A 72089-nucleotide genomic window follows, 5' to 3' on the forward strand; every position below is an offset into this window, starting at 1 on the left:
CACTTTTGGAATATTGTGTGCAATGTCCTGTACAGCAGGAATATGACCTCCCAACTCCGATACTCAATGCTCTGACCAAAGCATACTAAACGCCTTCTTCACTATCCGGAGACCCTACTTTCAAGGAACTACGAACTTGCACTCCAAGGTCTCTTTGTTCAGCAACAGTCCCCAGGATTGTACCATTAAATGTATAAGTCCTGCCCTGATTTTCCTTTCCAAACTGCAGCACTTCGCATTTATCTAAATTAAACTCCATCTGCCACTCCTCGGCCCAATGGCCCATCCAATCAAGATCCCGTTGTCATCTGAGGTCACCTTCGCTGTCCAACAACACCTCCAATTTTGGTGTCATCTGCAAACTTACTAACTATACCTCCTATGCTCACATTCAAATCATTTATATAAATGATTGGACCCAGAACCAATTCTTGTGGCACACCACTGGTGACATGTCTCCACCACCACCCGCTGTCTTCTACCTTCTTGTCAGTTCTGTATCCAAATGGCTAGTTCTCTCTATTCCATGAGATCTAACTTTGCTAAACAGTCTACCATGTGAAACCTTGTCAAATGCCTTACTGAAGTCCATATAGATCATATCCGCTGCTCTTCCCTTGTCAATCCTCTTCGTTACTTCTCAAAAAACTCAACCAAGTTCATGAGAAGTGCTTTCCCACGCACAAAACCATGCTGACTATCCCCGATCAGTCCTTGCCTGCCCAAATACATGCAAATTCTGTCCCACAGGATTCCCTCCAAAACCTTTCCCACCACCGATATCAAGCTCACCGGTTTATAGTTCCCTGGCTTTCCTTACCACCTTTCGAAATAGTGGCACCACTTTAGACAACCTCTAGTCTTCTGGCATCTCACCTGTGACTATTGATGATCCTACTATCTCAGCAAAGGGTCCAGAACTCAAATCCCTAGCTTCCCACAGAATTATAGGGTACACCTGATCAGATCCTGGGGATTTATCCATCTTTATGCATTTTAAGACAGCCAGAACCTCTTCCTCTGTAATATGGACATTTTTCAAGACGTCACCATCTATTTCCCCACATTCTGTATCTTCCATGTCCTTCTCCACAGTAAACACTGATGCAAAATGCTTGTTTCGTATCTCCCCAATCTCCTGCAGTTGCATACATAGGCTGCATTGCTGATCTTTGAGAGCTCCTATTGTCTCCCGAGTTACCTTTTTGTACTTAATGTATTTATAAAATCCCTTTGGATTCTCCTTAACCCTATTTGCTAAAATTATCTTACATCCCCTTTCTACTTTCCTGATTTCCCTCTTAAGTATATTCTACTGCCTTTATGCTCTTCTAAGGATTCACTTGATCTCTGCTGTCTATACCTGACATATGCTTCCTTCTTTTTCTTGACCAAAACCTCAATTTCTCTCGTCATCTATCATTCCCTACAACTAGCAGCCTTACCTTTCACCAGAACAAGAACATACTCTCGACTCTTGTATCTCAATTTTGAAGCTTCCCATTTTCCAGCCATCCTTTTACCTGCAACATCCATGCCCAATCAGCTTTTGAAAGTTCTTGCCTAATACCATCTAAAATTGGCCTTCCTCCAATTTAGAACTTTAACTTTTAGATCCTGTCTAACCTTTTCCATTTCTATTTTAAAACCAATACAATAATGGGCTCTGGCCCTGAAATGCTCCCTCCACTGACACCTCAGTCACTTGCCGTGCCTTATTTCCCAAGACTACATCAAGATTTGCACTTTCTCTAGTAGGTACATCAACACACTGAATCAGAAAATTTTCCTGGACACACTTAACAAATTCCTTTCCATTTAAACCCTTAACACTATGGCAGTCCCAGTCTATGTTTGGAAAGTTAAAATACCCTACCATTATCACGTTATTGTTCTTACAGATAATTGAAATCTCCTTACAGAGCAATGATCTCAATGAATGGCCTAGTTCTGCTTCTAGGACAGTGGATGAGCAGGAGGTCCAGTTTCGTATCCAAATTAAAAGATTTTTAATAATGTATTTTAATACACAAACATAGAATTTGTAAAACAAAATGAACTTTAATTTTGCTGGAAAGCAAGCTGTTTTAAAGTGTGGATTGTTTTCAAAAACTAATACAACTTTAAAAAATACATAATTGGTACAAATTAAGTTTCAAGATAATCTATTAAAAAACGTTACATTTCTTTCCAGAAATACAATGAGGATGTTTCTGTGATTAAGAAAATCAGCACAATTAGAAAGTTGTATATGCATATAAATATTATACACATATACATACAAATAAAATTCTCTCACCCTCTAAAAAAGGTTTTTAAAAATTTTCTGGTTTCAAAGAAACTTTCCAGTACAAGAAAAAAACTTTTGACAATCTTAGAACATTCACGAATGATGCTCTCTATAGACACAATGTGTCTGAGATAAGAATTTCTGCATTATAATTTTAATGCTTTCACACAAACAGAGTAAATCTGTCTGTATCATTTACTTCATGTTGGCTAATATCACAATTAAAACAGTAATTCTTATAGATCCACTAACTCTGCCACAAAGGATAGACGCCTTATTCTCCTTATTGCGACTTGCGATGAATACAAGTTAAACTACTAAGAAAAAGCCAAATCCTGTCAACTGGTGGAAACCAAAGTCGAATTAAATATCATCCACAGACCAAATGGATGTGTATATTTCATGTTGAGCAAGTTATCAGTAGCACACATAATTTACCAGGTACACATAAATTCACAAAGATGTTGACCAAATTAGAATTGGGTCAAAAGCTTAACACTCTTCTTAACAGCAGACCACACAGATGACAAGAGTTCAAGAAGGCTACTCATCTCTATGATTTCAAGGGCAATTAGGGATGGGCATCAAATGCTGGCCCAGTCAATGATGCCCACATCCCATGAATAAGTTTTAAAAAGTCTCATCAGTGGAGAAAAACTAATAGTGGTATAAATTTGAAATGCATAGGCTGACGAGGAAGAAAATTAATCACACTGGTGCAACAAGAATGTGATGAGGCTTAAACTTAGCAAAAGTACAGGCAAAACCAGGAAAAAGGGATAAACAGCGGTGTGCTCAAGTTGGTGGAGTGAGTCTCAATCACTAGTGAATGAGAGTTCAGTTGATACAACCATAACTTTATCTAAATAATTTAATCAAATTTCACCTTAACCAAGGAAGGCTACAATAACTGATAAAACTTTGAGAAAAGTTAGTACATTTTGATGAAATTATCTTCTTATCATGAGAGATTATATGCACAGTGTCCACATTCTCATCTCGTTAAATAAATGTAATATCCTTTCGCACATTACCTCTTTTGATGAAAAATGTGGTGCTGGAAAAACACAGCAGGCCAGGCAGCATCTGAACAGCAGGAGAATCGACGTTTCAGGCATAAGCCCTTCTTCAGGAACATTCCTGAAGAAGGGCTTATGCCCGAAACGTCAATTCTCCTGCTCCTCGGATGCTGCCTGGCCTGCTGTGTTTTTCCAGCACCACATTTTTCAACTCTGGTCTCCAGCATCTGCAGTCCTCACTTTTCCTAGCACATTACATCTTTGGCAAGTATATCCTTTCTTCGTTAAAGAGACAAAACATGCCATTGAATGAATTAATGAAGCAACTGAGACATAACGAACAGAATAAAGTCACTTGGTATTTTCAAGGGAAAAATCAAATTACACATTTCCCAGGTGTTGGATATTACGTTGTATATCAGCTAATACTCTTCGTCAAACATTTGTAACCTTTAAATTACTCTGAGCAATGGTGAGAAATATCCACTACTATATTAACTAATTTTTTTTTAAATTAAACTCATTCGGGGGAAGTGAGTATCACTAAATACACCAATCAATTACTGCCCATCTCTAACTGCACTTCAGAAATTGGCAGTAAGCCACTTTCTTGAACCACTGCAGTCCACAGTGTATGTAGAGCACCACAAAGGTATTAGGAAGGGAGTTCCAGGATTTTGAATTAATAATGATACTGTTACAAGTCAAGATGGTGTGTGGGTTGGAGGGGAATTTAGAGATTCATTCTGATACATATGCTGTGCTGGTACAGATTGCAAGTTTGGGAGGTGTTGTCATTGAATCTTATAGATGGTACACACATCTGTCACAGTGTGTCAATGCTGAAGGCAGTGTCAATTATGAAAGCTGCTTTGTCATGAATGATGTCAATTGACTTGAATCTATGAGATGAGAATGTGGACACTGCTTATATTCTCTCAAGTGAGTCAAACAATTCAATGTTGTCATAAGAAATGATAGAAAAGGAAGTAAATAAGGATGAAAGCACAATTGGGTTGAAGTTGACACAACTTCAGTAAATATTATATTGTTGTACAAGAAGGAACAAGAGAGGTCATCTATATGGTGCTCTTATATGCCTAAAAACGGATGGTTCAACAGTATATTTGACATCTATACCATTATTTCACTGACAAGTGAGGAAAAAAAAGCATACAAAATAAATTGAGCAAAATGGAAAACTCTGACTATATAGCTGTACAAAATATTGGAAAATTATCCTTAACACTTACAACCACTTACAAAAACAGTGTTAGAACTGTTATAATTGTTTTGCAGCCAGAGTAGAGAAATATCTCATCTGTTTTGGATACATTCTCTTTAGATTCTCAGTCGCTGATGATTACGCTAAAGAAACAAAATAAAATAAGAAATTGAAATTATCCTTAAGCTACTGTAGATATTTACTCATGGAAATGGTTTTAATATTTTAGATAGCATACAGAAGGAGAGGTAATCATCAATAAAAATATATAGATTAAGGAGTTGGGTTAGATTATCAGTTATTGCCCTTAACCCAATTTCCATGATAATAAAACAAAGAACAGCAGATGCTGAAGATCTGAAACGGATCTGAAAACAGAAATTGCTGGAGAAACTCAGCAGGGCTGACAGCATTGTGGAGAGAAAGCAGGGTTAACACTTCAAGTCCAGTGACTCTTCTTCAGAAGACAGGAATCACAGAATTGCTTCTGTGCAGAAGACTCAAAATGTTATCTCTGCTTTCTTTCCACAGATGCTGTCAGCCCTGCTGAGTTTCTCCAGTAATTTCTGTTTCTGTTTCAAATTTCCATGACATTTTTAGTGAGTGATAGAATCATGGAATCGTTAAAATCCTTTTAAAGAACACTACACCTGTTCCTGAGATAATAAAACATTATCAGCTATCGGGGAGCAAAATGTTTAGTTGAATGAAATGTTAAATCATAATGAGTAACTCTGAACTCCTTGAATTTACCTGACTGTATAAGGCAATGGAATAATCCTTAAGGTCTGTGCAAATTGGTTTCAGGTTTTTTCTCCCCCAACATTTTTTTGTGTTGCCTTCGAGATGACAATGCAGTCATTACGGGAGAAATATTTAGTGTGCACTGTTAGATCAAATCTTAATGGGTTAAATAGGCTTGTTCCAATCCATTTGTGGAGTCAATTAATTTTATCCTTGTATCTGATCACATAATGATGTAGTTTTTCAGAATTTTTCAATTAATTCAGACTCTTAATAATTTATAAATTCCATTAAAATATAGCCATTTAAAAAATATAACTTTCCTCATGCATTCTTAGTTTTGAAATCAAAATTTATTTCAGTGTCCTAATTTCAAATGTCTTCTCAGGACCTCAAAGCTGTAGGAAAATTAGCTTTCTTCATTCATTCTTTCCTCACAACATATAGGTCTTTCAAAAATCAATGTCACCTAACAACCACTTGACATATGCAATCTTCCCTTATATTGTTACTAGTCTTGGTATTGCACTATGTCTTGCCTTCAATGATGGTTTCTCCATAATGGGAAAAAAATACATTTTCATGATGACTCAGTTCATGTTATTATTTTGATCTGAGTAACATAGACTTGAAAGATAACAATTCACACTTTGTCAATTTCAAGTTAGCTTATCACAACTAGGAAAGTAAGTAGAATCAAGAAAAGGATAAACAAGGAGTTAAGATTCCCATTCCTCATGACTATCTAGCATTCCATAATGAATGTTAGACTATGACAATATTGTCAAAGCCTGCTTATATGAACTTTTGATCTTTCATATGAAGACTGGTTACTAACTAAGTTGCTAGAAGCATGCACTGGACAAAATTGTGAAACCTGAAAGAATCAATACTTTTATATGGAGGCAGGGTGGATTAGATTCAATTTGGCAGGAGATATTTCAAAACGTAAATGTCACTCTGAAACCTGGATCAAAATATATATTTGTGAAATTTACAAAATTAAATGCAAGCATTTAAGAATAACGAACAATGGTGCACAACCATTTAACTTTAAGAGGCATTTGGATAGGTATACGACTAGGAAGGGTTTGGAGGGATATGGGCTGGGTGCTGGCAGGTGGGACTAGATTGGGTTGGGATAGGACCGAAGAGTCTGTTCATCTCTATGACTCCATGACACATTGTTCTCCCTCACCTTGAGAAACTTATCAAACCCACTGTGTACAGAACCAACTCAAAAACGTAAAACACCAATAATATTGCATTGATGGTCACTTCCAATCTCAGAACATAGGTCTGGAGCAGCATATAATAAACAGCCATTATTGTAGATGGTCCAAGAAGCACCAGGCTAATGGTGAGAGGTACCTTACGCTGGCACAGATTCCCCTTGGAACCTAAGGAGGAATTAACAAAAATGTTAGCTGAAACTTAAAAAAAGTTATTCTTAAAAGTGCAAACTATTGCTATAATATCTCTGGTACATCAAATGATCCTGAAAAGTTAAAGCTGCTTGATTTTTGAGCTACAGAAGTTAATCAGTTCTCATCTGATAAGCACTCTCTCAGCAGTTTCAGTCCATGCCACCTTAATTCTCCATGCTGCTACCTTCCCAATCCAAAGTGTTCCACATAAGACCATAAACAGAATCTTATCTTTCGCCTCTCTGCTGATAAACTGCTTCTTTCCCACCAAAATGAGTTACTTAGTTCATACTGTAACAACACTGTGGTTTTAAGGGGTGTATTTTGTCCTTGCTCTGTGAAGAGAGGTTTTAAGACTAATGTGAAGAGCTGTCCCTTTGAATCCAATAAAAGTTAAACAGCTTGAGAGGCCTTGGAATTTCTTTTTAAGTTGAAACAATAGAAGCACAAACTTTGAACAATAGAAGCAGCCTGAATGGGTGGGGTGAAATTCCCCAGAGCCAGGAATTTTAGTTTTAATATTTCCAAAGCAGTTGCTGGGATCTTGAAGCTAGGTTTGGAAGTTGTGGTACATCACTCCCTGCTATTCTCTCTCTCTCATGCACAGAATTTTGTCTTGATTTTTTTTTCCCTCCTCTGGACTTGAACATTAAATGTGAGACAATCTATTTTACTGAATTTGCCTTTGCCAAGATTATTTTTATGGGGTGTTATTGTTTTGGAACAGGTACTGTTGAGTAGTTAAATAATTCAATTTTATGTTAAGTTTTCCAATGGAGTTAAGCTATTCCAATTTAGAGTCATAGAGATGTACAGCACAGAAACAGACCCTTTGGTCCAACTCATCCATGCCAACCAGATATTCTAACCTAACCTAGTCCCATTTGCCAGCATTTGGCCCATATCCCTTTAAATCCTTCCTATTGATGTACCTATCCAGATGCCTTTTAAATGTTGTAATTGTACCAGCCTCCACCACTTCCTCTGGCAGCTCATTCCAAACACACACACCCTCTGCGTGAAAAGTTTGCCCCTCAAGTCCCTTTTAAATTTTTCCCCTCTCACCCTAAACCTATGCCCTCTAGTTCTGGATTTCCCTACTCGAAGGAAAATACCTTGTCTATTTATCCTATCCATACCCCTCATTATTCTTCTTTCTTTTACTGTATTTTACCTATAGTGTATAAATAAAGTGTGTTTTACTTCAAGACTTGGAGTTTGACCAATCGAATTGCATCTGGAATGCAACACCTGTCCCTTACCTTTAAATTAAGAAAAACTTCAGGCTTAGGCTGTCTTCTTAACATATTTTGAGAGGGTTTGTCTGGTCCTTAACAAAGCTCTTCTTGTTTTATTCTAACACAAAACTTCCCTATTCTTCTGGCTCCTTCTCTACATATCAATTCCTCACCAACTTTGAAAATACTTTTCATTTCTTTCTCACAGGCACCTTCATCAGATTCTTCCATAGATACAGAGACCAAGGCAAGATATAAGGCACTTCAACGAGAAGATTTCAGCCAACAGAAAATCTATATTTATGGTCTTCAGAAACTTTTTCAGGTTCAAGGGCAGCAATTATTTCCATAATTAATCAACTCTAATGAAATGATATTGGCCTGCACTGTTAACTGGTCTCTTTCCACAGATACTTCCTGAACTGCCAGGTTTCTCCAGCATTTTCTGTTTTTGTTTACTTTAGATTTAGGTTTTATTGTCACGTATACTCAAGTACAGAGGCACAGGAATACAGTTTTAAAAAGTGTACGATGTCGCCATTCCCAATGCCATCTTAGGTACAAAGATACCGAAGTACAAAAATAGAAAAATAAAGATATAAGTTAAAAAGTTCAACACTACTGTTCTTCTGAGTGTAAGTAGAAAAATAAAGAAATAAAGTTAAAAATTAAACATTACAGTCCTTCCTTAAGCCATGGGTCTGCACATGCCTCACACTAGGCTTTCCCCTGTACTGAGTAACCTTTCACCTGTGCTGTGAGAAGATGTGCCCAGGCTCGCTAGACACTACACTGCCAACTGCTGCTGACCACCATCTGGGCTCACCAGGCTTATCCAATTGTTTTCCATCATTGCTTTGACATAACCCTTATTAGATCTGACAGTCCTGAACATAAATTTATCACTTGATTTTGTTCATTCTGATCCCAGAATATGGAATCCAACCAGATAATCTTGGTAACCACTACTGACTGACTAGCACTGCTGCCTCACAGTGCCAGGGACCTGAGTTCAATTCCAGCCTTAAGTGACTGTCTGCATGGAGTCTGCACAAGCTCCCATGTCAGCGTGGATTTCCTCCGGGGGCCCCAGTTTCCTCCAATAGTCCAAAGATGTACAGATTAGGTGGATTGGCAATTCTAAATTGCCCATAGTGTCCAGGGAAGTCCAGGCTAGATGGGTTAGCTGTAGTAAATGTGAAGTTTTGGGGATAGGGTGAGGTCTGAGTGGGGTGCTCTTCAGAGGGCTGGTGTACAATTGATGGGTTGAATTAAGTCTTTCTGCATTGTAGGGATCGTATGATTCTATGACTTAAACATAGCTCATCATCTCAACCAGTATAGAGATGAAAGAATACGCAAAGTTCCAAAATAACTTTCATTATCTGAAACATATGACTGCATTGAGGATGCAAAAGTAAGTCAATTTTTAGCTTTGTTATGGAAAGAAGTTAAAAATTAGCATTTCTCAAGCATTCTAAACAATTTTGATACAATCCAAAGTAACCTATAGCCAATTTAAGTGCTCTTTTAGAGTAGTCATTATTATAATGTAGAAAACACAGCAAGCAATCAGCTTACAGTCAGATTATTAAAAGATCCTGGTTGAAAATTGAGGGGAGCTCCTCTGCTTATCTTTACAATAGATGATACAGCATCTTTTATTATATTCACCCAAGAGGACACACAATTTAACATAAAGCATTGCACTGAAATTTTGAACTGGATTACCGAGGCCAAGTTTCTGGTATAGGAAGTGAACCATTAACCTTCTTACCCAAAAGCTAGAATGTGTACAAAAATCATGGCATGACTCAGATGCACTGAGAGAGTAGTATCGCAGGATTAAACTGTCCTTAACTTGGCCCAATTTGGGATAAACCAAAGCCCGGGCACACAAAAGTTAAAAGGTCAATATTAGGAAATAAGATAATGATGAAAGTAAGTTGACTGGGTAGGGAATGGGTAGTTGGGAGGGCAATTATATTCAAAATTCACTGGATAGCCAAGCTCAAATTCATAAATAGTTTCAAGATGCTACATCTCAGCTATCTCCTCCAGATAACATCCTTGTGTGCAGCTGCTACTTCTTTTCCTTGTGCCATGCTGTCTCTATGTCAATAATCTCCAGTCTTCCAATCACTATTGTCCTTGCCTTAATGAACTCTTATCCTCCTTAATAAACCTTCATTTTCAGTTTTCAAAAGGCTTGACAACTTTTGACAAAGCAATTGCGCTCCCAACCCTGCTCTTCTCTTCATGCTTTGTGTTCACTTTTCTTGCTACTGCTATGTAAATTGCTCCAAGATGTTTCTACTACAGAAGCAAAATTGCGACTGCAGATAGTACCTTCACCTACTAACCTATCTGATGAGAGCTTTCGGCATATTAAAAATTGCATACATGTTCACTTTAAAATTTTATTTTCACAGAGCAGGAAGATCTGAGAAAATTGCTACATTCGATATGAACACAATGAAAAAGCAATATTGTATATAAGAAAAAAAAAGATGTTTTCCTGTTCTTTGCTTTACGGAATGGCTCCATGTATGTCGACAATATACAGCTCAACCTCACCATTTCCTCTTTCTACTTTGCTATCACTACTTGTCCAACATCTAACACTCCCTATGCAGAACTTATCTCCAACTCAATTTTGTGAACTCAGAGACCATTGTTTTTGCTCCTCTTTATAAACTCCTTTTCCTCATGACTGACATTGTCTTTCTCCCTGAAGGATGTCTGGTTAAACCAGACTGTTCACAACCATGGTTCATGTTTTACCCACAGATAAATTTCTGTTCGTAACACATCCACATTACGAATAAGACCAACTAATTCCAATTCCATAACATGATCCAATTCTATCCTGTCTCAGCTGTTGCTGAGTAAACACACATTTCTTTGTTACTTCCAGACATGATTATCTCATGTGACTCAGTGTCTAACTTTGCTTTATAATGCTTGTGAAGCACCTTGAGACATTTTATTACGTTAATAGTACCATATAAATGCAAATTGTTCTTTGGACAAAATTTCATAATTCACTTGTAATAACTTGCATTTATAAAGAATCTTTAATATTGTAAAACAGTCCAAACTGGCTTCACAGGAACGTTATAAAACAAACTACTATATCACCATTAGGAAATATTTTGCTTTTGGTCATTCAGCTTGAGAAGCAGACTTTAAGAAGCATCTCAAATGAGGAGGCAGGCAGAGAGATGGAGAGGTTTAGAAAGAAATTAAAGAACTTAAGGTCTTAGCAGGTGAAGATATGGCAGTCAGCACTGGAACAATTAAAATTGGAGATGATCAAGAAGATAGAATTGGGGGACACAGATATACTGAAGGTTTGTAGGGATGAAGGAAATTGCACGAAGAGGAAGGGTGAAACTTTAGAGGTACTCTGAAAACATGAGGAAATTAAAATGCAAATGTTGCTTAACAGGAGCCAATTTAGATCAGCGAGCATAAATGTTGGGTAAAAGGAAATTGATTAGTGTTTGGACACATGGAGGAGTTTTGGATGGCTTTTTGTTTTTGGACATAGAATAAGTGGGACCAGCCAGGAGCTCTTTTGGACAGGCATATCTGAAAGTGAAAAAAAAAGTGTGGAGATAGATTTCAACAAATGAGCTGAGAGGGACAATACTATGGAGACAGAAATAGAAAATCTTATTGATGATGAATTATGAAGACAGAAGCTCATCTTGGGGTCAATAACTCAGCAAGGTTGCAAACTACCTGGTTTATTCTCAGAAAATTGCCAGGGAGAAGGGGAATTGGTAGCAAGGGAATGCAGTTAGTAGCAATGACTAAAGACAATGGTCTTCATGATATTTAAGTAGAGAGAAATCCGGTACTGAATGTCAAGCAAGTAGTCTGACAGCTTAGAAACAGTGGAAGGTTTGAGAAAGGTGATGTGTTATGTCTCATGTTCAGCAAACCATCAAGATACACACTCATGATATAATCATATTATCAGAGCATGCAATCTGATGGTATGACAATCTCAGATTCAATGTTAACTGTGATCACTTGAATGAAGCATGCTCTTCTGCTGGAAGTAAGTGGCCTATTACTAGCACAGCCACCTATGTGTCTGTGAATATAATGATCATATATAAAAGCCTGCCATAATAAAGATCTGTTAAATCTTTGAATGCTACATTATCCGTGCCTAGGTTCTTATGTTAGAAGGGATAAATTAGCATTACTGTACCAGGTAACAATACTACTGGAGTCAAAACCCACATCAAGTGGTAGTGAGGAAATTGACACTCTGTTTCTGGATGTTACTGAGAGGCAGCATGTAGATAAGAAAGGGAAACCCAACAATAGATCCCTGGGAGAACACTAAAGCACCAAAGGTAAATGTACAGAAGTAGGAATGGAACCATTCGTTGCAAATGATATGCTGGCTACAGTTGGATAGGTAAACAGTGAGTTAATATAGTCACATCCAACAGGATGGTTTGTTGAAGAAGCATTGGAAAAGGATGTGTGAAATCAAGTCAGACTTGGCAAAGATCCATGTTTAAGAAGATGAAAAAAGGTAGTTTAACCTTTGTCTAGTCACATGGGATGTTCTTTGAGACTTTGGTAAAAACCCACTTTATATTGTCGCAGGGAGTGGAAATCTAGCAAGGGATCAAATATATATGCACCAGGATTTAGGAGGCAACAATAGTTTCATGGATTTTGGGGAGGGAAGAAAGATTGGAGATGGAAGAACAGAGGAATCAAGGATTTTTTTTTTCTGTGAGTAGAGTGATGACAAATTTGAAGGAGAGGGGGCAGAACTTGACATGAGAAAACTGTAACAATATCAGCAATCATAGGGATCAAGAAGGAGGTTAGGCTGTTTAGAAGTTTCAGGGAATTAGGCCTAAGTGACAAGAGATGGGTACAAGAGCAGGATACATTCAAAAAGTGAACTTGAAGAATGCAAGAGTAAAAGCAACATGGAGAATGTAGGAGTAAATATAGGAAATGCAAACTTAGGGCTAGGGTGGAGAGAACCATTGAGGATGTTTGCCCTCACGGGGTAGGGAAAGGTGGTGGGTGAATGAGGGGTTTGGTTTTAACAGAGAAGCCCATTGGATGGTCTCAAACACAATGGCAAAGAAATTCATGACCTTGTTGCGCTTGTTATAGGAAGTAAAGGAGGATGAAGAGACAGGAAAGAACAGTTTAAGATTTGCAGTCAAGAAAATTAACCAGGATTGTTCAGCGAGAGACAATAATGATTTTAAGGAAACTAGGACATCAAAGGTAGTCAAGTGTTTTTTTTAAGCAGATCGGTAATTGCAGAATTATTATATAGAACAGAGAGTCAAACGCTAGGCAGTGGAATTTTCCAAATGCTGTTGGAAATGAATTGGGAGAGTAAATCTTCCCAGGACCAGCCGCAGAAGGAAGTATGGCTAGATGGGTGGGTGGAGGACGGGCATTTGCATTAAGCATAGTGATCAGCAATGGCCTTATCTGTGACTGGCATACTGCAAGTAACAAGGCCACATGTAACGTTAAGGTCAAGGAGATAGCCATGAACAAATGGAGCGAGAGACGAACGAAGGATAGAGGGCACGTAACTCGGAGACACAACATGATGAAATTAAAATAATTCTTCAAGGATGAGAAGTTATTTTGTGCAAAGGCTGAGAAGAACAGCAATGAAGAAATCCAGACGGGGAAAAGAGCTGTGGTTTAGATTAGACCGATTCCCTATAGTGTGGAAACAGGCCATTTGACCCAACAAGTCCACACCAACCCTCCAAAGAGTCACCCATCCAGACCCATTTCCTCTGACTAATGCACCTAACACTATGGGCAATTTAGCATGGCCAATTCACCTGACCTGCACGTCTTTCCACTGTGGGAGGAAACCGGAGCACGCAGACACAGGGAGTATGTACAAACTCCACACAGACAGTCACCCGAGGCTGGAATCGAATCTGGGTGCCTGGTGCTGTGAGGCAGCAGTGCTAACCACCAAGCCACCGTGGTATTCAGGTGGACAATAAAAAATGAGAATTTTGAATGTCAGATCAAAAAGATGAGGGGGTTAAAAAAAAAGGTGTGATATTCCAAGAAGCGGAAAGTACCAGAAGAGGTATGGACAGATCAAACTGTGTCTTTGTGGTGAGAACTACAGTGCCCATTGTGTAGTCACTTACCAAAAAATATTCTCATTATTTCAACTCCAAGGTAGAGAAATAGCATCACTAGGTCCAAAGTCAGATTTGCAGAAGTATATGGTAAGAGCTGACCTACAATATACAGAGCAGAAAATATTACAGGCAGGGGAAAAATAATAACAAATGCACATTATTTGCATAGGATAAGTCCAGACACTGCCACAGTGAAAATATATCAGTGATATTTTGCAAACAAGCTGTTCAGTCATATTATTGCACATTTCTGGAGCAGATGAGGTTTGAACCCATGCTTCCAGAGGTGGGTACACTACCACTATACCAAAACAGCCTAGCATTTTAGTGACATACACTTTTGGTGTTACGGGTAAAGACAGACAGAACAGAGAAAGGGTGTTTATGGAGGGGATATCATGAATTGTCTTCACCCTCTATAATAATCCTGGAGTATTAGGAAGATTTGTAGTTTTTTTAATAACCTGCTCAGATGTTATGACACACCTCCAGAGAATGGAGGACACAAACCCATACCTTCTAGCCCAGAGATAGGACTCTACCATTGCACCACAAGAGCCCTTAGATTTAAAGAGAACTCAGCTCTTCGTAATTTTAATCAACCTCCTCAGACGTGTAACATACCTCTGGGAAAGTTGGGCTTGACCATAGGCCTCATGGCTCAGGGCAGGGACACCACTGCTACACCACCAGACCCCTTGCATATTAGCAATAGATAATTTCTAATCAATCCAATGAGAGAAGTTATTACACGCTTCTGAGCAGGTGGGACTTTAACCAAGGCCTCCTGCCCAAGAGACAGAGATACTACCACTGTACCACCAGAACCCAATAGCAAGTATGTGATAAATATGTTAAAGAGCTTCATGTTGATCTCCAGAGCAGGTGAGATTTGAACCTAAACCTCTTGCTGCACAGAGCCTTTAGTATCCTTAGTGGCAGATGGAGTTCAGTTTAAGAAAGTGTGTGGTTCTCCATCTTGGACCAAAAAAGGACAGATCAGGATACTTTCAAGATGATATGAAGTCACATAAAATGAAGACCAAAGGAATATGGGGATTCAAGTGCACTGTAACATTTTAAAAGGTCACAAATACGTGCAGAAAATAATCAAGAAAGCTAACAGAATACTGGCCTTTATATCTGGAGGACTTCAGTATAAAGATGTAAAGGTTATGCTGCAGTTGTACAAAACCCTGGTTAGACCCTGTTTGAAATACAGCAAGCAGATCGAGGCATCACACCTTAGGGATGAGATATTGGCCTTGGAGACGTACAAGATAGATTTACAAGAATAATTCCTGGACTTCAGGGGTTAACTGATGATGAGAGCTTTTACAAGTTAGGCCTGTTTTCTCCAGAGTTTAGAAGATTCAGGGCAGAAGTCTTCAAGATGCTAACAGGAAAAGACAGGATAGATGAACTATTTCCAATGATTGGGGATTCTAGAATTAGGGCTCAGCGTCTAAAAAATCAGGGCTAGACCATTCATGTCTACACACGAAGGGTGATAGATGTTTGGAACTCTCTTTCACAAATGACAGTGTGTGCTAGATCTGTTTTAATTTTAAATGAGTTAGTTTATTTTTGTTAGGCAAGTGGGTGGCACGGTGGCTCAGTGGTTAGCACTGCTGCCTCACAGCACCAGGGACCCAGGTTCAATTCCAGCCTCGGGCGACTGTCTGGTACGGAGTTTGCACGTTCTCCCTGTGTCTGCGTGGGTTTACTCTGGGTGCTCCAGTTTCCTCCCATAGTCCAAAGATGTGTAGGCTAGGCGAATTGACCATGCTAAATTGTCCATAGTGTTAAGTGCATTTGTCAGGGGTAAATATAGGATAGGAGGGTGAGTTACTCTTTGGAGGGTCGGTGTGGAATTGTTGGGCTGAAGGGCCTGTTTCCATACTGTAGGGAATCTTAATCTATATAAATTCAGGCCATGACCAGCCATTATCTCATTGAATGGCAAACAGGCTCAAGAATGACTACTACAGTTCTTATGTTTCTAACCAGCGCTTTTTTTAAAAAAAAAGTTTCTAATGAACCTGTTCAGAGATTATGCATCTCTGTCACAGGTGGGACTTGAACCCAGATCTCTTGGCCTGGAGGTAGGGAGACTACCACTGCACAACAGCCCCGTAGCACATTAATGATATTTTTCCACCAAAGGACATGTCCTTTTGAACCTCCAGATACCTGTTCAAATATATTATTACACACCTTGAAAGCATGTGAGACTTGAACCCATGAAGGGCTTATACCCGAAACGTCGATTCTCCTGCTCCTCGGATGCTGCCTGACCTGCTGTGCTTTTCCAGCACCACACTCTCAACTCTGATCTCCAGTATCTGCAGTCCTCACTTTCTCCCAGACTCTCTGGCTCAGAGTAGGGATACTTGCACTGCACCACGAACTCTGTCGCACAGTAATGATGTACAGAGATATTAAATGTCAAACAGCAGTTATCAATATAGGCAGTCTGTCTACGGTGCAATGGTCCTCACCTTTGAGCCAGGAGGCTTGGGTTCAAGTTCCACCTGCTCCAGAGGTGTGCAATAATATTGTTGAACACGTTGTTTAGAAAATATCCATGAGAATGGGAAATGCATTTGTTATAAGAGCCCTATTCTTTATATCTGGACCAGAATCTATATTTCAGTATCAAATCAGATGAAATGTTGCAGATAAGAAACTATGCAATCTTAGGCCTGGGCAGAAATCTCCAAGCACAGAAATTATCTCAGAGGAGAGTACAGGAAACCCTACTGGAAGCTATGCCTCCTTTTTATTTACTTAATCACAGCGGATAGGACTATATAGTTTACAGGTTAAAAACCTTTTTGAAAAGCAACAGAGGCCCTCAGGTGGCAAATGGGTGAGGCAGTTAGATAAGGTGCAGGGTTGGCAGGTAGGACGGGATGGGTCTCAGTCATATAATTATCCAGGCGTTAGAATAGGTTTTAATCCCTCTAACTACTTTTTCTAGCTACATTCAATACTGAAGAAGGTTCACTGATGCAATAAGCTGTTAAAAATCACACAATACTAGGTTATAGGCTAACAGTTTTATTTAAAAGTACTAGCTTTTGGAGCACTGCTCCTTCATCAGGTGGGGCAGGATCATGGGACACAAAATTTATAGCAAAAGATCATGGTGTCAGACAATTGATGTGATATATTTGAACAAACCTAGATTGCTGAGAAGTCTTTCATCTTTTAGATGGGCAGCACGGTGGCACAGTGGTTAGCACTGCTGCATCACAGCGTCAGAGACCCGGGTTCAGTTCCCGCCTCTGGGGACTGACTGTGTGGACTTTGCACATTCTCCCCGTGCCTGTGTGGGTTTCCTCCGGGTGCTCCGGTTTCCTCCCACAGTTCAAAAATGTGCAGGTTAGGTGAGCTTGCCATGCTAAATTGCCCGTAGTGTTAGGTGAAGGGGTAAATGTCGGGGAATGGGTCTGAGTGGGTAGTGCTTCGGCGGGTTGGTGTGGACTTGTTGGCCCGAAGGGCCTGTTTCCACACTGTAAGTAATCTAATCTAATGAGTTGTAGGTTTCGATTCATTAATATGTAAATCCCAGAACTTCTTTCAAGTCACATTCTTGAGATAACTTAAGGTTTTATTTTTAACAAAGTGACATCTCAGCTCAGACAATGCATTAAAGGTACGAGGTTAGAGTCTGTATGTATCCCAATCTTAAGTCAGACTGGTTCTATTTCCAAAATAGGAATGTGTAAAATGTAACAAGGATTGACTGCCTACAGATGGTGTGCTTTTTGAACAAAACAAAATGTATCTGCAAATCCAATTCCACAAATGCAAATTCATGCATCATTGAGATGTCAGAGGTAGTTTCTTTACACAGAAAGTGGTGGGTACATGGAATGCACTGCCAGCAGTGGTAGTAGAGACAGATACATTAGGGGCATTTAACCGATTCTTAGATAGGCACATGGATGATAGTACAATGAAAGGTATGCAGGTTAGTTTGATCTTAGAGTGGGATAAAAGGTCGGCTCAACATCAAGGGCCGAAGGGTCTGTACTGTACTGTTCTATGCAACCAGTAGACTGTCTCAGGATTTCCAAACAGTCCAGACATGCATCTTTTACGGTATATCCAGTCCCCAGCTCTCTGGAGACTGCAAGATCTATGTTCATGTTTTTCCAGCTATGTTGGAACGTAAATTTTTGAAATACTATCTGGGAAAACATGTCCAGGGCATGCCATACACCAATTAATCACCTCTGGATAAATGCAAAAATCATTTCAGGAGATGATCAGTTTCAGTCAGACAGTTTTACAAATGTTACTCATGGAACTAATTAGTAATTCAGTTTTGAGGTCAGTTGAGAAAAAGAGGCTTTCTGCCAGTTCATGAAACGTTTAAACAAATAAAGATCTCATTCCTGTCTGTTCCCATGAATGAGTTTCTTTTCAGGATTTTCAAAGCAGGCCATTCAGCCCATTGAGTCCTCACCATCCCTCCAAAGTGCATCCCACCCAGACCCAGCCCTCTACTATACCCCTGTAACACTGCACTTCTCATGGTGAACCCACCTAACCTACACATCCCTGGACACAATGGGGCCAATTTAGCATAGTCAATCCACCTACCCTGCACATCTTTGGACTTTAGAAGAAAACAAGAATATCCACAGCAAACCCACACAGATATGGAGAGAATGTGCAAACTCCACACAGACAGTCATCCAAGGGTGGAATCAAACCTGGGTCCCTAGTGTTGTGAAGCAGCAGAGCTAACCACTGAGCCATTGTGACGCCTTCATCATTTACTATCCTGACAGGTTAGTCTTAAAACCTGGTACACCACTTGGGTGAGACAACCGTATCCATGTAAATTTTCTATCCCCTTTTTTCCTAAAGCTATTGATTTGACAGACCTAGAATAATGTGCACTAATACCTCATCCTGATTGTATATCAAATTTTTACTTCCTGTAAAAGTTTCAGGTCAATTGCAACAGCGCCACAACCATACGCATTCTCAAAAAAGAACTCAAAACCTACTTTTGTATATGAAAAGAAGGATCTCTGCCACAAAGTATGCTGCATAGTACCAGGTGTTCAGGAATAGCAGAACTTCCAGTGGAGTTAAGGAGAGCTGATACAAAACATTAAGGAATCAATACACATACAAATCTTCATTATTGCAGCATTTTTTAAAATTTCAGAAGACATTCAGTATTGATCTAATAACCCAAAGATTATAGCTGATAAGATTTCTGATTGCAAGACTAACAATTCAAGTATGGGTTGTTTGTGCTGTGTAGTCTTATGTCAACCAGGGTCAAAGAAACTAAAGCTTTTGCTTTGCAAAACAAAATCTATCAAGAGGTAGTTTTTTTTTGTGTGTGAAGCCTGCCTTTTTATAACTTTCCCTCACTCAACTCCTGCTCCCCTCCACACACTGTCCTAGTCAAGAACTATCAGCCATTATTCAAATCCTCAATTTTGTCTTCTACATGCATTCTCAAAGGAGTAAATTTTGCACAACTTTAATTTACAAAAGGATACAACTGGAGGAGGCTTTCCTGCAATAAAAGACACAAATCATTAAAAAGGAACTGTTGCAAATATGTTCCTGGAACCATTTAATTTGAAAATACACCTTTTGACCTAGCTCTGAGTCAGACAGACCACAAAGGTCCAGAGCTGATCAAGCCAAGCAGCTCTAAGGATGCTCCAATCAATATATGCAGTGGAAGAAAGCAGCTGTTCCTAATGAAGAATTCTTATCAACATATTAAGAGTAAAAGGATAACTAATAAAGGACGAAAGACCATAAAAGATCAAAAAGAAAACTTAGGTATAGAGATAAAAGATGTTGGTATGGTTCTTAATAAATGCTTTGCATCCACCTTCACAAAAGAGGGTGATAAGGCTGATATTGTAGTTTTGAATATGACAGAAATCTTGAAAAGGACGTGTTAATAAAATTAATGAAACTGAATATGACCAGGGCCATTTCAAACATATCCCAGACTGTTAAATGTGACAAAAGATGTGACCATAATTTTCCAGTCCTCTCTGGATACAGGTGTGGTGCCAGAGGATTGAAAGACTACTAAAAACTTTGTTTAAAAAGGTAGATTGGTTAAGATATTTAAAGTCCATGGAATCAAAGAGAATGTAGAAACCCAGATACAAGATTGGCACAGTAGCAGGTAGCAAAGGGTAAGTGTTGATGGGAGTTTTTGAGACTGGATGTCTCAAGTGGGACTTTGTAGAGCTCTGTACTTGTGTAATATTTATTAATTATTTGGATGTAAACATTGGGAGTGTCATTAAGAAATGCACAGACATCACAAAAATTGACTGCACCGGATAGTAAGGAGAATAGCTATAAACTACAGGAAGATATCAATAGAATGGTTAGGTAGGCAGAAATATGAGGTGATACATCTGGGGAGGTAACAACACAAAGGAATAGACAATTGATGAGAGAATACAGAGGTGTAAAGGAAATGAGTGATCTTGGAAGTGAAAGTTGACAATTCCTTGATGGTAGCAGGCTAGGTCGGTAAGGTGGTTAAGGCAGCATAGTTTTATTAGTCGAAATAGATTATACATGAGTAGGGAATTTATGCGAGAACTGATTGGTTAAGCCAACATGAGCACACTGTTCGGTTCTGGTTATCTCATTAAAACAAAGCATGTTATTGCACTAAAAGTAAAGTCACCATAGTGTTACCAGACATAGTAGTGGTATAAACTGAAGGCCACCACACCTCAGGCATGGGGAGAGATTGAGAAGGAGAGACCTTCATAGAAATTTCAGCTAGTGCAGAAACTAAACCCAAACTGCATTTACTGCTCCTCGGATGCTGCCTGAACTGCTGTGCTCTTCCAGCACCACTAATCCAGAATCTGGTTTCCAGCATCTGCAGTCATTGTTTTTACCTAGTTTTTCACAAGCACGCTGTCCAGCTAAATGAACTAACTAATTTCCTATTGCATAGTGAGATTAAGTATGTGGAGGAAAAATATGGCAATGGAATATATAGTGGGAAAATATGAAATGATCAAGGGTCACTCGACCCAAGACATCAAATCTGATTTCTCTCCACAGATGCTGCCAGACCTGCTGAGTTTTAAAACATTTCTGTTTTTGTTTGTAAAATAAACAGGCTAGTTATCTAAAGAATAAGAAATTCGGGGTCTGGAAGATGCAGAGGAATCTGGTTGTCCTTCCATATGAATCGCAAAAGTTTAGTACGCAGGTGGAGTAAGTAATTAGGAAAAGTATTTTTCAATTCTTCTGAACAATCACCACTTTTAAAAGTGCCACGTGAACAAAATGCAGGCAGTGGTACTCTGCTCATGGTATAAGTACGTGTCGCCGATACTGTTAGATTGGGTTTGTTAATTACTCATTCTTCTCCCTTTCCTCAAAGCTGCCTGGACCTCTCCCTGAAACCCCCGAATCTCTTTTCTCCTTCTTCTTCTCCTCCTTCTCCGCCGCCGCCATCAATCTGCTCACCCACCTCTCGCCATTTTACGTTACCACAGCAACAGCTTCCAGCGTCTTTCCGTCACTTCCTGGTAACGAATCCGAAACGGTCACGTTCGTACCAGACGGAGTGTTTTGTTTACCTGCGGAATACACCAGAAGGTGGTCTTTTAAAAATCATACTGGGCAAAGTGTAGGACCCGCTCTTCCTGCCACCTGCGAGATAGCGATATTGCTGTGTCTTGCACTTTGATATTCAATGAGTGTCTCTCGTGTAAGATCTTTCCAAATGAAACAAGGCAACTGTAATGTACAACCCCCGACTGAGTAATACAAAACGGCATATTACCACCATTTGCCATATTATAATATGACTAGACCAATATCAACAGTACCTAAAATGTAACGGGTAGGTTGAATATTTGCTTTTACTACATTCACAACTGAAACACATACATGACCAATATTTCCAAAGTAATCTACACGCAAACTAACCTTTTTCTTAACCACTATGTGGTTGACAAACATATCATCACTTGACAAGTCATACAATTATTTTCTTCTTCCTTCCTGAATAAGTTAAATTAACCAATCTGAATTCTTGAAGTATCTGATTCCATTTCCCTTGGCTTCAGTTTTAACACATTCGACTGTGCCAACTCCGAACTTTGAATTTAATTACCAACTTCACTTAATGATTTTGAGACTGACATTGATTGACTCATATTAATCCTGATTTGTTTATTCTGTACTGACAAACTTTCATTTTCCTTCTGGCTATTTTATTTATGACTTTTACTTTGGTCTGAAGGTGGAATTCGGATTATGGGAAGTCCACCACGGTATCCTTTCATCAAATTTTGTCTTTCAAGCAAACTGTTTCTCCAAACCGCGCTGAATGAATGCGGATAGTCTCTTTACAACATACTTCTCCTTTTGCCTTTGGTGGTTTTCAACCTTGACATGCACTGAGCTCTCTGAATTTTATGCAAGATTTATTGTGTCTCATCTTCATTTTATCTTGATTTGCGATTGACATGAGATTTAAGCAAGTTAAATCTTGTCCAGGAGTTTAAACACTAATTTGGAAGTTAAACAATTGATTGCAGATTCTGAGATTATTTTTTCAGAGAATACTGTATCTTGTGTCATCTGGAAACATGGGAATTACAGCCAAACTTGGCACTGAGCTAGTAGCTCTGTAAAGACCTCTTCCCATGTACTTTACCTTCTGCAGCAAAACTTGATGCTGGATGATACCATAATACTGATGTGTATTTCATGGACTATTGTCTGACAAACCCATAAATTGCAAACCAACTTCTCAAAACCTCAATTGTTTGGACACTTGCGGTATAAAGCACAGATTCAACATTTATTCACTTGCCATAGCCATCAACCAAAGCAAACTAGTCTTTCCCTACTGCTTCAAAGAAATTGACATATACCAATTTTATGACCAGATGAGGAAGGGTAAATCAGCTCCATTCTCAACCTGTCCAATTGGTCACAACATAGATTTTTAAGTCACTTTTAGCACACAGCTATACCTTTCTCCAATTAAAACATAACTAGCTGTATTCACCAGAAACAGCAAGGAACCAAAATGCAAGGTTTTCTTAAAGGAAAGAATATTTTTACTAACAACCGACCCCACAAAAAATAATAAAGATGCAACAAGAAGCATACAACCTCTGTAAAATCATGTTCCCTTCACACAGACACAGGGACAAACTTTAAAATGGTATAAAGGAATACAGAGTTCAGAGTCTTTTGGCCATCATAGAGTCTTAGAGATGTACAGCACGGAAATAGACCCTACGGTCCAACTCATCCATGCTGACCAGACATCCCAACTCAATCTAGTCCCACCTGCCAGCACCCAGCCCATATCCCTCCAAACCCTTCCTATTTATATACCCATCCAGATACCTTTTAAATGTTGCAATTGTACCAGCCTCCACCATATCCTCTAGCAACTCATTCCATACACGTACCACCCTCTGTGTGAAAAGGTTGCCCTTTAGGTCTCTTTTATATCTTTCCTCTCTCACCCTAAACCTATGCCCTCTAGTTCTGGACTCCCCAACCCCAGGGAAAAGACTTTGTCTATTTATCCTAACCATGCCCCTCATAATTTTGTAAACCTCTATAAGGTCACCCCTCAGCCTCCTACACCCCAGGGAACACAGTCCCAGCCTATTCAACCTCTCCCTATAGCTCAAATCCTCCAACCCTGGCAACATCCTTGTAAATCTTTTCTGAACCCTTTCAAGTTTCACAACATCCTTCAGACAGGAAGGAGACCAGAATTGCATGCAATATTCCAACAGTGGCCTATCCAATGAGCTGTACAGCTACAACATAACCTCTCAACACCAGTACTCAATATTCTGACCAATAAAGAAAAGAATACCAAACGCCTTCTTCAATATCCTGTCTACCTGTAATTCCACTTTCAAGGAGCTATGAACCTGCACTCCAAGGTTTCTTTGTTCAACAACACTCCCCAGGACCTTACCATTAAATGTATAAGTCCTGCTAAGATTTGCTTTCCCAAAATGCAGCACCTCACATTTATCTAAATTAAACTCCATCTGCCACTTCTCAGCCCATTGGCCCATCTGATCAAGATCCCATTGTAATCTGAGGTAACCTTCTCTGTTGTCCACTACACCTCCAATTTTGGTTCTCCTGCAAACTTACTGGCCATACCTCTTATGCTCACATCCAAATCAATAATATAAATGATGAAAAGTAGTGGACCCAGCATCGTTCCTTATGGGACCCCACTTGTGACAGGCCTCCAGTCTGAAAAATCCTCCACCACCACCCTCTGTCTTCTACCTTTTGAGCCTTGAGGTATAAGGTTTAAACCTGTGGATGGTTAGTTGATGTCTTGGACAATCAACTGTTGAGAATATTGCAGTCATCCATTGGGTTCTGGGTCACGCTGCTTCTTTCCAATTGTTTATAATGTATTTTTTTGAGAAACATTTTCTCCCTCTGAGAACACTTTGTGTGTGCTCAGAACCTTTTTTGTTTGTAAAAATATACTTTATTTGTTTAAACAAAATCTATAAGTACATACAAAAGGCTTCTTATTCTGTAGTGTACAACTGTTCCAATGAGGAAAAATAAGCACTATACAATATGTTGAAATTTTATATCCCACAGACCTACCATGCAGTTGCAAATAACAAGGGCATTTTTAACTCATACAGGAAAGAAACATTTGCATTATCAGGCAATGAGGGCGTCTGACGATTGAACATTCCCCATTATACTTTGGCAGAAAGACCTCAGACAGTAGTCTTACCACACTACACTAAAGCTGCCAAGCTTGAGTGCATCCATCAGCATGTCGTCCTGGAACCTTGAAATGTGCCCATCTGAAACACTCAGTCAAGGTCTCTTTGCGCTGGAAGACCAACAGGTTTGAGCGTCCTGCATCATGGAGTTGATGGTCTTCCAGGCATAATCGATGTTTGCCTTGGTGTTATGGACCAGGCCCGACCACCTCAAAACATTTCACGAAAGTGGCCCAGACTCTAACTTTGCTAGATGTTTTAAACAGGAATGATGCAGCTGTTCAAACCACTAAGTTTTAAACAAAACAGAATTTATTTACAAGATTTAAACACAAACAAAAGAGAACAGAATACCAAATAAGTTGTCTTGTCCGAAAACCCAACAGACTATCCCAACTTAATGATGCTGTTCCAAATACTTGCAACAATCCCCAAAAACACCTCTTGGCACAAAAGGTAAAATCAAAAACAGGAAAGAAGTCACAGAGAGACCAGCATGGACCTGCTTCTTTGAGTCCTGCAGCATTTTCCACTACTGCTAAAAACCAAACCAAACCAGAGAAAAGTTGAGCTGGGAGAACTGGCCGCTCCCCTTTCATTATACAAGTGTTTTTTTTTTAAAACTTGAAAGCTTTCTGGCTGAGGGAGTATCTGTTAGCTGTTATCAAATTGGTCCGAAAACACTTCAACCCTAAACTTTTTGGAGTCCGTGTTATTTATGACCTTTCTGGGGATAAAAAAGCCAAGAACAGCATTACCTTGTTAAAGGAGCAGCTTCAGCACACTTGGTGTACATCCGAGGGAATAGACTGGAGAGTACTGCGTCCTGCATCATGGAGTTGTCCACATCAAACCCCAACAGAAGCCACTGAAACTCTCGCCACACCTTCATTTTACAGGTACATTCCAGAAGGACATGTGTAACAGTCTCTTCCCCAACCCTTGCCCCCACTTCAGCTACTTCGAGGGCAGCATGCAGTGGTGGAGAGAGTCCGGGGTACCTGAAGGATCTGATGGGTAGTGTTCTTCTCACCAACAGCCAAGCTACATCTTGATACTTGCTGGAAAGTACTGGTGATAAGATATTCTGCCAAACAACTGTGACAGGCTGCTCAAGGTGCGTTCATTTGCAAATCCTTTCATGAAAAATGGGTGATATGGAATTGTCCAACTACTTGGAGCATTCTGCAGTAACAAGGCCCAGACTCATCTTTTATAACACCAGGGACAGGTAGAAACCCAGAATGTATGATACTTGGTGTTTGCGTACCAAGGGTCTATGCATATCTTGATGCAGGTACACACAAATGTGGCTAACAGGATGAGGGCAGCATTGGGTACAACCTTCACCCCCTTATCCAGAGCTTTGTACATTGTGTCCCTGCAGATGATCCCCAGATGAAGTGGAAGATGGCTCAGGTGACTGCTCAGGCACAGGTTTGGGGAATGGACCAGAAATTGTCCAATGACAATACCTCAAACCTGATAACCAGGTTTCTACCTGCATTGGAGAGACAGCAATGCTCTCATAAGTCCAGTTTGTCTCACCTTGGCAATACACTCCTCCAAAATTATTGTGCATGCACCAGCCCCTCTGAACCATATATCCAGCACTTTCAGATAATCTGCTCTGAATGTGAAGGGGATAGAATATCAGTTGCCCCAGTTTCTAAAGAATATGGCCTTGCTCGTGCCTCGATTTATCTTGGCTCCTGAGGCCAGTACAAACTGGTCGTAGATGCTCAAGAGTCTGTGTACTGAGTGGATTCGAGCAGAAAGCAGTAACGTCATCCATGTACAGGGAGTCTTGACCTTCATTCAGCAAAGACACACCACGTGGACTCTCAAAATACAGCCATTATTGTCATAACTTTATTTACAGCTCCCCAAAAGAAACAGAGGGCAGCAGAAAGGCAGCTGTAATATACCAGAGAAACTGCAATTGTTTGCCAGTACAAGATGAAAAGTGACTGCTTTTGTTCCTCAGTGCAATCTGTGTGAGCTGATCTCAGTCAGGCCATAAGCCCACAGCAGTGCTGTTCTAACTAGTATTGCTGGTATGGTATTTCAAGCTTTAAAATTGCGTAATGATGCAAATTTAAGTAATAAAGCATCCACTAAGAAATAATGATTTAACACAATTTAATTTCATCTTAATGTTGAAAGTTCATATTTCAATCACATTTAAATATCTTAACCCTGAACAATCACTAGGCATGAGAGGTTAATGGATACATTGTCTAAAAGTATGGTGGTAAGTCAACAGCAGAAAACATTTAAAGAAACAATTCAAAATATTCAAAAAAAAAGTGTACAACAAACAGTTCAGCAAGAAGATCCATTCCGGTTCACTCACAGAATTAAGGACAATACTAAATTAAAAGGAAAGGCTTACAATGTTACAAAACAGCAGTAGCAAATCTGAGAATTTAGGTGTTTTAAGATATCAGCAAAGGATCATCGACAAGTTGGGAAAAAGGTTAAAGTGTAAACTAGTCAGGAACCTAAAAACAGATTGTTAGAGGTTTAAGTATATAAAATGAAAGAGTATCTAAATATTGGTCTCTTAGAAGAAGAGATAGAAGAAATTATGAGAAATGATAGCATGACAAAGGCATTTAATTGTCTTTCGTGTCTTCAATGTGCAAGATACAAGTTTCATACCAAAAATAGATGGCAATTTAGGGTAGAAAATACGTGAGTAAATTAAGAAAATTAACATTTGCAGAAAAAAATTACTGAAGAAAATTAAGGGACTAAAGTCTGTCAAATTCCAAAGACATGATGGTCTTGACCCTACTGTTCAAAAATTGATAGCCGTGAAATATTAGATGCAGTCGCTAGGATTTTCCAAACTTCCATAAATTTGGAAGTGAACCCATCAATTTCATGATCACAAATGTTAAATTGGTTTTCAAGAAAAAGGAGAGAAGTAAAATATGATTATGGACCAGTAAGCCCCTAATATTAGACATTACAAAATACTAGAATCTATTATTAATGTCACCTTACAGTGCACTTAGATAAGGATAGTATAATTAGAACCAAGCCCACATGGTTTAATCAAAAGGAAATCTCATTTGACTTGTTTTTTATGACCAGAGAAAAGCATTTTTTTTTTAAATTAGAAAAGCAGAATACATTTCTTAAGTGTGTGAAACTTGTAGGTATTGTCAAAAGACAAAATTAGCATACAACCAAAACAAGCAATTTGGAAAACTTCAACTTTTAATTGCTTTTATTTAATTTTAAGAGTTTCAAATGCAAGTTTCCCACCCAAATAATTCCTTGTCAACCTCCTTACTTCTGTATCCTGGCTTCTGTATAAAAGCTCTTGAACAAGCTGAAGAATACCTGTATGGAGTATTTTTCTAAAGCTTCTTCATTAGTCGCAACTATCTACCATGTTAATTGGTATACTTGTAAACTGAAAAGCAACCTGTGGACCGCATTCTTGACAAATTACTTTTACAGCAGTCAAAGTACATTTTAGTGCACTGAACTGAGAACATTTTCACTCGCATACCTCACATGCAATAGCTCAACTGGAAAGCTTTCTGATATTTATTGATAATAACTAAATTAAATCCGACTGAATTAACTTGAAACCGAAGCATAAATATTTGATTTTTTCTTGACATTAAATAAGATTTACAGATTCCACTGTTACTACTGATAGCACAACAGTTCATTCAGTTCAGTACCCTAAAAGAGACATATTCAGATTGAAATAAATAAAACAAATTGCTGGAGAAACTCAGCAAGTCTGGCAGCATTTATGGAAAGAAAACAGAATTAATGTTTCAAATCCAATCACCTTTCTTTAGGAAGGTCACTGGACTCAAAATATTAAGTCTGTTTTCTTTCCACACCTGCTACCAACCTATTGGGTTTCTCCAGCAATCTTCACGTGTGTTTGTTTCAGATTTCTAGCATTTACTGTTCTTTGTTCGATTTGACTCAAACTGTAGCCTACTTAGGGACGAAGTGTGTTCGGTTTTTTTCTTTTCAAAAGCTCAAATTGTAATGATTAAATCTGCTGCTGAAATGAGACAGAATACAAACAATACAGGTTTTATTTGTTGGGCAGTCTGAACAAAAGTAATGAATAGCATTAAGCCAGAATATTCACTGGAAGGAAATTAATGCTAAAAAATCCAAGTCAAACTTTTGAATATTTTCTTCCTGTACACCATATAAAAAACATTTTACATTTGCTCGAAACAGAATCTATTTTAAAAGTTTTAAAAGTTTGCAAAGTGCGAAATAACAAACAGATTACTAGATATTCAATAAAGGGCAATCAAGTTTTTAAGAAATATGTATAGAATTTAATATTCCTCCAAAATACCTTTCAGACATAAAATACAAAGTCAAAGTTAGAATCATACGTCACAGCACATCCAAACATTATTTTATGATTAAGATAAAAGAAAAGTAAAAATATTTCAAAAATTAAACATCTAAAAATGTAAATATAACAAGTAAAATATAGAACAAATGTCAAAACAACTGCAGATTTTTCTGCTAATTCAGAGAATTGTGGACACCTTTGTGCCACATAGTGTTAATGAATCTTTGATACCATCTCCTCCTCTCTTGTCGGGCTACTGTTGGAAACTCATTCCAAAAGGAGAAAGTGAGGACTGCTGATGCTGGAGATCTGAGTCAAGAGTGTGGTGCGAGAAAAGCACAACAGTTCAGGCAGTATCCGAGGAGCAGGAGAATTGATATTTCAGGCATAAGCCCTTCCTTACAAAGGGCTTATGCCTGAAACGTTGATTCTCCTGCTCCTTGGATGCTGCCTGAACTGCTGTGCTTTTCCAGTACCACACTCTTAACTCACTCCTGAAAGTACAGCTCTTTATACCAGGCCTGAATCATTACAGACGTTCAGACCTCCCATCAATCTCTTGTTTTTTCATGTGGGGTATGTTGCAAACTTCACATTATTTCCTCCTGGACCCTTTCAAAATCTGCTTCCTGATACCTCAAAGTCTTGTGGGAAAATTAAAATCAAATTGGGACACAGTAACATATATTTTTAAAAAGCTGTTTGTTTGAGTTACTAAAAAAAAATTTTTTAACTTTGTCCACCCCAGTCCAACACCAGCTTCTCCACATCACAATTTAGCAAAACCATGGACATTTATCTCTAGTTATATTAAAGCTTTATATGATCAAATATACTGTTTATTCATCTTTAATACTCATTGTTTATTAATACATTCCATACACTAATTAAAATACAACCTTCTCAATTTTCAATTTAAAATCAATATACTATTCACAACACAATGTAACACTGAGCTAGCTTGGTCCAACTGGAGGTTAGACTTTATTTGTGCTGATTAATCAAATTATAGGCTGCTGTCTTTGGTCTAGTAAAAGAAAAGTAAAGAAAAATGTTTGCTCTGCCATTCTGATAACTATTCAGAACTAATGGGCATCTCATGATGTACTGTAATTAGTATTTACTATTAACCGTAAATATCAAACTATAAATTCACCTCTTAAAGATGAAATCACAAATAGCACCTATTACCATGCTCTCCATAATCAAATAGCGATGACATCTACTCATCTAGATCACACATGAATAAAGTCAACTGGGAGAACTACTCATGCCACAGAACTTCATCTTTGCAGTAGCAGATTTTTCAGGGAGAAGTAGTATAAAACGGTAGATGACAAAATATCCAAAGTGTTCTAATGCTCATTGAATTTTGATGGAAGGTCAGTGTCCTGAAACATTAATTCACTTCTCTCTACAGATACTGCCTAATCCACTATTACTTGATGTTATTTCAGATTTCCAGCATCTGTTATGCCTTGCTTTTGTAAAGAAATATATACATTTGGTGAGATTTGATCAAAATTAATAATTGTTTGACACAAAGATTTAAATGGCAACTGAATGATTCAGCACTAAAGTGCTCAAAGAATTTCCACCTCATACTGCTCAAGTTCAGGAAGAATATGCAAGTTTTAGTGTAGTGCAGCCCCAGAGTACTTTTTCAAAAATATCGCTAGAAAATTCTTAGTAAATTAAAAATGTCTTTTTACTCAGATGCAAATCTGTACACGTAACTGTCCATTTGTAATGCAATGCGTCACGACATTTGTCATTCTGCCATTTTATTTTCGGACACGGAAGAATTCATTTCGGAGCCATTCTGAGTCCTCATACAATCGAGGGTCACCAAGGCAGAGGGTAGTTCTTTTGTAGAAATAATAGTATAAAACTGAAGCTGGAGGGTGGTAAAATCAGGTTAGTGCTTGATGAAATTATATTAAATTTTCTACAAGATCATGGCATCTGTAGAAACAGATCAAAGTTTTTTCTCATAGACATGTAACACAAAATTTTATATGCGGTACTAGGAAGCCCCAGATTCAGTTTCTGATCAACACTAAATTAATTGATACGAGTTGGTTTAGACTACTGATTATAGCCTCAATACTCTCTATTTACCCCATGAGTGCTGAGGCCAAATTAATTACTGTCATTATAAAATGCCAATGCATGTATCAGGAAAGGCAAAATTAAAGGATGGCATGATGGCTCAGTGGTTAGCACTGCTAAATATAGGGTAGAGAAATGAGTTTGAGTGGGTTTCTCTTTGGAGGGTCAGTGTGGACTTGTAGGGCCAAATGGCCAGTTTCCACACTGTAGGGAATTTAATCTTTAAGGGGCGGCACGGTGGCTCAGTGGTTAGCACTGCTGCCTCACAGCACCAGGGTCCAGGTTCGATTCCAGCCTCGGGCAACTGTCTGTGTGGAGTTTGCACATTCTCCCCGTGTCTATGTGGGTTTCCTCCCACAGTCATAAGATGTACATTTTAGGTGAATTGGCCATGGTAAATTGCCCATAGTGCTGGGTGCATGAGGGAGATAGGTCTGGGTGGGTTACTCTTCGGAGGTTCGGTGTGAACTGGTTGGGCTGAAGGGCCTGTTTCCACACTGTAGGGAATCTAATCTAATTTAAATCAGTCTTCAACTATGATGTCCTCCAACATTAAATATTTGAAATAATCACTGACGAGATTCAAGACTATTATTCCAAGCCACTATGACAAAGATGATCAGTGATTTCGCAACTCTGCCAAAGTAGGAGTGAGAAATTTGGAGATGAAAAAAAGAAATCAGTATTAGGGCTGACCAGGAGTGGAAGTAATGTACTTTTGTGCAGCAATAGTTGTAAGTGTTATTAATAGAAATGAATTATAATATAATTTCAAAGTTTTGAACATGAATTTGAGTTGTCATTGTGGCAAGATGTGTTTTGGCTAGCAACTGGCAGAACTGGGGAAGAAAGGAAGAAGTGAAGGAGAAGAAGAGGGTTGCTGCAGCTAATCATTTATGGGACAGGCAGAGGGAGCATGAGGAGCACAATGTCATGTTCTGGACTAGATCTTCTGTGCAACAAGAGAAAATACATTTTTTTAAAAATGGTATTATTAAGACCTCTGAATTCAAAAGACAAATAATAACCTACACTGACTTTATAAAACCTATTCCTCAAATCAGTAAATGTGTTACTCGCTGCCATGGAGCAGGAAATCATAGAAAGTGAGTGAAGTATAACTTGAAAGGATTTCTAAAAATAAAGTTCTCCGCTGCTCTATTTTCCAATCCTTTGTGGTGCTATCCAGCACCTTATTCAATTTCCTATTCTTTGTTACTAAGCAGCAGCAGGCTTTTTAAAATTTATTTGTGGGTGTTGGTGGCTGGGCCTGCATTTAGTGTCTATTCCTAGCTCCTCTTGAGAAGGTGATGAGGAGCTGTTCATGTGTTGTAGGTAGACCCATAACACTGTTTGGGAGTGAATTCCAGGATTTAGACACAGTGACAGTAAAGGAATGGTGATACATTTCCAAATCAGGATGGTGAGTAGCTCGGTGGAGAACTTGCAGGCAGTCATGTTCCCATGCATCTGCTGCCCTTGTCCTTCTAAATAGAAGTGGTCATGGGTTTGGAAGGTGCTGTCTAAGGTGAATTTCTGCACTGCATCTTGTAGATACACACTGCTGGTACTGATTGTAAGTGGTGGAGGGAGTGAAGTATTCTCATGCTTCCCTGCTCACACAGCAAACATCTTTTCAAGTGAAGATTATAATCCAGTATTTCGAAGGATGTATCACAGACTAAAGGATGGAGTGGGTGGACAGAGAACAAAAGGAAAGGGACAAACAGGCAAGGCCAAAGAAAAGAGAAAGAGATACAATCAGTAACAGGGGACCAAACAATGAGGGAAGGAAGAAAAAGGATGAGAACAGGGAAAGAACTAGAAATGGCTGATGATAGGAAAAAAAAGCTCAGAACAGTTGGAGGACAAAAAGGTGTGTGGAGGGTCTATTTTGTTTTATACAATTTTGTTTTTGCATAAACAAAATATAGCCCGCACACTGGTTTTAAAACATGCATTTGGCACTAAGATTGATAAAGTTGAAGGTTTTAAGAAGATAAGAAAGAATTGTCAGATTGAATCAATTCCTGTAATACTGTCTTAGAAATTCTGCAGACTATTTAGATTTTGTAAGAAACATTTTTGAAACCAAATATAGTATATACTTGTTGATATCCTGCATTACTTTATATAGCAATTTCTTCAATTTCAGTTTCAAACAAATGAAGTTTTCAGTGTGGTACTCCACAGGTGCAAAATCCAAAAATCAGCTTGTGGCAGGTGCCATCTTCTTCAATCTTTAATGCAAATTACCAAGTGTTAGCAATGCCCAATCAATGTGTACCTGACTGTTAAGAGGCCTTAGGGCATAGTTGTTGCTGTCCCTTTGTCTGAGCCAGAATGACCTGGCTCATGTCCACCAGCTCCAGTGGTTTGCCAATACCATGTCTGAACAGATTGATTAAAAATTACATATACTGCTACAGATACTTCCCCAAACACATTTCTTAATGCTAATCATTAGGAAGTAAACTTTTCTTTATTCCCATATATGTCTATCTTACTCCATTTTATGACTCCACCACTCTCCTGACAGCAAAAGTAAAGTTGAAAAACTGCTAAATGAGCCATGTTATGCCTAACCATTATATCGTACCTCTTCATGCAAAGATGTGCAGGTCAGGTGAATTGGCCATGCCAAATTGCCCGTAGTGTTAGGCAAGGGGTAAATGTAGGGGTGTGGGTGGGTTGCGCTTCGGCGGGTCGGTGTGGACTTGTTGGGTCGAAGGGCCTGTTTCCACACTGTAATGTAATCTAATCTAAAGGTAATCTAATCTAAATTAGCACTTTCCACAATGCTCTAATTATTTAGATCCACAATGAGTTCACATTCTTTTTCTTTCCTCTCCTCAAATGGTCTTCTGCACATGATGTCGCAGTGAATTTTGCAGAAGGCCTTGGAATTAAATAGTAGTTGATGTCAAATTATGTGTTTTCAAGCAGCTGGACTTGGCCTGAGCAACAATGAAGTAAGGATGTAGGTTTCTTGCTCCACCTTGCCCTCATACTCACATTTGTTCGAGACATACTACAGTTTTCCAGGGAAGACCAACACAAGCTGCAAGAACAACACCTCATTATTTGCTAAGATACATGCAGCCTTCTGGACTCATCTAAACTTCAGACCATTAACTCTGTCCTTCATAATGTTTTTTTTTACTTCCCCCACCCACACAAGTGTCTGTAGCTTGTCTTTGTTTTGCTTTCAGTCAGAATTGACATTTATTCTGTTAATAACACCTACTCTGGACTTAGGCTTGTCATTTCTCCAAAATTATTACCACTGCCTTTGTGTTTTTCCTCTAGGACACCCTTGATTTCTGAACTCACTTTTACCTCGCTCTGACTTTCCATTCTTACTGCTCCCCCTTTTCCAACAGCATAAAACCCATCACATTTCCACCTCTCTTCAGTTTTCATGAAGCGTCATATTGGACTCAAAACATTAACATTGTTTCTCTCTCTACAGGTGATCTCAGGCCTCTGGAGTTTCTTCAACACTTTCTATTTTTATTTTCTGGATTGTTTGTAAACTTCCCCTAGCTGTGTGTGTGTGTATGTGGGTATCTTTGGGTGTGTGTGGGCGTGGGTGTGCTCATTGATAATATTTGAACGGTAACATACCTAACCGATGGAAAACGAAAAGTGCTTGAAGTCCATTTGTCCACACATACCCACGCATGTTAAACCAACGCAGATTCTGATAGGAATAAGAATTGAAGTGGATATTAAAGGTGAGTAAGATTAAACAGCTCATAGAAACTGTTTCTAGCAACACACACAGCCAATTTTAACCACTTGCAACAGGTTTAGTAATGCTTTTAAACAACCTGACACCCATGTATCACCTAATCAGATTAACAATATAAGCAAACCAAATCCCTTTGACCTTCTTTCTCATCACATGCGTAACAAAAATAGGAACATCGCCAACATCTGTGATGCTCAAATAAAGTCCAATGAAATTGCTTTTGTTCAGAATTTTTTGTAACACTACATCTCATTTGTTAGCAAATTAAGTTTCCTATCAACCAAAGCTTCCACCTTCTATATCTGAAATATGAAACAGAAATTAAAAGGATGTTCATGGATGAGCTGCAGCTATACTCCCAAATTTGCTTTTTTTGATGGCCTCAGCCCCATGAATGATTGCACAAAAAGAGGAATGTGAATAGAACAAAGTCCATTTATAGCATCCCTTTCATGACCTTAGCCAATAAGTTTAAATATAGGAAGCAGTGCCTCTCCTCTGATTCTGTTTCCCATCATCATGGCTCTCTGCTTCTCCAAACACATTTCCTCTTCTAATTTCCTTAGAGTGGTGGATACAACTTTAATGTTTTCAGGATATGGGGAGAGAGCAGGGGAGTAACTGGATTGTTCTTCAAAAGAGCTAGGATGTATTCAATGGCTGAGTAGTCTCTTTTGTTGCACTTTCCAAATTTATCTACTTTTCTTTGCACACCATGCCTCCTGAGGTTTAGCCATGCATGATAGAATTATTATAAATTCCATCTGAAACATGCAGCACCTTCTTTAAAATGCCTTAATTAACAGTGACACTGTTTCTACAGAATTACTGGCAACAAAAATCCAGCCTAATCTCAAGCATTAAGATGGATTTCAGTAACCCACCAAATCACTGTTTTAAAAAAAAATTCTTTAGATCAAAAAAAACTGAGGCATATATACCTTGCATTACTATTGTAGGGTGCACTTGCTTATTCCATTTTATTGTTACTATTATAGTTACACTATATTGGAATGAAGATACATTGTTACTTCTCATAATTTACCTGGACTTGAAAATTATGAAACACTTTAATCATTCTTTTATCCTACTACCTAAAAGGATTTAAAACCCAGCTAGCATTTAATCACTTCTTTGTGATGTATCTCACCTTCTGTCAAAGATTTTTTTTACAATTTCAGTAGCGTTCTGCGCTGGCTACCTTGGTAGTTCATAAGAGCTTCTCAATAAAATACATACTTTCTTTATTTAATGAATAACTGATCCATGACAAATCAGGAATGTCCCTGTTTTGAACCCAAAATCAATGCTAAATTAACTATTTTCAGCACATTTTTCAGGAGCACAAAGCTAATCAATGTTTCTTTTGTGATTGTCATCTAGCAACAGCTGGAAGTGGAGTTGCTTGAAGATGCCACTGAATCCTGTCATGATTCCCTGCACGATACAGTAGCCTAACAACTTCAAATCCCATCTGAGACCAAACATTTTGAGGATCCATGGATCTGTAACCAAGCAGAGAATTAACCTGCTCAAGGAAAAACAGTTTCGAAAATTGACAGGTGAAGTTTCCTAAAAATATCAGTCATGATGTGTGGGAAACAATTAAATAGAAGCATGATTCACAGGGCGAAAGTTCAAAACATTAAGTTATTGTTTCCAACTAATCAGCACAGATCAGGATGACAGCAGGTTGGCCTTTTGCTCCTTTAATTGTGGGTTATTGTGACCAGAGCAGAAAAGGGAGGGTTTTTTGTTTGTTTCTATATCTCAAATGTCAAAAATATTGATTAATTTTTCCTCTGAGGAAACCTGGATATGATTTTGGCTGACGATTGGATGGTGGTGATGCCTGGCCAGATATCTACACATATAGATGTTTTAGCTTTTGTTATTAATTACTGGAACCTTGGCAAATGTCCCTGTCAAAGACCCTGAAAGCAACTGTAACACCAACTTGGTTCAGAATAGCCAATTCATTGAATACTTTTGTTTCATTTTAGACATTGACTTACTCAAGAATTTCAAATATTTCTTTTGAATTAAATATTTAATTTTAATACCTCCACTGTACTACAAAAAGTAACCCTATTCAACTACAGAAATATGATGGAATTTCTCTCCCCATTCTCTCCAAGAAACAATGAAATGTTGCACTGAATAGTAATTTATCACATCTCAAATTACACTTGCAATTAATTACTCAAGTGCAGTAATTTGTTATTCACTTAAATGCAATATCTGCAACTTCATCACTTAAGGTTTGCATACCTGAATCCAAACATGAAAACAGACACTTAAAACGAAGTAAATGCCAGTAACAGCAATGGTTCCAGTAAACCTATGAATCAGCAATTTGACCAAGCCAGCTTGAAAGATGAATGTGTTAAAAAACATTAGGAAGATGATGATGATATTGAAGAGGATTCCAATATCCTGAATACTGAAAGGAGTGAGAGAGAAAAAACAAAAGAGATTTGGTTTAAAGTTCCCAGACTAATAATAGCAGTTCCATAATAACACAGCCAATGATTGCATACTATTCATTTGAAAACAAATCAGCAGTTTCTCACAGATGTTGCTGGAGTTTCTTCAGCAAATTGGTTTTCTTTCAGCAAACACTGCATTTGAGTGCAATCAACTGGGTAAATACAGTGCCTCATTTAATAATGAGCCACTTAGAACAGATTCCAGGTTCGCTTACTAATCTGTGCTTATCTCAACTAGGGTTATATCCAAGGTGTTTTATAGTTCAGCTAACTTCCACCAGACCTGGAAGAAGAATGTAGTTATAATAGAATTGAGTTAACTGTGATGCAATTTCTGAAAGAATAATCTGATAATATGAATTACTTAGGTTCATGCAAGATAGATGGCCATTCAGATGAGAAACAGGAAGTAATAATGAAACTAATTAGTATCTTTAAGAAATTAGTAAATGTAAAATTATTTAAACACAGATTGCAATATATTCTTTAAGGAGAGATTTATAAACATGTATATTTTAAGCTTGTGAATAGTATTATATTAACCTGTGCAGGTTCTCCTACTACAGTTGTATTGAAATTAATCAAGGTTTGAACTCTCTAATACTACAAGTGTTATCTACAAGCAAATGAAGGAACTTTAAGAGGAAAAAGTATTTTTTAACTGAAAAATCCAAGATTATCACTTTCATTACCTAGCTGTTTGTTTCCCTCCATGTTCTTTTGACTTGGAGAAAAATGTAAAGTTTAGCTCTTTACTTTCTAAGGCAGTTGGTGCATTTTCTACTTACTATCATGTTTGCACTGTTGGGTTTTTTTTAAATAACAAAGCCGATGTGAAGGCTTGCCATCAATATTTGAAAATCAAGAGGTGAAAAGAAGAGGGGAACTTAAAATAATCACTATCATCAGAGAAACTGGAAAAATATAGGAAAAACTATTAAACCAGAAGGTTAACCGGAAGGTTGGATGGTCTGCATCTTAAGGTTTTAAAAGTGGTGGCTGCAGAGATAGTTGGAAGTGGTGGCTGCTTTAGTTATACACTTCCAAAATTTCTTAGATTCTGAAAAGATCCCAGTAGAGTCAAAAATAGTAAATGTAATTATTCAAAAAGGAGGGAGACAGAAAGAGGAACATAATAGACCAGTTAACCTAATACCTATCATGAGGAAACTGATAGAATCCATTAAGGTGATAGCTCAAAACTTTAAAAATCATAATAAAAATCAACTGGAGTCAACATGGTTTTGAGACGGGGAAATTGTGTTTAACTAATTTATTAGAATTATTTGAGGAAGTAATAAATTAGATGGAAAAGGGGTGCTGCACTTGAATTTCACAAAGGCATCTGATAAGGTGCGACACCAAAGATTGCTAAACAATTTATGATCTCACAGTTCAGGGGTAAATATATTAACATGGACAGGTGACTGGCAACTTATCAGAGGGATTTAAGTCAAACGCAGGCTAACAGAACTTGTTCAGTTTAGGAAACCTGGTCAGCACGAACGAGTTGGGACAAAGGGCTTGTTTCTCTGTTGTATGACTCAATGACTCATAAAGCAGAGAGTAGAGATAAATGGGTCAATTTTGAGTTTGCAAGTTGCAAATAGCCACAGTATTGGGCCTCAATCATTTACAATCGAAAGCAACGACTTGGATGAGGAGACAGAACATTTGGTAGCTAAATTTGCCAAGATAGTAAGTTATTCTGATGAGATGGAGGAGTGATTGGCTCCTTAATTGAATGAGTTGCCAGAGGAAGTGGTGGAGGCTGGTACAATTGCAACTTTTAAGAAGCATTTGGATGGGTATATGAATAAGAAGGGTTTGGAGGGATATGAGCTGGCAGGTGGGACTAGATTGGGTTGAGATATCTGGTCAGCATGGACGGGTTGGACCGAAGGGTCTGTTTCCATACTGTACATCTCTATGACTCTCTTTTATCACCCACTTTTGGTCAGTTGTAACTAAAAATGAACACAACAGACTAGTTAAGTAGTTACAACTATAACAATTTAATCTAACTTATGTAAACAGATTAAAAGCAAGGGAGAGCCGATGCCAAGCTTTCCTTCGGTGAAAGAGTTTTATTACTTACTAAGGAGAAAGCAACATCTCATACATGCACATGGTCAGTTGAGGGGTTCTATAATATGCAAGAAACTACGTCCAGGCTGCTGCAACTTAAAATTTTAAATCCTTGAGTTGTAAGTATAAAATCAGAATCCCAAAACATTTGGATCGGTTTCGTCAGCTGTGGTGAAATGTGAAGGTAACTGATTTCTCAGTGAGTGATGATTTTCCAAAGTTGCTTTTTCACCAGCTTTGACTTCTGATATTGAAAGAAGGAGAGAAGAGCTTTCTCTCTCCTTTGTTGCTCAAAGTAAGTGACTGAAGTATGTTTTGTTTGATATTTGAAGTCTGGCTCCATTATTTTTATCAAATAATTCCCTCTGCCAGTAATCCTGCATCTCCAATTTGCGAAGTTACCACACAAGTTTGAGTAAAACAAGTGACATAAAATTCTTTACATCTCACGGAGTTTCAAAAGATCTTGACTAAAATTGCAGTTCTGATGCAGTCGGTTTTATACAGTCCAAATGGGTTGCGTAGGGGCTTGTCAGGTAAGCATCGCTGCCATTCTTGGTCAGTTGTGTCCTTTTAGAAACTAGTTTTGTCCATTGAAGTCTCATGTGTTAAAGAATGATGAAAGTTTAATATTGACAGCCTATTTTCACAAAGGTTTTAACACCTCCCCAGCATGAATAACAGAAGCAAACAATACTTTTCCTTTTTGTTTATGGAGAGCATTCATTACCAGGTCAAAATGGAAGAACATAACAAAAATTGGGATGACAATACCCACATATTCCACATTTACTCTCTTAATCCAAACCTGGGTTCAAAATCTGCTTCAGACTGACAGTCAGACTTATTTGCTGAGCTGTGCCACATTCCCAACTCTTAACCCTTCACTGCCCAATTCCAGAATCCAGGTACTGGATTCAGATTTTTTTAATGTGAATTTGATTTCCAAGAGATGAGGTAGTAAATTATCCAAGGTTTAGTTCCTGTAAATTATGTGGACTTGTATCTTGCACTTTGCTCTCAAAATACTTCATTCACAACAACGGATTTGACTAGCTGAAGTTAGTTTGTTGGATCTCCCAATAGGTAATCGCTTGTTTAAGTCATTGGTATGCCCCTGGTTTGTTTGCTCCACCAATGTGTTTGCTGTGCAATACGTTCCCTTCCCTTTATTTTGGTTTTCCCTTAACCAGTTTCACTTTCCCTGGATCGATACTGCCACCAGATGAATGTTCAGCTGCTGCTATAGCCTCCTCTGACTCTTTCACTCAGTAAGGCTTCACCTCCTTTCTCTCCTGACCTTTCTTAATTTACTTCATGACGACTGCCTAGCTCCAACAGTAACTCCATCTGGTGAAGCCCTAACCTTTTCCTGGCGTGGCTACTGTAAAATCAGGTGACATTTCCTGGGCTACATCAAACCTCTCAGGTTTTACTGCCTTCTGCAGCACTTTCAAACCTTTCCTGGTTGCCAGTCTCTTTGCTTCCTTTTGGTTTAATTTGATCAACCTTTCTTTAGCCACTTCAACCCTCATGAGTTTTGCTGTCCTCTTTAGGCTTCCAAACTTCTTTTGGTTCCCACGTGCTGCTGGCTCTTGCTGGCATCCCCAGCCTTCCTGTTGTCCTTTATTATTTGGGGAGTAAATTTAGTTACCAGTCAAATCATTCCCCAATAAAGTATCTATTCCTAGCATCAGCAAGCTTGGCATGAGACCAATTGTTACCAGACCCATAATACTTTCACCGTCTAATGGCACCTCAATACAATTTCCCCTGAGCTCTTTAAATCAGTAAATTGAAATTTATGTTGCTTCCAGCTGGAAAATATTGCACTTTCTCAAAGAATCCAGTATCTCTTTATCCCTTGCTGTTTCAAGCAGTGATCACCATTTCTTTTTACACAAGCTCCTACAGTTAGCCGAATCAACAGTTATGCCTGAGCAGTTAGTGACCACCTTTAAGGCTACAGACACTGGTTTGCAGCTTGAGTTTTTCAAACATGCTTGGTTTCTTGCAATGAAAATACTTGAAGGTTTCCTGTCCATCTTCATCAGATTCATTCCTTTTAATGATTTGGACCATTTCTCTGCCTGGCTTCTCCTTCCTCTCTGGCTTGCCTCAGGATTATCTGCCTCACCCTTCTCTCTCTTGGGTCTGTGACAGTTTTGAGACATTAGCTTCTCTGAGTTAGAGGTCTGCTTGTTAAATGTGTCATCAGCCAGATTGCAGCCTTCTGGATCCTGCTACCTTCTGTTCTCTGACACAAGTCCAAATGAGAAAAGATAGAGTTCTTGAACCGCTTAAGGTGGCTTTTGTAGGTTCACCAGGGCTGTTTTCAGTCTCCCATCTTAATTTAAGCTGTTTCAATTTAAATTCCCTTTCTCTTTTGTTCTCCTTTGAACTCACTGTCTTTTCCGTTCCTGTGTCTCTCTCTTTCTTCTCTTTTCTATCTTGATTCTAATTCTAATCTTAACTGCTCCAATTTTATTCTACCTGACTCACTGTTCTCAAGGTTCTAGCTCAAGGTATTTTTGCTGCCCATTTTGCAATTTCTATTTCCCTGCATTTCTGGCAGAACTCCACCTACAGATGCCGAGCTACATCGAGGTAGCCGGTGGCAAGAGTGAGAGTAGGCAGCCCATGGTGGCTGGCAGCGAGAACAGCAGCCTGGAGCGGGGCAAGGTCGAACCCTTGTGAGGAATGCGAGCCCAGCATGGCGAGCCATTTATGGACTGTAGTATTGAATGGTTAGTTGTGTTTCTTTGTTTTTCTACTTTTTAGTAAGAAGGACTGTAATATTTATCTTAAGCTTTGTTTTCTTTATTTTACTGCTTTGTACCAAGTTATGGTACTGAGGTACCTTTGGACCCAAGATGGCACTGTAAGTGGCGACTTGTAAACTTTTCAGTATAATTGTGACAATATACCTAATTCAATAATAATTCCTCAAAGTAAAAAGCTTTTAGCTTTTCATACATAATCTACTTCATCCTACTCCATGCATGCATCAACATCAATCATGGATACCTTAGCATCTTTAATATTAAAGACTCAAGCAAACCTTTTTGCATTTTTTTCACCACTTCATCTTACTGGATAACATCCTGGATGGAGCCCCCAAATGTTTTACGTGCAATTGAGGTGGTGTGATCAGATCCTTTTGTTTAAACTCTGATGGTAAGTCATACAATTTTCTTTAAAGCAGGTGGCTCTCATACTTAAATTCAATGAGTTCACCAAATGAAGAATGAAGGAGAGCCAATTCTGAGGTATTCTTGAATGAAATGCAGTGGAGTTTTATTCACTATTAAACCTGAGAAAAATAAAGAAAATGCAAAATCTAACATATACACACAACTTAATAAACTTAAGAGAAGGGATGGGAGGAGGACGTCTATGCAGACTCGAAGGTACAAACAGCTGCAGTTTAAATTTTTTAAAGAGTCCTCAAGGTATGAAAGTGAAAATTAAGTCTCAGCAGTTTAAGTGTTCTCCTGTTTCCTTAACAAAGGCAAAGCCTACAAATAACCTTGAATTTTTGGTAAACAGTGGTGTTCTCAATTTGTTTCTTTATGGGGAGTTGATTTGAGATTGAGAGAGGGAGAGAACAGTTTTCAGTATTGCTTTTTTTTTTCAGTCCATGTTGCTTTCTCCTTCCTTTATTGCTCAAAGCAAGCTAAAATATGGTTTGTTTGTACATTTCAAGCTGAACACTCTGCTAGTAATATTTCATTTCAAATATGTGAAGTTGTCATGCAAATGAGTAAAACAAGTGATGCAACTTTCTCGATGCCTCACTGTTTCAGTGTCTCTTGAAAACGAGAAATCTGACGCAGCTGGTTTTGTCGATGTGGGTTGTCTTGGTTTGCCAGATGATCACATTAACCACTGTAGGACAGTACTGTCCATTTCTGTAATCTCGTATTGATTTTCTGCGACCTACTTTTACATTTAAAGCAGTGACTTATAGTTCGTAGCCTTGAATGTACTTCCAACAGTTCATTTGTCCTTCTGCTATCCAAAAGATAGGATAACAAGCATGTTCATCTTACAGCAATTAGTTCACTGAATTGAAAAGCTTCCCTGCTGAACTTCTGGACAATCCAAAAGTTTTGCATTTGTAAAATTAGCAAGTAGTGTGCACAGAAAGTCACATTCTGATTCGGAGGGGAAGAGACTTTTAGCACTGACCACAACAATGTCTAGTCAGGCCTAAATAATGTAAGGAAACAAAACAAGTAACAATGTGCAGCTGACAAATTTGAACTTCAAAAGCCTATAGTCTGAGGTGGAAGGATAACTCAAAGTGGAGCATTTAGGATGAGGAAAGGGTAGATAATGGAGGGGAGAAGATGAAGAAGAATGGAAAAGTTTGTGGTCCAGTAGATGAAACAAGAGTCTCAATTTTAGCCGTTTCAATTTTATCCCTCAATTCTACACATTCACAATAATTGTTATGATTTGGAGGTGCCGGTGTTGGACTGGGGTGTACAAAGTTAAAAATCACACAACACCAGGTTATAGTCCAACAGGCTTAATTAGAAGCACACCAGCTTTTGGAGCGACGCTCCTTCATCAAGTGATAATGGAGGGCTCAATCCTAACACAGAATTTATAGCAAAAATTTACAGTGTGATGTAACTGAAATTATACATTGAAAAATTGATTGTCTGTTAAGCCTTTCATCTGTTAGAATACAGTGATAGTTTCACTTCTTTCATGTGTAAATCAAAAAACCTTTTCTTAAAGTTGCATTCTCGGGTTAGCTGTTAACAATGGTGATAGCTAGGCAATGTGTTGAAGGTGTTGACCCCCTGTGTTCTGTCAATGCCATGATGTTTAGATCGATTCTAATCTAAAAAGTGAGATAACGGAGTTTTACATAAATTCATGCAGTTTTTGAGCTCAGAGTTCTACATGAATGCATGCAGTTTTTGAGCAAAGTACAATGTAACCCTGAAAGTACAAATTCACCCCACAAAATATGTGTGTGCATGTGGGTCTTTGTCTGTCTGTGTGTGTGTCTGTCTGGGTTGGGGGTTGTGAGTGTGAGAAAGTATGTGTGTGTGTGTAGTGAGTGTAGAGTGTCTTAAGTCTGTGGGGGGTTCATGTGAGAGTGTGGGAGTGTGTGTCTATAAGCGTGTGTGTGGGTGTCTGTGTGTATGTGTGTCTGTGTGTATGTGTATAAGAGTGCCTGTGTGTGTGTGAGAGTGTGTGTGTGTGTGTGTAGGAGTATCTGTGTGTGTATAGTACAATGGTGGTCACCTGTAATGTGACATGAACACAAGGTCCCGGTTGAGGCCCTCCCTATGGGTACCAAACTTAGCTATCAGCCTCTGCTCGGCCACTTTTCTCTGCTGCCTGTCCCGAAGAGCTGAAAAATTACGCCATGTTCTTCATGACCTGCAACACATTATCAAGGAGGATGAGCACCTCACCAAAACCTTCCCCACACCTCCATTATTTGCCTTTAAACAACCGCCAAACCTCAAATAGATTGTTGTTCGTAACAAGCTGCCCGGCTCTCAGGACAACTCCATACAACCCTGTCACGGTAGGCGCTGCAAGACGTGTCAGAGTGTGGACATAGATACCACCATTACGTGTGGGGACACCTCCCACCCTGTACATGGCAGGTACTCATGTGACTCAGCCAATGTTGTCTATCTTATACGTTGCAGGCAAGGATGCCCGGAGGCATGGTACAATGGGGAAACCGAGCAAAGGCAATGACAACGGATGAATGGCACTGCACAACAATCAACAGACAGGAGGGTTCCCTCCCAGTTGGGGAACACTTCAGTGGTCCAGGACATTCAGCCTCGGACCTTCGGGTGACCATCCTCCAAGGTGGACTTCGGGACATGCAGCAGAGAAAAGTGGCCGAGCAGAGGCTGATAGCTCAGTTCGGTACCCTTAGGGAGGGCCTCAACCGGGACATGTCACATTACAGGTGACCACCATTGCACTATACACACACACACAGATACTCCTACACACATAGGCACTCCTATACACCCAGACACACGGACACACATACACACCCACACACACCCTTACAGACACACACACTCCCACACTCATACATGCACCCCCTCACAGACTTAAGACACTCTGCACTCACTATACACACACATACACTTTCTCACACCCCCAACCCAGACAGACACACAGACAGACAGACAAAGACCCACATGCACACATATATTTTGTGGGGTGAATTTGTACTTGCAGGGTTACATTGTACTTTGCTCAAAAACTGCATGCATTCATGTCGAACTCTGAGCTCAAAAACTGCATGAATTTATGTAAAACTCCGTTATCTCACTTTTTAGATTAGAATCGATCTAAACATCATGGCATTGACAGAACACAGGGGGTCAACACCTTCAACACATTGCCTAGCTATCACCATTGTTAACAGCTAACCCGAGAATGCAACTTTTAAAAAAAAGGTTTTGTGATTTACACATGAAAGAAGTGAAACTATCACTGTATTCTAACAGATGAAAGGCTTAACAGACAATCAATTTTTCAATGTATAATTTCAGTTACATCACACTGCAAATTTTTGCTATAAATTCTGTGCTAGGATTGAGCCCTCCACAATCACCTGATGAAGGAGCGTCGCTCCAAAAGCTAGTGTGCTTCTAATTAAACCTGTTGGACTATAACCTGGTGTTGTGTGATTTTTAAAAATAATTGTTAAATATCTTAGTAATCTATTAGACTCAATATAATTATATTCTCATATAGACATACTCACATGAACATTATCAGTGGGATGACTGGCTCTGTGAATATAAGCTCAGAAAAGGAATTGGACATCAAGTCGTAGAGCATGAGTGTGAACTGTATTGTCAGCACAAGGCTGTAGTTTGACGTCTGCAGCATTCCCCAGAGAAGTCAGTTAATCAGTGTTACAGCAATGTGAAGACATGGTCTGTTCAATTATCTGGAATACAAAGATACATTTCAACATCAGAATTTAAGACAGCACACATAAAATAGCACTATGAGAATCTATGCATCATAACGATTCCCATCCTCTTCCACACATTATAATGGAAGATTACTGAGGATTGCATCTGGAAAGATAGATATATTGTGCCTCAATCATCACAGCCCAAATGTTATCCTATTACAGGTCAGCTAACTTAATATACGTGCAAGTCTTTAGTTTGTATCTTGTGATGTCTTTATCCACTAAGACATTATGCAGTCTACATGATCCAATTCCACACTGAACTGTAAAGATATCTAATAAGGATGTGTATTCAAGTCAAACTCAAGAAGAGGTCAACTTAGTTCACTGGTTATGATTATAATTTCAACCTTGCTACATCAATCAATCACCTATCTAATTAGAATCCCTATTCCTGGATCCTAACAAAGTATTATATAAAATCCACACCCTCAAAGCAGCTGTTGCTTTTTGGTTCTTTCTTTCAAAAACTGTATACAGAAGTTATACCGCTATTAAGGCTTGACAGGGAGTTCAGAAGGTATTTGAAACTTTATTGCTGGAACAGCACAGCAGGTCAGGCAGCATCCAGGGAACAGGAGATTCGACGTTTCGGGCACAGGCCCTTCTTCAGGAATGAGCAGAGAGTGTTCAGCAGGAGAAGATAAAAGGTAGGGAGGAGGGACTTGGAGGAGGGGCGTTGGAAATGTGATAGGTGGAAAGAGGTCAAGGTGAGGGTGATAGGTCGGAGTAGGATGGAGGCGGAGAGGTCAAGAAGAAGACTGCAGGTCAGGAAGGCGGTGCCGGGCTGGAGGGATTCGGCTGAGACAAGGTGGGGGGAGGGGGGATGAAGAAACTGGTGAAGTCCAAGTTCATCCCCTGTGGTTGGAGGGTTCCCAGTCGGAAGATAAGACGCTCCTCCTCCGACCGTCGCGTTGTTGTGGTTTGGCGGTGGATGAGTCCAATGACCTGCATATCCTCGGTGGAGTGGGAGGGGGAGTTGAAATGCTGTGCTACAGGGTGGTTGGGTTGGTTCGTCCGGGTGGCCCAGAGGTGCTCTCTGAATCGCTCCGCAAGTAGGCGGCCTGTCTCCCCAATATAGAGGAGGCCACACCGGCTGCAGCGGATGCAGTAGATGATGTGGGTGGAGGTGCAGGTGAATCTGTGGCGGATATGGAAGTTTCCTTTGGGGCCTTGGAGAGAAGTGAGGGGGGAGGTGTGGGCGCAAGTGTTGCACCTCCTGCGGTTGCAAGGGAAGGTGCCGGGAGTGGATCTGACAAGGGAGTCGCGGAGGGAGTGGTCTCTACGGAAAGCTGATAGGGGAGGGGAGGGAAATATATCCTTGGTGCTGGGGTCTGTTTGGAGGTGGCGGAAGTGACGGCGGATGATGCGCTGTACATGGAGATTGGTGGGGTGGTAGGTGAAGACCAGTGGGGTTCTGTCCTGGTGGCGGTTGGAGGGGCGGGGCTCAAGGGCGGAGGAGCGGGAAGTGGAGGAGATGCGGTGGAGGGCACCGTCGACCACGTCGGGGGGGAAATTGCGGTCCTTGAAGAAGGAGGCCATCTGTGTTGTACGTATTTTGAACTGGTCCTCCTGGGAGCAGATGCGGCGGAGACGAAGGAATTGGGAGAATGGGATGGCTCGGTGCCCTCCACCGCATCTCCTCCACTTCCCGCTCCTCCGCCCTTGAGCCCCGCCCCTCCAACCGCCACCAGGACAGAACCCCACTGGTCCTCACCTACCACCCCACCAATCTCCATGTACAGCGCATCATCCGCCGTCACTTCCGCCACCTCCAAACAGACCCCAGCACCAAGGATATATTTCCCTCCCCTCCCCTATCAGCTTTCCGTAGAGACCACTCCCTCCGCGACTCCCTTGTCAGATCCACACCCCCCACCGACCCAACCTCCGCTCCCGGCACCTTCCCTTGCAACCGCAGGAGGTGCAACACTTGCGCCCACACCTCCCCCCTCACTTCTCTCCAAGGCCCCAAAGGAAACTTCCATATCCGCCACAGATTCACCTGCACCTCCACCCACATCATCTACTGCATCCGCTGCAGCCGGTGTGGCCTCCTCTATATTGGGGAGACAGGCCGCCTACTTGCGGAGCGATTCAGAGAGCACCTCTGGGCCACCCGGACGAACCAACCCAACCACCCTGTAGCACAGCATTTCAACTCCCCTTCCCACTCCACCGAGGATATGCAGGTCATTGGACTCATCCACCGCCAAACCACAACAACGCGACGGTCGGAGGAGGAGCGTCTTATCTTCCGACTGGGAACCCTCCAACCACAGGGGATGAACTTGGACTTCACCAGTTTCTTCATCCCCCCTCCCCCCACCTTGTCTCAGCCGAATCCCTCCAGCCCGGCACCGCCTTCCTGACCTGCAGTCTTCTTCTTGACCTCTCCGCCTCCATCCTACTCCGACCTATCACCCTCACCTTGACCTCTTTCCACCTATCACATTTCCAACGCCCCTCCTCCAAGTCCCTCCTCCCTACCTTTTATCTTCTCCTGCTGAACACTCTCTGCTCATTCCTGAAGAAGGGCCTGTGCCCGAAACGTCGAATCTCCTGTTCCCTGGATGCTGCCTGACCTGCTGTGCTGTTCCAGCAATAAAGTTTCAACTTTGATCTCCAGCATCTGCAGACCTCACTTTCTCCTCCAGTTCAGAAGGTAACACTAGAATGGCTCCAGGGATATAGAATACAGCAGTTACATGCCCAGTATGTGGAAGCTGAAGTTACCCTTCCTGGAGGAAAGAAGGCTAAAAAAAATTTTGATGTATGAAGATGAATCTTGAAACATTTTGATCAAGCAGTGTACTGTTGCTTGGCCACGACCCCCCCCCCCGCATCTGAGTGACATGCATCAAGTGGGTGTTGACTTGGGGCATTCACAGAGAAACCCCAGGCCTGTCGGTGCTTGGCCACACCTCCCACCCCCCACATCCATTTGAATGATACGCATCAAGTGGGTGTCAACTTTGGTTAACTGTTTGCTCACCAAACAACCTTGTTAATGAGAAAAAAAACTTTGGAGCTTTTCGGTTTTTGGATGTTCGGATAAAGGATCTTCTACCTGATTTGATTTATTGTCATGTTTACCTAAATATCGTGAAAAGCTTTGTTTGTGAACAGTACAGGCAGATCATAGTTAGCAAGGAGATACATATCATAGGGTGCTTGATAAGAAACTATACAGGATACACTGCACAGGAGGTGTGCAAAGCAAGATCAACATTAACAAGATCAGCATTATTTGAAGTTAAAGAGTCCATTCATCAGTCTAATAATGGCAGGAAAAAGCTTTTCTTGAAACTGTTGGTGTGTGTTCAAGCTTCTGTATGTTCTACCTGATGGAAGTGATTGTAGGAGAGCATTACCAGGGTAGGAGGGGTCTTTGCTGAAACTGGCAACTTTTCCATGACAATGAGAAGTGTAAATGGAGTACATGGATGGAAGGTTGGCTTCCATGATAGTCTCGGCTGTGTACGCAACCTTCCGTAGTTTCTTACGGCCCCATGCGAAACAGTTGCCATATCAGGGCGTTATGCTTTCGGACAGTGAGGATCCTTATCGACATGCTGAATTTCCTGAGCCGTCTGAAGAAGAACAGGCATTGCTGTACTTCTTGACCATCGCATCTACATGGGAAGTCCAGGACTATTTGTCAGTTATCATCACTCCGGGGAACTTGACGCTCTCAACTCTTTCAACATTAGCTCCACTGATGTAAAGAGGGGCATGTTCTCCTCTTTTCTTTCTGAAGTCAATGATCAGTTCTTTTACTTTGCTGATATTGAGAGAGAAGTTGTTATCACTACATCATGCCACCAAGTTCCTTTCTATATTCTGACTCATTGTTGTTCGCTATCCATCCTACCACTGTGGTGCCATCAGCGAACTTGTAGATGGCGTTCGTTCGGAATTTGGCTATACAGTTGTGGGTGTACAGGGAGTACTGTAGGAAGCAGAAAACACATCTTTGTGGGGCTCCAGTGTTGAGTGTTATTGTAGAGGATGTGCAGTTGTCTAATTGCGGTGGATAAGGAATCTGAGAATCCAGTTGCAGAGGGTAGAGCCGAGACCTGGTTCTCAGAGATTTCAGATCAGTCTGGAGGAGCTAATGGTGTTGAAGGCGGAGCTGTAGTCAATGAGCAGGAGTCTGACGTAGGTGTCTTTATTGTCCAGATGTTCCAGGGATGAGTGCAGGGCGAAGGAAATGGCATCTGCTGGCAGGCAAATTGCAAGGGATTGAAGCAGCCTGGGAGCTACAGTTGATGTGGGCCATGACCAGCATCTCAAAGCGCTACATTACCATGGAGGTCAGAGCAACTGGGTAGTGTAGCACATTGCATGTGCTTTCTTAGGTACTGGGATGGTTGTGGTCTTCTTGAAGCAGGTGGGGGCTTTGGCTTGTAGGAAGAGAGGTTGAAGTTGTCAGTGACTACCTGCACCAGTTGGTCTGCACAGGATCTAAGTGCACAACTGGGAATTCTGTCCGGGCCTGTTGCTTTCAATGGGTTGACTCTCAGGAATACCAATCTGATGTGTGCAGCTTAACGTGGATAAATGAGGTTAGTCATTTTGGTCAGGATAATGGAAAGGCAAATTATCTAAATGGAGAGAAATTCCAGTATGCTTCAGTGCATAGGGATCTGGATGTCCTCGCGCATGAATTGCAGACTACTCGTTTTTATTGTAGGAGCATAACCTCCATTATTTCTGATGCTTCTGCTAATTAAAGGCAAGTATCCCAGTAGCTTTGTTATCCACCTTAACTACCCATCCAACTACCTTCAGGAATCTTAGACAAGCACTCCCAAGGCCCACTGTTCTTCCACATTTCTCACTAACTAACCATTTATTGTGCATTCTCTTGCCTTGTTCGCCTTCCCTGAATACATCACCTCATACTTCACCAAGGAGAACTCAATTTTCCATTGTTGTGACCACCTAATTAGTCTATTGATATCTTCTTACAGTATACAGCTTCATCACCAAATACACACCCAAATTTTGTATCTTTGCAAACTTAACTATACACCCCCCATTTAAATTCTAGTTATTCCCACATGCCATAAAAATCAAGGGAGCTAGTACTGAGCCCTGTGGAACTCAACTGGAAAGGTCCTTACAGCTATTAAGACACAGAAACGTTACCATTTGCTTCCATCCTCCCTGAATGCAACTTGGCCTTGGATCCAGTTGATGTTGACTGGTGATCATTCTGCATGCAAGATCTTTTCAAAGCTTTGCCAAAATCCATAAAGACTACATTAATTGCATAATTCCAACAAACTTAGTTATCTCTTCAGAAAAATTCAATATCAAGCTTTCAACAAATCTGTAACAATCTTTGATTAACAGATGTATTTTTAAATGAAGATTAATTTTGTCCCTCAGAATATTTCCTCAATAATTTTCCTACCAGTATGATTAACCCGACTGTAATTACTCAGTTCACTTCATCCCTATGGTTCTCCTAAAAATGGTGCATTAGCTGTTTTCTGATCATCTGGAATCACACCTACAATTGGAACATTACGGTCAGTGCCTCTGTTTTTTTACCCCTTCATCAGGCTTCACGTAGGCCTGGGGATTTAGGTGCAACTCCAGGCTAACAATAATGTGCGTATCTCTTAAATGCTTTCAAAAGATGCGCAATAAACCTTCATGCCATTGTACAATACCCACATCCAGTACATACTAAAAGCTTGTCATGTGCACTGGTCAAGGAAAGACTTGTGAACAATAGCTAATTATGAAGTTGAAAAAGTTAGAAGAATCTTAATAATCTCAAATTAAATATTCTTAAAGCAAAACAATGATCAAATCAAGCAGGCCATTGAAAAATATTTTTAAAGGTAGAATACCAGTCAGAGAGGGACTTGTGACATAGTTGATACAAACTGGCTTTTATTTCAGGCCTTTGGCCTGAAAGTTCAGGTTCAAATCTCACTTGCCCTGGAGATGTGTTTAACAGATTGATTAAAATATTTCCAATTCAGAGAGGGTAACAACCAATAATAATTAATGCTCTAGTTAGCCAACACCTAAAATATTGATCACGAAGAGGGAAAAAGACCTTTGATTGGTGGTGAAGAGTCACATAAGTGTTTAAACGTTAACTTTGCTTCTCTCTCCACAGAGAGACCTGCAAAGTTTCTTCAGCAGTTACTGGTTTGTTTTGATTTAAAATTTTCAGTTCCCTCGGTAACTTGATTAACGAAGTCGACGCAGGTGAGAGGATGTTTACCGCCAGTGACGGAGGCGACAGGCTTTTGGTCAGCAAACATACTTGGGTCTTTCAAACTGGCATACAGGCCATCAAAAAGCAATTCAAAATCTATGAATCATTAAGGGAATAGAAATGATATTATTTGACATTACAAAATGAAGTTAAATGTCAGAATTTTAAATTAGAGACAAACATTTTTAAGGCAGATGTCAGGAAATTCTTCATCAAATGATCGCTGTCCTGGGATAAATTAAGAAATAATTGGATCGAGGTCTCTGAATGGATCAATTAAAGTGGATTGAATTGTGTCGGTTGGATAAGTTAACATGAAATTTCCCACAAGAGACCCCAGACTTGTAGCAGGTATTCTCCCCCCCCCCCCATGAACACAAATCTCCAAACTACCCTAATTTTCATTCACTCCCAATTCGATCCTCACTACCCCAACAGTAACTCAACGTGTTTAAAGTGACTAGAATTTTCCAAAAGCCGGGAGCATGGGTAAAACGGAATGCGAAGAGGCTGCTCACCCTTTAAAACACCGACATACCGCCCAGGCCCCAGAACGGCTGGATCCTCGACAATTACCAAGGCCATGGCGGCGTTCATAGAAACCGAGACGCGAATCATCGAGCAGGCCCGAGCCTTCCGCAGCGACACCTGCCGGACTGGAGAAGTATCAGTGGTCGCTTCCCATCTTCGGTGAAACAGCGTCACCTGCCGAAGGTAAAAAACGGAGTTCTCTTACAGCGTAGGGCACACTCACTCCCATATGCACCCTATTTACACTCACATATACGTTCTCTCTCTCACACAGACACTCACAACTCCCCACCCCAAACACACACATACGTTTGTGGGGTGAATTTGTACTGGCAGAGTTACATCGTACTTTGCTCAAAAACTGCATGAATCCAAGAAGACTCTGTTAACTCATTTTTTAGATTAGAATTAGTCTAAACAGTATGGCACAGACAACAGCACATAAGGGGCTAACATCAATTGTTAAAGTTAACCTGAGAATGTAACCTTTAAAAAACATTTTGTGATGTTATATATGAAAGAAGTGAAACTAACATGGTCATTCTAACTGATGAGAGACTTAAACAATCAAGGTATTTTTCAATGTATAATTTCAGTTACATCACACTGTAAACTTTTGCTATAAATTCTGTGTCTTAAAATTGTGTACTCCACAACCACCTGACGGAGGAGCAGTGCTCTGAAAGCTCGTGCTTCCAATTAAACCTGTTGGACGATAACCTGGTGTTGTGTAATTTTTAACTTTGTACACCCCAGTTCAACACCGGCATCTCCAAATCAGCGGTAAAGTCATGAGACTCACAAACAATGTCAGATGTTTAAAGCATCATTTGTCTCAATTTCTGGCCTTGCCTTCTGTGCTGAATGCATAGATTGGAATCTGAAGTAGCATTGTAAAAACTAATTACACGTATCCAGAATGTTTTTGTGAAATTCAGTGCTTATTGTGCCCAGCGGAACGTTGTAATGAGTGTGAGAAAGACCTGAAACTTAAGAGTCTCGACCTAATTTGGGAAGTGGAACAACTGACAAAGAAGCCAAGAAGTGACTGAGAATCATAGATTCCCCACAGTGTGGAAGCACGCCATCGACTCTCTGTATGGATCAATTAAAGTGGGTTGAATTGTACTTGTGTTGAATAAATTAACATGCAATTTCCCACGAGAGATCCCAAGTTTGTACCAGGCTTCCTTACCGACTCTGTAAAGTAGATCCCACCCAGATCTGACCCCCTCAACCCTATTTCTGTAACCCTCTATTCCCCACGGCTAATCCATTTCGCCTGCAAATCTCTGGAAGCTCTGGGCAGTTTAGCATTGTCAATAAATGCTAATCTGCACATTTTTGGATTGTGGGAGGAAACCCAAGCAGACACGGGGAGAATGTGCAAACTCTGCACTTAAGTAGCCATCCTACAGAAGTTGTCACACAAATCAATGCAAATGTTATTTTAATTAAATTTTAACTTTCATAGTTTCTACATGCTGTGAAATTATTTGAAATTGAAATGACTCTGTTAAAAAGTTGGTTTGCTTACTTTACAACTTCCCCAACACTGATCAAGAAATTGTCTGCACAAATACAAAAATATAAAGTCCAGTGTTTGAAATATGAAACAAAAGCAGCAAGTGATGGAAATACTCAGTTGGACTGGCAGTATCTTGAAGTGAGAAACAGATTTCAGGGAAAAGTACTTATAAAAGGATACAACTGAAACATCTCTAACCTGTGTACATTTATATGTCAGGCATCAAATGTATGATTTTTAATTGCCATTTTTAATATTCTGCATCCGTTGCACACAATGTGGTCTCCTCTACAGTGGGGAGACAGGATGCCAACTTGCAGATTGTTTCAGAGAACATTTCTGGAACACCTGCACTGACCAACTCCACTGCCTGTGGCTGAACACTTTAACACCCCTTCCCACTCTGCCAAGGACATGCAGGTCCTCCATTGCCAAACCCTAACCACCTGACGGCTGGAGGAAGAACGTCTCATCTTCCACCTTGGACCCTCCAGCCACATGGGATCAATGTGGATTTCACCAGTTTCTCTATTTCCCCTCTCCCCATCTTATCCCAGTCCCAACCTTCCAACTCGGCACCGCCCTCTTGAATAGTCCTACCTGTCCATTTTCCTTCCCACATATCTGCTCTAGCCTCCTCTCTGACTTATCATTTTCACCCCTACCTTCACGTACCTATCACATTCCTAGCTATCTTCCCCCAGCCCCACTCCCTCCTATTTGTCTCTCAGCCCTGTTGGCCCACAAGCCTAATTTCTGATGAAGGGCTTATGCCTGAAACGTTGATTCTCCTGTTCCTCAGATACTGCCTGACCAATCCCACACACAGACATTAACAGAAAAAAATGTTGTGATAAACAGAGGGAAAGACTGGGAAGGTAGTTCAATGGTCCTTGTTCACAGGGTTCACTGAAATGTTGCTTTTGGCTGGTCAGGCTATGCTGTTCTTTGATTCTCCTTCACAAGCTAGTTTGAAAAATAATGTCACAGAGTCATAGACATGTACAGTCAAAAACAGACCCTTCAGTCCAACTCATCTATGCCGACCAGATATCCTAACTTAATCTAGTCCCGTTTGCCAGAACTTGGCCTATATCTCTCTTAAACCCTTCCAATTGATGTACCCATCCAGATGCCTTTTAAATGCTGTAATTGTACCAGCCTCCACCACTTCCTCTGGCAGCTCATTCCATACACGTACCATCCTCTGCATGAAAAGGTTGCCCCTTAGGTCTCTTTTATATCTTTCCCCTCACCTGAAACTTATGCCCTCTAGTTCTGGACTCCCCCACCCCATGGACTCCCTTGTCTGTTTCACCTATCCATGCCCCTGACGATTTTATAAATCGCTGTAAGTCATCCCTCAGCCTCCGATGCTCCAGGGAAAACAGTCACAGCCTATTCAGCCTCTCCCTTTCGCTCAAACCCTCCAACCATGGCAACATCCTCGTAAATCTTTTCTGAACCCTTTCAAGTTTCACAAAATCCCTCCAATACGAAGGAGACAGAATTGCAAGCAATATTCCAACAGTGACCTAACCAATGTCCTGTACAACCACAACATAACCTCTCAACTCCTATACGCAATGCTCTGACCAATAAAGGAAAGCATACTAAATGCCTTCTTCACTATCCTATCTACCCGTGACTCTACTTCCAAGGAACTATGAACTTGCAGTCCAAGGTCTCTTTGTTAATGAACACTCCCCAGGACCTTACAACTAAGTGTATAAGTCCTGCTGTGATTTGCTTTTCCAAATTGCAGCACCTCACATTTATTGAAATTAAACTCCATCTGCCACTCCTCAGCCCATTGGCCCATCTGATCAAGATCCCATTGTAATCTGAGGTAACCTTCTTTGCTGTCCACTACACCTCCAATTTTGGTGTCATCTGAAAACTTACTAACTATACCTCCTATGTTCACATCCAAATAATTTATATAAATGATGAAAGGTAGTAGACCTAGCACTGATCCTTGTGGCACATCACTGGTGATAGGCCTCCAGTCTGAAAAGTAACCCTCCACCACCACCCTCTGTCTTCTACCTTTGGCTAGTTCTCCCAGTGTTCCATGTGATCTAACCTTGCTAACCATGGAACCTTTTCGAACACCTAACTGGTCCATATTGATCACATCCACCATTCAGCCCTCATCAATCCTCTTTACTTCTTCAAAAAACTCAATCAAGTTCGTGAGACGTGATTTCCCATGCACAAAGCTATGCTGACTATTCCTAATCAGTCCTTGCCTTTCCAATATATGTAAATCCCACCCCACAGGATTCCCTCCAACAACTTGCCCACCACCAATGTCAGGCTCACCAGTCTATAGTTCCCTGTCTTGTCCTTACCACCTTTCTTAAATAGTGGCACTACGTTAGCCAACTTCCAGTCTTCTGGCACCTCCTCTGTGAATATCAGTGGTACAATTATCTCAGCAAGGGGCCCAGCAATCACTTCCCTAGCTTCCCACAGAGGTCTACCTCTGATCAGCTTTTGGGGATTTATCCACTTTTATGCTTTTCAAGACATCCAGCACCACCACCTCTGTATTATGGACATTTTTCAAGATGTCACCATTTATTTCCCTACATTCTATATCTTTGATGTCCTTCTCCACAGTAAACACTGGTGCAAAATACTCATTTAGTATCTCCCCATCTCATGCAGCTTCACACATAGGCTGCCTTGCTGATCTTTGAGGGGCCCTATTCTCTCCCTCGTTACCCTTTTGTCCTTAATGCATTTGTAAAAACCCTTTGGATTCTCCTTAACTCTATTTGCCAAAGCTATCTCATGTCCCCTTTTTGCCCTCCTGATTTCCCTCTTAAGTATACTCCTCCTGCCTTTACACTCTGAAGGAGTCATTTGATCTATCCTGTCTATACCTGACATATGCTTCCTTCTTTTTCTTAACCAAAACCTCAATTTCTCTTGTCATCCAGCATTTCCTACATCTATCAGGCTTTCCTTTCACCCTAACAGGAATATACTGTCTAGACTCTCATTATCTCATTTTTGAAGGATTCCCATTTTCCAGCCTTCCCTTTACCTGCAAATGTCTGCTCCCATCAGTTTTTGAAAGCTCTTGCCTAATACTGTCAAAATTAGCCTTCTTCAATTTAGAACTTCAACTTTTAGATCCTGTCTATCCTTTTCCATCACTATTTTAAAACTAATAGAATTATGGTCACTGGCCTGAAAGTGCCCTCCCACTGACACGTCAATCACCTTATTTCCTTATTTCCCAAGAGGAGGTCAGGGTTTGCACCTTCTCTAGTAGGATCATCAACATACTGAATTAGAAAATTATCTTGTACGCTGATTTTTGAGGGGCCCTATTCTCTCCCTCGTTACCCTTTTGTCCTTAATGCATTTGCAAAAACTCTTTGGATTCTCCCTAACTCTATTTGCCAAAGCTATCTCATGTCCCCTTCTTCTCCATCTAAACCCCTAACACTATGGCAATCCCAGTCTATTTTTGTAAAGTTGAAATCCCTGACCATAACCACCCTAGTATTCTTACAAACAACTGAAATCTCCTTCAAATATGTTTCTCAATTTCCTGTTTTTAGGGGGTCTGTAATGCAATCCCAATAAGGTGATCATCCCTTTCTTATTTCTCAGTTCCACCCAAATAACTTCACTGGATGTATTCCCAGAATTATCCTCCCTAAGTACAGCAGTAGTACAATCCCTGATCAAAAATACCACTCCCCCTCTCCTCTCACCTCCCTTTCAATCCTTCCTATTGCATTTGTATCCTGGAACATGAAGCTGCCAGTCCTGTGCATCCTTGAGCCACATTTCTGTAATTGCTATGATATCCCAGTCCCATGTTCCTAACCATGCCCTGAATTCATCTGCCTTCCCCATTCGGCCTCTTGCATTGAAGTAAATGCAATTTCAGTCCCACCTTGTTCTTTGCTTTGTTCCTTCCTACCCGGAATTTTTGATTCACTCCCTTTTTGCAACTGTACCAGTCTTAGATTGATCTCTTTCCTCACTATTTCCCTGGGTCCCACCGCCACACCCCCACCCCTCTCCACCACCATCTTACTAGTTTAAATACTCCCAAGCAGCTCTAGCAAATCTCCCTGCCACTACAAAAGATTTTTGCCCAGTCACTCATCTAAATCCTGCCAATCAGATAAAGATCCATTTATGCATAGCCTCAATTTTCTCCAGGCCTGCTAATTTTGGAATGCATGTCCATGTGTTAGCACTATACTATGGGCTTTGATTTTCTTCATTAACCTTTTGACATGGAACCATATCAGATGCCTTCTGTCCACAGGATTCCTTTTACTGACAGTATGTGTTACTCCTTCAAATAACTAACTTAAACTAGTTAAAAGACATTTGGATAGGTACATGGCAAAGATAGGTTTAGATGGATATGGGTCAAACACAGGCAAATAAGACCATTTTAGTTTAGGATGCCTGGTCAGCATGGAAAGTTGGGCCAAAGGTCCTGCTTCCATGCCTTAAACCTCTATTAATGTAACATAATTTCCCTTTGAAACCATGGTGACTTTCTGGCAACCTTGAATTTTTCCTAAGTGTGCAGCAAGAATAATGATTTATTTTATGACTGGGTCTGACGTCAAGCTAACTGGTCTATAGTTTGGTTTACCTCCCTTCTTCAGGAAAGAAATTATGTTGTTACTTTCAGTCTGTTGGAACCTTTCCAGAATCGAAGGAATTTTAAAAAATTAACACCAACATACTAACGACATCTTTTGAAATCTTAGTGTCGAAGCAGAGTTTAATTAGCAGGGATCTGTGAGAGCAAAATAAATCAACAATACTCACATCAATTGAACTGATAATAATCAACCTTTATTGTAAATACTGCAACAGTTTGGCTGACACTTGGAAAGAGGAGGGATCAAGATATTCCCTGTTTCCCTTCCAAGTTTCACGCCTTCACAAAAGGAACACATTATATACTTTAAAATATGATGAGCAATTACAGATTATCATGAAATGTGTGTCACCTGTAACACTGAACCTTAGTCTAAAAACAATTAATCATTTGCATCATTCCATAACTGTTTCAATTATGCGGACCTTTTGTGTAGATTAAGATCTACAAGGAGCTGTTACAAGGTTAAGAATGCAGACTGTTTACTCTTTCTGACCTTTTATTTCAGTTTTTTAACTTACTGAATTATAAACTTTAATTGCCCAACTCTTTTTCCCATCATGCAATGTTAAATGTTGCCCACAATACCACACTAGAATGAAATTTATTTTACCCAGTCTTGAAACTACAGCTGCTATACTGCTTCTCTGGTGGCTGTAATTTCATAAGTTTCTCCCTTCCATTTTTGATTTACCAGAATGGGTTTGTGTCCTTGAATTTGAAGACAGAAACAATATTTGTTTATTTCATTCATCATTTGCTTATTGTCGACTATTAACCCACAATTCTCATTCTCTAGAGGACCAACATGTACTTGTTATTTTCCTTTTCAAATACAGAGAGAAACTCTGTACATTCTCAGCTTCCTTCCTCTGTCTAATTTCTTAGTCCTGAATAACCCTCGACATGTCTGCTGTTCTTTATCTCCTAATCAATCATCTGATCTGTGCAGACATGTAGCAGGTATGTGCTTATTCCTTAAGTTTGATGCTTTCCCTCACTTTTCTTTTAGTTAATTACAGATGGTCAGTCCTTCATTAAGAATCTTCTATAGTCGGAATATATTTATCATGAAATATCCCTTAAATGTCTATAATTTTGTCTTTATTAATCTATCCTCAAGCCTAATATGCCAGTTCATTTTAACTAGCTCAGTTTTTATGCCCAAATAGTTGCCCTTATTTAGGTTTAATGTACTAATCTTAAGGCCAATCCTATCCCTTTCAACACTCTTTTATTGTCTTAGAGTAGTATTGGTACATGTTACCCAAGATCAATTTCAATGCTTATTTGAATGTTTTTAACTTGATCATGTGTTCTTTGGTAAAACCAGCATTCCAAAGCTCAACAATGAGCTTACGTACTATTAAACATCCTAAGTAGGCCACCTGTGATGCTGGAGAACATGTACCATGTGAATACTTCTTTTTGATATCTTAAACATTTTACACTTGTATTAATCCTATTTAAAATCACCTTTGTAGATTCCTAATCACTGCACAATTGTTGTGCAATGTCAGCATCATCTAAACTGTTTGGGGAAGCAAGGGGAATCAGAAATGTACACAAAGCACAATTCCACGATGTTGTACTTGATGGTTTATTTAAGTTTTTTTCAAGCATTCCAACTCAAACTTTTAATATATAACATTTATTGAAAAGTTTACAAATATATTCAATATATAACACATGCAAAAAAGTTAATTGGGAGTTCAATTCTAAGGACACTAAGTGGTGAATAAAGACAACAATTGTTACAATATCAAGTTTTGCCAAGTTTAAACAACAAAATTTCTGAACAAAACAACCAGTAATCAGTCCATAGTTTAAAAAGTATCATTCTTGATGAAGGGCTTTTGCCCGGAACATCGATTTTCCTGCTCCTTGAATGCTGCCTGAACTGCTGTGCTTTTTCCAGCACCACTCTAATCTAGACTCTGATTTCCAGCATCTGCAGTCCTCACTTTTGCCTATGAAATTAATTAAGATCGTTCCTAACATGAGGGACACAGAATTCTCAGGTAAGGACAGGATCAAGCTCAGATTCACAATTACTGTATACAGGTGCTTGGTTCAAACTCACATGCATTTGCATGATGTTAGGACTGGAGGGGACACTGGCACCAATAAAACTCCACTTCAGTAAAAGTTAATGTCATTAGACAACCAAAGCAAACCAACACAGTCTAAAGATTGATTTGGAGATGCCGGTGTTGGACTAGGATGTTCAAAGTTCAAAATCACACAATACCAGGCTATAGTCCAACAGGTTTAATTAGAAGCACACTAGCTTTTGGAGCCTGATGAAGGAGCAGTGCTCCGAAAGCTAGCGTGCTTCCAATTGAACCTGTTGGACTATAACCTGATGTTGTGTGATTTTTAACTCAGTCTAAAGATTTTGAGCATCAAAGGGTACTACTGATTAGAGAACAGAGAGATTTGGTTTAATGTACAAGTGTTACTTACAAAGCGTAAATTAGGTAAATTAACACAATGAATAAAAAGACATCAAAAGTTCCAACTTCAATTAGGTTTTCATTGAATGGGGAAAAAAGTCACTGTCTAATTCCCTATCTACAAAACAAACATAATCTTCTCATTCCTCAGTTTGAAGATGCAATTGGTTCCAAAATAAGCATTTTTAGTGAAACAAAAGAAATTATTTTTAAAAATTGAATTTGTGGTATTATTAACTTCAGAACTTGAATAACTGTTCATGAATTGATTAATTCAATCACCCAAAGATAAACTTACACATGGAAAGCAGCAGCAATAACTGTATCTGAAGAAAAAAAAACTATTAAAGACAAGGACAAATGTATACAGGAATTGAAAGCAATTAGCTATGCCTGGCAAAAGGAGGAGTGGAGTCTAAAACCAACAAAACTGCTTTGACATCTGCTTGATAAACTGAATGCTTTATGTCTGATTGCCCTGCAGAAGAATTTAATCACAGGAAAGTTTTCTTTAAACAGACAGTTAAGGTCAAATTTAGATTAGATTAGATTCCCTACGGTATGGAGACAGGCCCTTCGGCCCAACAAGTCCACACCGACCCTCCGAAGAGTAACCCACTCAGACCCATTCCCCTACCCTGTATTTACCCCTGACTAATGCACCTAACACTATGGGCAATTTAGCATGGCCAATTCACCTAACCTGCACATCTTTGGAGCACCCAGAGGAAACCCACGCAGACACAGGGAGAATGTGCAAACTCCACACAGAGTCACCCGAGGTGGGACTCGAACCCAGGCCCCTGGCGCTGTGAGAAGCAGTGCAAACCACTGAGTCACCGTGCCGCCCCTTGTAACAAAGAAGCTACTTCTGAGAAGGCGGCAGGCTGCAGACTTGCAGTAATTTAGATAAAAGGGCTTTAAAAGAATCATCAATATATCTCATCACAGATCTTAAAGACAAAAATCTGGATAAGAATCAAACACCAGAACCCCCCACTTAGCAGAACAACACTGGACTAAGATTGAATCGTGGGCACTTCCAGAGATAAGATACTGTTGAAAGAAAAATGGCCAAGTTCCACCAAGCCAAATTGGGTTTTGAGGCTTACTTGAGGGGTATTATTTTAGTTGCTATATGCAATAAAATTTAAATTATTGTTTCAGTATTTGACTGTCTATAAGATTTAAGTAGCCGAATTAAAGGTAACTTGTGGTGATTCACTCGCAACATTATGTAACACTAAAAAATGGAAATTGCTAAAGAAAAAGAGGAGGTCTGGCAGCATCTGTGGAGAGTTGAGTCCAGTGACCATTCTTTAGAACCATTTAAAAGGTGAACTGATGCTGCCAGGCCTGTTGAGTTTCTCCAGCAATTTCTGCTTTTGTGTATTTCAGATCTCCAGCATCTGCAATATTTTGTTTTATAATACTATATTTGTAATATTGTAAATATATATGAAATACCTGTGAAATGTAACAAGTTATGTAGGAAATGCACAGCCATCTGTACAACAAATGTAAGAGATATGAATGACCAACTAATTTTTGAGTCTCTTTCTTGAAGCAGGAAGGTTCACAAACTCCAGAAATAGGCTCAATTTTGAACAAAATTGTGCAATGTTTAATATCCTCCTGAACAAGATTTTGCTTTGTGTAACATGTAGCACACTTCCATCAATGCAGAGTTCCTCAGCGTCACATGCTTTCATATACATGAAAGACAACAGTGCTATTGACTCAACCAAACTGGCAATTGGACAGTGTTATAAATTGATAATAATTACGTATATGCCCATATGTTATACGTAGTGGAGCTTATTCAGAAATTGTTCCAACGCTACAGATATTAAGAATTCTCTGAGCTATTCTTTTGGAAGTGGTATTCCCAGGGCTGTGTGATTATGCAAGTTACGAGCTTTTTCTACCTCTTCAGATGAGCAAAGATCTTCCAGAAACACTGTTGCTAAATTACTTAGACGCTTATTTTTAGACATGGAGAACCGGAGCATGCACTCAATAACTGGCATTGCTGTGATTTCCTTCTGGGACAAAGGAGTCATCAAGTACATTAATGTGGTAATTGCAGACAGTACTGTGTCCTCATTCGGATTGGATAAACAGTTCAGCACTGCCTGAACCCCATTGTTTTGTAAAATGTATTCCTTGTTCTCTTTGTCTAAACAGAGGTTACAGAGACCACCTGTGGAAATAAAAGCATTGTCAACCCTTGGGTCAATGAAAACTTAGAGAAGGAAATCATGAACAAAAATTACAATGATCACCCTCATTAAGTATTAATTTTATTGTTAATGACCTGCCAATTTTCTTCCCATTTAAGACAAACAAGATCATTTATTTACAATTGCTGCAAAAGAAATCATCTTAACCTGAGAATACTAACACTCCCATAATATTCTGAAACAAAAAAATTCTATTCTATAGGCACATTATATATAACTTGTTCCCAACATCTCATGAAAAAGATTGTCAGAAGATTGACTAAATATGAGTAAATGTGAAGGGCATCACAGAAAGCAAGTACTTCATTTCACATGCAAGTTGATTACAGATTTAAAAATTCATTCATGAGATATTAGTGTCACTGGTCTGACCAAATTGCCCAGAAAGCAGTTAAGAGTCAACCACATTGCTGTGGGCCTGAAGTTTCATGTATGCCAAACAAGGTAAGGATGGCGGTAAGGTAAGGATTTTCTTCCTGAAAGGATATTAGTGCAGCAGGATTTTTACAACAATTGACAGCAGTTACATGGTTACCATAAAACTAGCTTCAATTTTGTTTTCTGAATTCAAATTTGACCATCTGTCATGGTGGGTTTCAAACTCACATCCCAAGAACATTAGCTTGGGGTTCTGAATTACTAAGAGAAAGGACAGGACTGCAGATGCTCGAGATCAGAGTCAAAAAGTATGGTGCTGAAAAAGCACAGCCGGTCAGGCAGCATCTGAGGAACAGGAGAGTCTACGTTTCGAGCATAAGTTCTTCATCAGGATTGTTTTGAAGAAGGGTCACTGGACCTGAAATGTTAACTCTGATTTTTGCTGCCAGACGTGTTGAGATTTTCCAGCAATTTCTATTTTTGTTTCAGATTTCCAGTATTGGGCGGCACGGTGACTCAGTGGTTAGCACTGCTGCCTCACAGCACCATGGACCCGGGTTCAATTCCAGCCTCGGGCAACTGTCTGTAGGGAGTTTGCACATTCTCCCCGTGTCTGCGTGGGTTTCCTCTGGGTGCTCTGGTTTCTTCTCACAATCGAGAGACGTGCAGGTCAGGTGAATTGGCCGTGCTAAATTGCCCATAGTGTTATGTGCATTAATTAGGGATAGGGCTAGGGTTTAGGTCTGGAAGGATTACTCTTCAGAGAGTTGGTGTGGACTTGTTGAGCTGAATGGCCTGTTTCCATACTGTACGGAATCTAATCTAATCTGCAGTTCTTTGAGTTATTTCACCCCCCCTCAGGGATCTACCTAAACCGTGATCTTAAAGGGAAAGGTCAGGTTAGCAATTAAATATAGCAATCATGTTCCAGAATCCATCACAGAAAATAAGTACTTAAATATAAAAAACCTTTAAAGTTTACCTCCAACATTTCTGAAGTTGCACTTGTTCAATGTTTACGTTTATCATATTTCCTTAAAATACTTAATTATTAAATGATTATGTCAAAAGGGTCAGAATTGAGCAAAGTTTGGATAATCTATATTACCCAACTAAAGAAATTGACAAAATACATATACAAAACTTAGATTTTACCTATTCCAAATTCTACAAATCGTTCATTATCTTCTGTAAGCATATCCAGGAATAGGTCAATGACCTGCAGCTGTCGAAGATACTGATAGTTACTGGGGTCATATGCAAAATTAGCTAGGTTTGCCAGGACTTGTTCCTTTGCCTCTGAGAAGTAAATAGAAGTTAGATTTTAATCATAGAAGACCAACACTGGCAGTCATTGTCATTGGGAGTAATGGACACAATCACACTTATGGCAGAACGAAGACAATGCAAAGTATTTTTTGGTAATATTTGTAGAAAATCTTACCCTGTGAAGTGTCCTGTGAAATGCCCTAGAATATGACTAATTAAAAAATAACTATAGCATTCAAAACTCTTGGAATCCTTTGTGGTAACAAACATGAGCACAACGAAAAATATTTGCACCTGTGGTTCAATTCCAAATGTCCTTGTCCTTTCTGAATAGTTATTGGTAAGAATATGATAGCTCCAACTCCAGACTGCAATAAATAGTCATGGATCACCATTCTACACTTTTATTATCTTACCTTGACTATCGGTATCCTGAAATTCAGTAACAAGGGCCTGTAGGTAATCAAACCGATCTTGGGATTTACTTTCTCTCAGCTGACCTGAACTGGCCATTTCATCCGAAATCCAATTAGCTGCACAGAAAAAAAGAGAAAACTGATTAGAAACATGGCATGACTACAGTAAGGAAATTATGCTTGACATAACCTAATATCAGCTGATGTAAGGAGAGAAAAATTACATTAAAAATAAAAAATTACTCAGTCTTCATCAGAAACTTGAGTCTACTCATATTTATATGTTCTACTGTTAACAAAATTACAGTACAATGGATCAACTGGCGCATTCATGTTTCTATATACTAAAAGAAAAAGTCAGTCCAGCTGCAGCCATTTGAAAATGACAGTCCCACATGGCTATACAGTTCACTATTCCACTGATTAAATACTTCCATATCTCAATCAAGGCTGTTCCCAGAGATAAACAGCAATAAATATCGACTTCGACTAGAGGACCAACTTGATGAAAGATGCAGTTTGGCCTTTCCTGAAACTTGGCTGGAAGTTGGAGTCCTCTTTAAAACTGAAATTCTTTGAGTACTTCAGATTAATTTTGTGTAGCCATATATGAACAAATCAACGGCACACCCATGGGCTCACCCATCTCTAGACTCATAGCAGAAGCGGTAATGCAAAGATTAGAACAAACAGTCTTACCGCAAATTCACCCAAACTCTGGGTCAGATATGTGGATGACATCTTTGTAATCATTAGAAACACAGAAATAGAGAACACACACCAGATCATCAACGCCACACTCACAGGAATCCGATTCACTAGAGAGGAAGAAAAGGACAACCAACTCCCATTCCTCGACGTGATGGTACAGAGAACACCGAACGGAGAATTCACTACAAAGATATACAGGAAAGCCACACCCACAGACCAAGTCCTGAACTACGAAAGCAACAACCCCAACACACACAAAAGAAGTTGCATCAAGACACTATTCAAAAGGGCCACAACACACTGCAGTACACCAGAACTGCAAAAAGAGGAAGAAGAACACCTATACAATGTATTCGCCAAAAACGGATACCCCCGCAATTTCATCAACAGATGCCTAAGGGAAAGACAACGGAACGAGGACATGCTGCAACCCAAAGGACTAGCCACACTACCATACATCAAGAGCATTTCCAAACTGACAGCCAGACTACTGCGACCACTCGGACTCATAACAGCACACAAACCAACAGCCACTCTCAGACAACAACTCACCAGAACGAAGGATCCGATATCCACATGAGCAAAACCAATGTAGTGTACAAAATCCCATGCAAGGACTGCACAAAACACTACATAGGACATAGGAAGACAGCTAACGATCCGCATCCATGAACACCAACTAGCCACGAAACGACACAACCAGGCTACCCTTAGTAGCCACACACGCAGAGGACAAGCAACATGAATTCAACTGGGACAAGACTACTATTATAGGACAAGCCAAACACAGAACAGCCAGGGAATTCCTAGAGGCATGGCACTCATCCACAGATTTAATCAATAAGCACATTGACCTGGACCCAATATACCGGCCACTGCAACGAACAGCTGGAACTGACAACTGGAAGCGGCAGATTCAAACCACTACAAATGCCGGAGGAAAGATCACAGAAGCGCTTCACAGGAGGCTCCCAAACACTGAGGATGTCACCTAGACAGGGGACGAAATGTCTGCAACACAAATTCCCAGCTCAGCGAACAGAACCACAACAACGAGCACCCGAGCCTGAAGAAGGGCCTGTGCCCGAAACGTCGAATCTCCTGTTCCCTGGATGCTGCCTGACCTGCTGTGCTGTTCCAGCAATAAAGTTTCAACTTTGATCTCCAGCATCTGCAGACCTCACTTTCTACCCGAGCTACAAACAGAACATAGATAAATACAGCACAGAACAGGCCCTTCGGCCCACGATGTTGTGCCTAACATTTGTCCTAGCTTAAGCACCCATCCATGTACCTATCCAATTGCCGCTTATAGGTCACCAGTGATTCTGACTCTGCCACTCCCACAGGCAGCGTATTCCATGCCCCACCACTCTCTGGGTAAAGAACCCACCCCTGACATCTCCCCTATACCTTTCACAAATCCTGGAAATTCATTTTTGTGATACTGGGAGATCAATTTTCTTTCAAAAATTGATAAATACCACTGTGTCGTCAGCATCTATGGACTGAATTTTACCACAATTCATTTAACTGTTAATATTGCCAAGTTTCATGGAAGATCTTTCTCCTTGAACCCTAATGAATCTTTTCACGTTATTTTTCCAAACTTGCCACATTACCCATGCACCCATCATATTCTCCTGCTTGTCACAGACCAAAATACTTGCCATTGCCAGGATATCCCAGGATTCCTGGCATTGGTGCCATCTTTAAAGCCCAGCTTTGCACCTGGTCAAGCACTGGCAGGCTGCATCTGCCCTAAACTATTCGTTTCATGTGCCCCAGACATGTTGGACGAGGGTAATGGGCATCCTGCTTTGTCAGTGTGGACTGCACGTGAATGCTACCCGTGGAGTATGTTGAGATGTTGATAACTGATGAAGTTCTGGAGGAGCAAATGGCAAGATGGACTCAAACAGTTTACTACTTTGATTTTCATGTCCAGAACTCTCACTGTCTAGTTTCAATGTGGCAGGTAGGATAATGGGAAACTGCATATCATATCAGGTGGGTTAGGTAATAATGAGGATGTTAATGCTAGGTAACGCATACAAATATGCTCTTGCTGTGAACCACCTAGAATCTCATGTTGCCAAACAACACTTCTTTGAAAAATGGATCTTTTTGCTCTTGATGACAAGAAGCTCCTTGTGCGATACTCCCAAATTTCTTACCAATGCCCACATTGTGTGAGCACAAGGGGGCACCAATACAGTCAACAGAGGAAAAGGTGGGGGATGGTGCCAGTCTAACTGTGGAAGATATACTGTATCACATATCCTACGAAGAGGCAGGTATAGCTGGGGCCCATGCAAGTTCCCATCGTTACCCCTTTGATCTGAAGGAAGTAGGAGAAGTTGAAGGATAAGTTGTTGAGGATGAGGACCAGTTCCGCCAATCGAATGAGTGGGTCGGTGAAGGGGTACTGGTTGGGTCAGAGGGAGAGGAAGAAACAGAGGGCTTGGAGGCCTTCACCAAGTGGGCAGACATGTATAGGGACTGGATGTCCATGGTGAAGATAAAGCATTGAGAGCTGGGGTAATGAATGTCATGGAGGAGGTGTAGATGGTGGCCCGAATGTACGTGGGGAGTTCTTGGACCAAGGGGGACAGTACAGTGTCAAGATAGGAGGAGATAAGTTCAGTGGGGCAGGAGCAAGTGGAGACAACAGGTAGACGATAGGAGACAATAGACTGGGACAGTCAGGTTTGTGGATTTTGGGTAAGAGGTAGAACCGGACGACCCAGAATTCAGGGACTATGAGATTGGAGGCAGTGATTGGGAGATCCCGTGAGATGATAGTCTGAGAGATGGTTTAGAGATAGGAGGCGAGGTCATGGTCGTCTCCACTCATATTTTGGAATCTATTTCATTGTCTTCAGCATGGAAAAATCAGCCAGCTAAAACTGATCCACAAATCCAGTGCCAATAGCTTGTGTGTATTACATGTCCTCCACTATAGATCAATTTGTGGGGCAAGACAGTTTGAGTTTACCTGTCACTTGGTTAAAGTGCTTTAAGACAACAATCTGCAGAGTTTTACATTTTTCTCAGATGTGTGTGACTTTTCAAGGAAATATATAAATAAATAAATCTATATACATATATTATATGCACAATCTAAATCTTATATTGTTAATAATCATTGCTTGAGAAAGTTTTGTTGGCAATAAATTAATTGTTAGTGAAAGAAACTTGGTTGACTTATTTCTGATACTGAACTAAATACAGTCTGACACCTATACAATCAGTATTATCACTGTTCTCCTTAAAATTCAATTTTGTATTGGCCAGTGCAGAGTAGGATGAAAAAAAATGTTTCAGTTCATTCCTCCAACCTCCACTGTAACATTCCTTACCTGCAAATTTCAAAAGAGCAGGTTAGGTGGATGATCGGACTGACTTTCTTCTTTGAATATGATCATCCTCAGCATATGGTTTTCTATTGCCATGAGCCGTACATTCTATGTTGAAAACCAATAAAAATCAATAAATCAAATTAACTGAAAAAAATGAAAGGACCAAACCATACATAGGCACGGCAACAAAACTCAACTCATGAAAGGATATTTATATTAAAACGCAACCTTTTGTGTGTGCGCGCGTGCGCGCTTGGTGGTGGTGGTGGCAGAGATAGGTTAGACACCAGGCCCAGTGGTGCACAATGACCATTAAGTCCTTCAGCCTACCAGCACCACATGCTCCCTTGCCAGAAGCACATGAACGTGGATGTAACTACTGAAAATAAGCAGGCATTTAGGTAAAACAACCCATTTCACAGTCAACCTCGTAAATGTACAATCTCTGGAAAACAAGATGGATGAAATCAGATCACGGCTCAGCTTCCAGCGTGAACTGTGCGACTTCTGCACACTCTAATTCACAGAAACCTAGCTTAACCCATCCCATTCCCGACTGCACACTTCAGGCTGATGGTTTTTCTATCCATCGCATGGACTGTACAGCGTCCTCGGGAAGACAAAAGGGTGGGGGTTTTGCTTTTTAATCAACAACTTATGGTGCACGGACATTGCAACCCTGGGCAGCCATTGCTCCCCAAATCTTGAATTCCTCATCGTCAAATGCCGCCCCTTCTATCTACCATGGGAATTTACTGCTGCTATACTAGCGGCTGTGTACATACTGTCACAAGCAAAGGTTGAGGAAGCTCTGGATGTGCTGTACTCCACCACTAACACCCTGGTTCTGGATTAGAGTGGTGCTGGAAAAGCACAGCAGTTCAGGCAGCATCCGATGAGCAGGAAAATCGATGTTTCGGGCAAAAGCCCTTCATCAGGAATAGAATCACCCTGGAGATGGAACACCCCAAGGGCCTGTTTATTGTGACTGACGACTTCAATTAGGCCAATCTAAGGAAGATGTTGCCCCAAGTATCACCAGAATATTAACTGCCCCACTAGGGGCCCAAACATTTTAGACCACTGCTCCATCCCCTGCCCTATCCCCCGCCCTCATTTAGGGAACTCCAACTACAACGCCGTGTTTCTTCTCCCGGCTTACAGGCAAAAACTCAAGCAGGAGACCCCCCCTCACGGATACAGGTCCACTGCTGGTTGGTGGAGGCAGAGGATTGATTTCTGTGCTGTCTGGAATTGGCTGATTGGGCCATGTTCAAATAGTCCGCAGGTACCTTGGATGAATATACCACCACTATCACAGGCTTTATCAGCAAGTGTGTGGAGGACTGCATACCGAGGAAGTCAACCCGGGTGTTCCCCAACATGAAACCCTGGATGAACCAGGACATACAGAACCTGCGAAAAACCAGACATGAGGCCTTCAGATCAGAAGCCCCACTCAAATATAAGGAATCTGAGTATGACCTTCGCAGAGCCAAAGACAGCCAAGGACCAATGCCGATCCAGTCTAGAGCCCCAGATAGACACCCGGCGACTATGGCAAGGTCTGAATGACATCACAGGTTCTAAAAAGAGACTGTGCAAGATAGCAGATGAT

General features: G+C 40.1%; 3 protein-coding genes across 10 annotated transcripts in view; all 3 read right to left on the reverse strand.

Annotated features, from left to right (window-relative positions):
• Nucleotides 1-3488: 3488 nt before the first annotated feature.
• On the reverse strand, nucleotides 3489-21574 carry LOC122557889 (transmembrane protein 216-like). Of its 4 annotated transcripts, none has more exons than XM_043706078.2 (7): nucleotides 20831-21574; nucleotides 19654-19670; nucleotides 19147-19240; nucleotides 16337-16531; nucleotides 14126-14218; nucleotides 6477-6678; nucleotides 3489-4677 (listed from the first exon to the last, which is right to left on the reverse strand). In XM_043706078.2, exons 1-7 carry the CDS (start codon nucleotides 21018-21020, stop codon nucleotides 4659-4661), a joined length of 810 nt encoding a protein of 269 aa, XP_043562013.2. In that variant the 5' UTR covers nucleotides 21021-21574; the 3' UTR covers nucleotides 3489-4658. The 4 variants fall into 4 exon arrangements, with proteins under 4 accessions (XP_043562013.2, XP_087852784.1, XP_043562011.1 ...); XM_087996658.1 differs by having other exon boundaries at nucleotides 21510-21569; XM_043706076.2 differs by lacking the exon at nucleotides 16337-16531 and having other exon boundaries at nucleotides 21510-21569.
• An 8118-nt stretch (nucleotides 21575-29692) lies between these two features.
• Nucleotides 29693-53598, reverse strand: tmem138 (transmembrane protein 138). Of its 2 annotated transcripts, none has more exons than XM_043706083.2 (5): nucleotides 53445-53598; nucleotides 46464-46652; nucleotides 37392-37563; nucleotides 34994-35069; nucleotides 29693-31151 (listed from the first exon to the last, which is right to left on the reverse strand). In XM_043706083.2, the coding sequence occupies exons 2-5, from the start codon at nucleotides 46589-46591 to the stop codon at nucleotides 31039-31041; spliced, it is 489 nt and encodes a 162-aa protein (XP_043562018.1). In that variant the 5' UTR covers nucleotides 46592-46652; nucleotides 53445-53598; the 3' UTR covers nucleotides 29693-31038. The 2 variants fall into 2 exon arrangements, with proteins under 2 accessions (XP_043562018.1, XP_087852790.1); XM_087996664.1 differs by lacking the exon at nucleotides 53445-53598 and adding an exon at nucleotides 51837-51907.
• A 7620-nt stretch (nucleotides 53599-61218) lies between these two features.
• armc7 (armadillo repeat containing 7) overlaps nucleotides 61219-72089 on the reverse strand; it is a 14394-nt gene continuing 3523 nt past the window's right edge. For 2 of the 4 annotated variants that reach the window (XM_087996660.1, XM_087996661.1), the window contains exons 2-5: nucleotides 70472-70576; nucleotides 66399-66515; nucleotides 65869-66012; nucleotides 61219-64295 (exon numbers count right to left, since the gene is read on the reverse strand). In XM_087996660.1, the coding sequence (XP_087852786.1) occupies nucleotides 63958-64295; nucleotides 65869-66012; nucleotides 66399-66495 (579 nt within the window). In that variant the 5' untranslated portion in view covers nucleotides 66496-66515; nucleotides 70472-70576 and the 3' untranslated portion in view covers nucleotides 61219-63957. The remainder of the gene's footprint in view (nucleotides 64296-65868; nucleotides 66013-66398; nucleotides 66516-70471; nucleotides 70577-72089) is intronic. The other 2 variants (XM_043706082.2, XM_087996662.1) reach the window with 1 other exon arrangement.

This window comes from Chiloscyllium plagiosum, unplaced genomic scaffold, assembly GCF_037043375.1.
Source record: "Chiloscyllium plagiosum isolate Xiang-an unplaced genomic scaffold, Cpla_swu_hap1 HiC_scaffold_18, whole genome shotgun sequence".
In the NCBI taxonomy this organism is placed as follows: domain Eukaryota; kingdom Metazoa; phylum Chordata; class Chondrichthyes; order Orectolobiformes; family Hemiscylliidae; genus Chiloscyllium; species Chiloscyllium plagiosum.

Coding starts and splice junctions, on each gene's coding strand:
- tmem138 (XM_043706083.2), bottom strand. CDS start 46,591: ATGCTGCAGACGTCAAACTACAGCCTTGTGCTGACAATACAGTTCACA. Junction 37,564..46,463: donor ATCCCACTGATAATGTTCAT/GTGAGTATGTCT, acceptor CACTCCTTTCAG/TATTCAGGATATTGGAATCC. Junction 31,152..34,993: donor TTTCGTTTTCCATCGGTTAG/GTATGTTACCGT, acceptor ACCACCCTCCAG/CTTCAGTTTTATACTATTAT.
- LOC122557889 (XM_043706078.2), bottom strand. CDS start 21,020: ATGCTGGAAACCAGATTCTGGATTAGTGGTGCTGGAAGAGCACAGCAG. Junction 16,532..19,146: donor CCTTCTTTTCATATACAAAA/GTAGGTTTTGAG, acceptor ACTGTGCGACAG/AGTTCGTGGTGCAGTGCAAG. Junction 14,219..16,336: donor AAGTCTCACATGCTTTCAAG/GTGTGTAATAAT, acceptor TGTATATTGTAG/GTCAGCTCTTACCATATACT.